The following is a 72,089-nucleotide window of genomic DNA, read 5'->3' on the forward strand; positions in this document are numbered from 1 at the left end:
GCATGTTCCTTGGATAACTTCATTGAGAAACCTATCTACTGTAATGTTATTTGAAATTTGGCAAGCACATTTTCCAGCAGTCAAATAGAAAGTCACTGGAACAAAATGTTGAGGCAACTGATTGCCCGATTACATTAATGATCTGGGCTGATGAAAGGTCATTGGCCTTAATATTAAATCTTCTTCTCCCTTCCTAGATACTTGCAGGCCTGCTGAGTGTTTCCAGCATTTTTACTACTTTTCAATTTTAGATTTCTCAACGAGATCAATGATTTTTTTGAAAAAACAATTTACATTATTTTTACCTCATCATTTCTCCATCGTTATAATGTCTTGGTAATTAGAGGCTAAGAATAGTGCAGTTTGTAAAGATTATTTACTGCAATCATTTTACTGCATTATTTACTACCCCATCATGAATGACAATGAGAAATATTATTCTTTGACATACATTTACATTTGGACAATACATTTACAATATAAAGTGTAAGAGATTAGAGTGTTATCCATTGGATGTATTGTGCTGTGGTGAATGTCATAATATATAGATATCCTACTTTTTACCGATAGTCATATAATCTAAGTTTGTATAGGTTCTGGACAAGACTAAGTTCCATGAAAGCATAAAGCATGTCAATGCAACTTTCATTAAAATAAACCACTGAAAAAACTAAGATTTTATAGTCAAGAAAAGAGCTGCAGTGTACATCTTGGTTCTGTCATTATAAACTTGTAAGACAACATCCACAAACATGTCAATGTGTACTTCCAAAAGTTACAATCACTCTACATATATAAATCTACCTCATCGCCTCTTGCATCTTGAGGTGAGCGCCATCATTTTAATCAGAATTTAATATTTTGAAATTTTACCATTGGTCATTCTTTGTGATCCTTGATTTGTCTCACTTTTCGTGTCTCTATTTTCAATGTGGACAAACTTCTTCCCTCGCGCTGGTGAAACTTGCAAGGCTTTTGTCCACTTGCTCAGTTTGTTTAATGTTCACCTTATTCTTTTTTGTTGTAACTTGTATATCAGTTCAAATCACCAACATGATCTCATGATCCAGCTTCAAGCCATAAAACCATGTACAATGCACTACATTTGTTTTCAGGATGTAATGACAAGGAACTGCAAATGCTGGTTTACTAAAGAAAGACAAAAAATGCTGGAGTCACTCAGTGGGTCAGGCAGCATCTCTGGAGAGTGGATAAGTGACGTTGCAGGTCAGGACCCTTCTTCAGAGTTCAGCTCTACTGAATACCCCAACATCCTAGGCTCTGCATCCCATATTCCACACATGTTTCAAGGATCAACAATCTCAGATCCTATATTATCTCCCAGACACCTTTACAGATCGCAATCTACCCTTTATATACTCTGCATCACATTGTTTATGGGTTTCGCACCAAAGATGTTACGATTCAAAATATGTACATCTCTCAACGTGGGCAAGTGTGAGAGTCACATTCAGATGAGGAAAGAGAATACAAAGTAAAACAAACTAAAAATATAGTGGAAAAGAAACAGGAAGCGGCGTATAATACAGAGAAAGGGACAGAGTCAGTAAAATGAAATATAACAATGGAAAGGAAAGAAAGTTCTGCTGTTACATCTCTGTGACAGAACATCAGCAGAAGGTCAACTATCTACTTTAAGATATTTCTAATGCATTTGCAAAGGCAATGTTCATGTAAGTAGAATTAGAATGATATAGAGGCTTTTGCTATAACTTGTCCTGGTGACAGCTGCCAATTTTAACTATGCCTTTGTGAAAGGAGGCTGATTTTTTTTCTTCAACACCCATTCATCTTAATGTTATTGAGTGAAGGGAGATGAACCACACAATGCAAGTAATAATTAGTTTGTAGCATTTAAATTTCTCATCCCTGCCAGTTGTCTTGAACAAAGGCTTCAATAATTGTGTCAATTTGTCCTGATATGAGTATTAATTTAAATGTGTTTTCTTCAAAAGTCTGTGATGTTTATTAAAAGTTGAAGACTTCTTTTATTGTGCTCATGGGATTAGCAAATTATGGGGGTTTCAATTTCATTTTTTATGATACTATTAACTTTAATATTCCTGCTCATGTTATCAGAGTGTTTTTAAACTCAAATTATTAATCATAATTTATTTGCCCATTCTTTTGTTCTAGAATAATTAATTTGTTTGCATTGTTAGGCAAATGCATGTTTATCAGACTTAAGTGTTGAAGGGAAGTTCCATAATACTATAATGGGAAATAATTAATAGAAGGGAAATTAATTTTAATAATTTTTGTGATTTCTATTACTGTCAATATTTTGAACAATGAGTTCTGGTGTTAATAGTGAAATCTGTTTGGAGAACTCAATGCGTTAATAAGTGAAAATCAAACAAGATCAACATGTACCAAAGCATTCAATACCTTGGCTATTTCAGGAATAGTCTTGTTTCAGTTGAATATCTTTTCTTATGTCAAGGACCTTTGTGTTCAATTATTTGGCACAATCTCACCAAGGTCGTAAGGAAGGCTGATGTGGGGAATGACAATGTTTACATTGATGCTGCACAAGAGTTTGCGGCTGCTTTCAATTTGACATGAAATTACAACCATTTGGACGAGGTAAATCTAACGTTCAGCTAAAGTGCTTCGCTTGGGTTTTTTTATAAGCACAAGTGAGCTTTTTAATCCGCTGCGACTAAATTCACAGTCTCGGTATTCTTAACTACTCCTTATCCAGCTCATTAAGATATATTATTGAAATATTAACAGGGACTGAGCGACCACATTGTAAACAGGGTAAGAAAGCAGGAAGTAATTTGGAAGACTTCTGAGGTAATTCCAGAATTGCATAATTAAAAATAAATTATGGAAACAGCTCTAATGAGTAAAAACAACCTGGGAATACACCTTCACCTGAAGGGCTGTTCATTTCATGGGAATTGCTGAAGAGGATTTAAAATAATGTTGTAAAGTGATAATAATAGCTGTTATTGATTTAAATATCTTCATAAAAAAAAGTTACCAGCTTTCGAAGGAGATTGCAATTGTCAAAGGAACATTCTAAATTTCTTGTGTAGGAAAGAATTGCAGATGCTGGTTTAAATCGAAGATAGACACAAAATGCTGGAGTACTCAGGAGTACAAAATGCTCAGCGGGACAGGCAGCATTTCTGGAGAGAAGGAATGGGTAGCGTTTCGGGTCGAGATGTCATTCTAATTGAGTTTTGGAAATGTCTTATTTGACTACAAAACAGGCTATTGCATCTAGAATGTTTACATTCAATTTTAAGGATATTCTACATTAAATAACATAATATAAATATCATTAATATTAATATTAAACAGCTAAAGTAACAGCAAAAATGTAATATTTATGTGGTGATTTGAATATGTTGAATGAAATTATAGTTTTGGGACATCTAACCAGACAATATATTCTTTACAAATTGCTCTCGTGGTTGGCTCTTTCTGCATATACCAGGTCAGTCTTCAAATAAAGATATACAGTATTAAAAATTTTATACCTTATAATGTCATAAGCATTTGATATGAGCTCACATATCTGGTGCCTATGCCAATAGAATTGCAATGTAGATTGCAGTGATCTTTGCAAATTTCAGACTCTGCTAACCATGACATGCTAAAAAAATGTGTATCCGAATTGTGTCTTATCTTTCGGAATGAATGATAAAGAGATGAATGAGTGACAAAGAAGAGATTAGGAAATGCAAATTTTCTTGGGTATTTTATTACGGAAGACGCAATGTAATAATTTCTGAAGAAGGGTCTCGACATGAAACGTCACATATTCCTTTTCTCCAGAGATGCTGTCTGAGATGCTCCAGCTTTTTGTGTCTATTTTCGGTTTAAACCAGCATCTGCAGTTCCTTCCAACATAATTTATAACACATTGTCAATTGAATTTCCTGATCACCCACCTACCCTTGCTGCTCCTCTTCCTGTTAAATCTGCAGCATATCTCCTTGCATCAATAACCCAAACAAAATTGGCCTCAATGTGGTCAGCAAAGGCCCTCTGACCATTAAAGGTAGACCCCGGCTACAAAATTAGTCTGACAGCTAAGTCAAGCCCCAAGTGTGATGACTGCCAAAAACACCAACAGTAAATAGTTGGAATGTTGTCAATGCATCTGACATGCAGAAACATTAATAACACTATTACAAATGTAAAATCAATGAAAATACTTAAACCTAAGCAAATGTTTAAATTTGAGTTTGAGTTTAGTTTATTGTCATGTATACGAGGTTCAGTGAAAAGCTTTTGTTGCACGCTATCCAGTCAACTGGAAGGCAATACCTTATTACAATTTTGCCATCCACAGTGAACAGATACATGATCAATGTTAAACTGGTTTACGTCAATCTTATACAGTCAACAGGGTTTAAGCAACCTGAAGGCAAACCTGGTGTAGTTTTCTACGTAACTATAAGGGAAATTACAGGAATTTGGTTGCTTAGTTCCATGAGGCAACCATAACTGGAAAGAAGATGAGACATTGCCAGCAAAAGTCAGTCAGGATCCTTGATTGCACACTGTTGATATTCCTCCAGAAATTCCGGGCCAATAATGAATGGTAATATTGTTTTGTGTTCAAAAAAAGGCTTTAGATGTAATGTGTTGGATCCCATTGGCCAGAGTCGGGGTTCTGAATGGAATAGCTTTAAGTTGCTTAAATCATTACACGCTGACCCACTTTTAAGTTCCAGAATGCTATGGGTTTCCAGAGTCATTTTCCATAGAATTCAGAAAACCGAGTCATCTCATTGAAGCAATAATTGGGAGTGGCCTTGACATGATAAATACTGAGGGGATATTTCTCCTTATGGAGGAATCTGAAACAAGGTTTACAACTTTAAGTTAACAGATCAGGCAGCCACGCAGGCTTGAGGCCTACAGTGAGATCAGTCATGCTTTGATGACATTATTGCACAGCCTGAGGAGATGTGTTCTTATGACCTGCTTAGTATCCAGCTCCACTCTCCTGCTTATAGTCATAGAGTGATACAGTGTGGAAACAGGCCCTTCGGCCTAACTTCCCCACACCAGCCAACAATGTCCCAGCTACACTAATCCTACTTGCCTGAGCTTGGTCCATATCCCTCCAAACCCGTCCTATCCATGTACCTATCTAACAGTTTCTTAAACAATGGGAGAGTGCCAGCCGCAACTACCTCCTCTGGCAGCTTGTTCCATACACCCACCACCCTTTGTGTGAAAAAGTCACCCCTCAGATTTCTATTAAATCTTTTCCCCTTCACCTTAATATCCTTAATATCCATAAAGTCCAACTTCCACAACTCTCTGCCGTGGAAGATCCCAATGACACAAAACTTTGTTTTCAAAGAACCTTGTTTTATTAGAAGAATATGTTCTTCTCGTCTCAGTTTTAAGTTACCAACCCATTATACTGAGACTCTGACTTTGGCTCTATATTTCCCCATTCAACCAATGTAGTTTAGATCTGATGCAGGATCAATGATACCATTGGTATAGACTAAGAGGGAGAGAGAGAGAGGATTCACAGAATTGCCAAATGATTACAGCACTGTCAGCTCATCCAGTTTCTAACCATTCTAAGCGCAGTGCAATTAAACACACCTCCTAGCTCCAGATACAAACCAAGTGTAGATATATATTCATCATGTAATCTTCAGTTCCTTTGGCACTCACCTTTATTCTATGTTCATTAATTCTTGACTCCCCACCAATGGAACAGTTGCTCGCTATCCACTTTGTTTGTACCCTTCATGATTTTGTAAACGTCTAACTGAAAGGTAAGTTACCTTTCTTTACATTCTTTTCATATAGTTTGTTTTTTTAGTAATTTAGTTCTTTTTCGGGGTGTTTTTTTTAAACTTTTGAACAGCTTTAATTTTTGTAATGTTTGACACCAATTTTAAAAAATGTTACAGTCTCAAATACCACACATTAAAAAATTCTAACAACCATTGACAGCTTTAACAGCCAGTGCAGTTGAGCTCCGCGCTTTGCCAGCTGTCAAAGCTTTCAGGGAAAATTCTGGTGTGAGGCTTTCAGGGTGTTTTGCCAGAGTCACTCTTGCTTTTGAAGCCACGCAATGTTCCAGGCCAAGAAGGTTGGCGCTACACGTCTGAACTAAATATGATCCCAGGCGATGAATTCCACACTGAGTCGGCATATTCTGCTTCAAAATAAATTTACACTTAGTCATCATCTTAAATTGAATTTGTAGAGAGTGGTGAACAAAACACAGTCCTTTATGGTTCATCATTTCCGTCCATCCAGATTCCTTCCGGGTGCATTCCATTAGAAAGGCTGGAAGTATCGTCCAGCATGCCTGCCATCTTGGCCATTCCTTGTTCTCTCTTCTGGAATACGAAATACAGAAACTTAAACGCTTGGATGATCAGATTTAAAATCTTATTACACCCACCAGACTACTGAATGAAACACCTCTTTCTCACCCTTTTCCCAGAGTTGCTGCCACATACTCGTAACTCTCTCACATATGGTTACTCTGTTATTGTACTTAAGTATATTTGCACTATTTCAGATTTATTGATCGTTAATTATATCATCAATTGATTTTCTCATTACCATGTATACTGTCCACTCTATGAACTTCACGTGAACAAGGAATCTCATTGCATCCTTGTATATAGGATAATAAACTAATCCAATCCAACCCAGCCCAACCAACCCAATCTAATCTAACCCAATCCAGTCCAGTCTAATGTAATCTAATATAATGTAATGTAATGTAATCTAATCTAGTCTAATCGAAATTGTACATACAATTTTCATAAGTATCCCACCAATTAATTATTGTTTAAAGTTGGGGAAGGCTATTGTGTAGGAAAGTGAAGATTCCAATTGCAACATGTACTACATGAGACCATGGGGAGGAATTGATATTGAGCCTAACATTGAAATTTAGGATGATCCATCCTATGATATTACTTTAATGTTGTAAAACATTGCATGGATATTTATATAAAACCGTAAAGCAGCAGAGGAAATGGCAAGAATTAAACAGCAGAAGTGAATGTTAGCGGGAAAACAAATTACAGCAGTTGGGGTTTCTGAAATAAAATTGGAAGTATTAGAATTATTTAAGAAACCAGGCAGCATCTGCGAAAAGGAAAAGAGAGTTAACGTTTCACGTTAATGAGTCAAGGGATTGTTTATGTCACCAGTGCCTGTAGATGGCACAATGGTGCAGCTCATAGAGTTACATCATCACAGCTCCAGCAACCTGGGTTCAATCCAAACCTTGGATGCTGTCTGGGTGAACTTTGTACATTCCTCCTGTGACCACATTGGTTTTTTCCTGGGTGTTTCCTTTCACAATCCAAAAATGTGCAGCTTGATTGCTTAACTGTCCACTTTAAATTGTCTGATTCTATTGTTTATAGCTAAGTGATAGAATCTGGGAGGAGCTAGTTTGTTAATAGATTTGAAGGTGGGGCCTCTGCCCACCCTCCCCCCTGCTCCCCGACAGACTCTGCCCCCTCAATCCTCCTGGTCCACTTCCTCTGCCCTTTCTTTGCCGTGCCTGACCAACAAGGTTGAGCGGGTGAGGAAGGAGCTGAGCAGACATCGGCAAAGCCATGGGTCCCAATGGTGTTAGCCCTAGGCTACTCAAGGCAACCTGAACCTGAGCCTGGATAGGGCTCCTGTCACGTGGAAGAGGTACTGCTTGGTTCCTGTACCAAAGAGGACGCGCTCCAGCTCCTCCAATGACTACGGACCGATGTGCTGACTTCCCACATCATGAAGTCCCTGGAGAGGCTGGTGCTCATTCACCTGCAACCCCTGGTTAAACCTTACCTGGACCCCCTGCAGTTCACTTACCAAACAAAGATGGGGGTTGAGGACGCCATCACCCACCTGCTCCATCGTTCCTATGCTCACCTGGATAAGCCGGGAAGCATTGTGAGAGTCATGTTTTTTGACTTCTCCAGTGCTTTTGACATGATCCGGCCTGCACTGCTAGGGAGCAAACTGACAAAGATGCGGGTGGATGCTCCATTAGTGTCCTGGATCACCAACTACCTGACTGGATGACCACAATATGTCAGGCTACAGAACTATGTCTCGGACATGGTGGTGAGCAACACAGGGGCGCCACAGGGGACGGTCCTCCCTTCCTTCCTGTTCACCATCTACACCTTGGATTTCAGTTATAACTCCACATCCTGCCACCTACAGAAGTTTACAGATGACTCTGCAATTGTGGGCTGCATCAGTGTGGGGGGGGGGAACTAAATACAGAGGTATTTGTCAACAACTTTGTTGAGTGGTGTGGGCTGAATCGCCTGCAGCTCAACACCGACAAGACTACGGAGTTAATGGTGGACTTTAGGAGGAGAGGAACACTCCTGTCCTCTGTCTCCATCAATGGTGTGGATGTGCAGTCTACCGGGGAGTACAAATACCTGGGAGTGTACCTGGACAGTAAACTGGACTGGTCCAGGAACGCTGAGGCCCCTGTACAAGAAGGGACAGAGCTGCCTGTACTTTTTGAGAAAGCTCCGCTCCTTCAACACCTGCAGTAGCCAGCGCCATCTTCTTTGCTGCCGTGTGCTGGGGCAGCAGGCGAAGGCTGCGGACGCCAATTAGGATCAACAAACTCATTAGGAAGGCTGGCTCCGTCCTGGGGGCGGAGTTGGATTCATGGGAGGAGGTCTTGGAGGGGAGGATGCTCCTCAAACTGCAGTGCATCCTGGACAATACAGCTCACCCCCTCCATGACACTCTGGTCAACCTGAGGAGCACCTTCAGCAACAGACTGGATCCACTAAGATGCAGCACAGAACACCACAGGAGATCCTTCTTCCCTGTGGCTATCAAACTGTACAACTCCGCCCCCTTCTGTCGTGAGGTAGACTGAGACTGACTCCCCCTCCCCTCGCCCGCCTCCTTAATCTTTGCACATCTCCCAACCCTTCCACTCGTCACTTTAATCTCATGTTTCATGTATTTTGTTTGTGTATTTTGTATTTTTATGACTGTTGGCAGATCAATATCCCTCCTGGGATAAATAAAGTTCTATCATATCGTATCGTATTGTATCGTATGTGGACTAAAGGATTAGCATCAGTATTGGTATTGGATTATTAATGGTATTGATTTGTTATTGCCAACTGTACCAAGATGTAATGAAAACCTTTTTTTTTGCATACAAAATCACATGATACATGAGTTCCATAGTGCATGAGAGAAAATAAACAGTGCAGAGTATTGTGTTGCAGTTTTAGAGAATGTGCAGATTAAAAAAGTACAATGGCTGCATCTTGGTAGATTGGAGGATTGGGAATCGATCCATTGTATATGAGAGGTCCGTTCAAGAATCTGATAGCAGCGGGTAAGAAGCTGTTCTGGAGTCTGAAGTAAAAAATCTTTCAAACTTTTCTATCTGCTGCTGGATGGGAGGAGGGAGAAGAGGGAATGACCAAGGTGTCATTATGATTATGTTGGGAGCTTTCTCGAGGCAGTGTGTCCAGAACCAGGGGCCATAGTCTTACAATAAATGGGAGGCCATTTAGGACTGAGGTGAGAAAAAACATTTTCACCCAGAAAGTTGTGAAATTGTGGAATTCCCTGCCACAGAGGCCAAATCACTGGATGGATTTAAGAGAGAGTTAGATAGAGCTCTAGGGGCTGGTGGAATCAAGGGATATGGGGAGAAGGCAGGCACAGGTTATTGATTGGAGACGATCAGCCATGATCACAATGAATGGCGGTGCGGGCTCAAAGGGCTGAATGGCCTCCTCCTGCACCTATTTTCTATGTTTCTAATATGAGTCGATGGGGGAGAAGCTGGTTCGTGGGATAGATTGGATTGCATTCACAATTCTCTGCAATTTCTTCTGGTCTTTGGCAAAGCAGTTGGTGTACCAAGCTGTGATGCATCAGATAGGAAAGCTTTCTATGATGCATCTGGGAAAGATGTAGAAGAGAAATGGTGGACATTTAAAGAGGAAATTTTAAGAGTACAGAATCTTTATGTTCCTGTTCGGTTGAAAGGAAACAGTAAAAATTGGAAAGAGCCCTGGTTTTCAAGGGAAATTGGACATCTTGTTCGGAAAAAGAGGGAGATCTACAATAATTATAGGCAGCATGAAGTAAATGAGGTGCTTGAGGAGTATAAGGAATGTAAAAAGAATCTTAAGAAAGAAATTAGAAAAGCTAAAAGAAGATATGAGGTTGCTTTGGCAAGTAAGGTGAAAGTAAATCCAAAGGGTTTCTACAGCTATATTAATAGCAAAAGGATAACGAGGGATAAAATTGGTCCATTGGAGAAACAGAGTGGGCAGCTATCTGCAGAGCCAAAAGAGATGGGGGAGATATTGAACAATTTCTTTTCTTCGGTATTCACCAAGGAGAAGGATATTGAATTATGTGAGGTAAGGGAAACTAGTAGAGTAGTTATGGATACTATGAGTTTCAAAGTAAAAGAAGTACTGACACTTTTGAAAAATATAAAAGTGGATAAGTCTCCAGGTCCTGACAGGATATTCCCTAGGACATTGAGGGAAGTTAGTGTAGAAATAGCCGGGGCTATGACAGAAATATTTCAAATGTCATTAGAAACGGGAATAGTCCCCGAGGATTGGCGTACTGCGCATGTTGTTCCATTGTTTAAAAAGGGTTCTAAGAGTAAACCTAGCAATTATAGACCTGTTAGTTTGACTTCAGTGGTGGGCAAATTAATGGAAAAGATACTTAAAGATAATATATATAAGCATCTGGATAATCAGGGTCTGATTAGGAACAGTCAACATGGATTTGTGCCTGGAAGGTCATGTTTGACTAATCTTCTTGAATTTTTTGAAGAGGTTACTAGGGAAATTGACGAGGGTAAAGCAGTGGATGTTGTCTATATGGACTTTAGTAAGGCCTTTGACAAGGTTCCTCATGGAAGGTTGGTTAAGAAGGTTAAACTGTTGGGTATAAATGCAGGAATAGCAAGATGGATTCAGATATGGCTGAATGGGAGAAGCCAGAGGGTAATGGTGTATGGCTGTTTGTCGGGTTGGAGGCAGGTGACTAGTGGGGTGCCTCAGGGATCTGTGTTGGGTCCTTTGTTGTTTGTCATGTACATCAATGATCTGGATGAAGGGGTGGTAAATTGGATTAGTAAGTATGCAGATGATACCAAGTTGTGGATAATGAAGAGGATTTCCAAAGTCTACAGAGTGATTTAGGCCATTTGGAAAAATGGGCTGAAAGATGGCAGATGGAGTTTAATGCTGATAAATGTGAGGTGTTACACCTTGGCAGGACAAATCAAAATAGGACGTACATGATAAATGGTAGGGAATTGAAGAATACAGTTGAACAGAGGGATCTGGGAATAACTGTGCATAGTTCCTTGAAGGTGGAATCTCATATAGATAGGGTGGTAAAGAAAGCTTTTGGTATGCTAGCCTTTATAAATCAGAGCATTGAGTATAGAAGCTGGGATGTAATGTTAAAATTGTACAAGGCATTGGTGAGACCAAATCTGGAGTATGGTGTACAATTTTGGTCGCCCAATTATAGGAAGGATGTCAACAAAATAGAGAGAGTACAGAGGAGATTTACTAGAATGTTGCCTGGGTTTTAACAACTAAGTTACAGAGATAGGTTGAATAAGTTAGGTCTTTATTCTCTGGAGCGCAGAAGGTTAAGGGGGGACTTGATAGAGGTCTTTAAAATGATGAGAGGGATAGACAGAGTTGATGTGATCAAGCTTTTCCCTTTGAGAATAGGGAAGATTCAAACCAGAGGACATGACTTCAGAATTAAGGGACAGAAGTTTAGGGGTAACATGAGGGGGAACTTCTTTACTCAGAGAGTGGTAGCGGTGTGGAATGAGCTTCCAGTGGAAGTGGTGGCGGCAGGTTCGTTGGTATCATTTAAGAATAACTTGGATAGGCATATGGATGAGAAGGGAATGGAGGGTTATGGTATGAGTGCAGGCAGGTGGGACTAAGGGAAAAAAAAAATTGTTCGGCGCGGACTTGTAGGGCCGAGATGGCCTGTTTCCGTGCTGTAATTGTTATATGGTTATATGGTTATATCTGCAGAGATGGGTAAGAGTCATTTGAGACCGATTGAATTTAATTAGCATTCTGAGGAAGTCAAGTCATGGGTGTGTTAACCTTGGTTGTTGTGTCAACATGGTTGGACCAGGACAAATTGTTGGTGATAATTACACCGAGGAACCTGAAACTCTCGACCATTTCCACTTCAGCACCATTGATACTCCACTCCACTCCACTTGCTGAGCTTGATACCCAGCTCCTTCACCTTGTTGACATTGTCGTGAAGGTTGCCGTCCTGACACCATGCTACTAAAACCCCTATCCCTTTCCTGTACTCTAACTTGTCAACGTTTGAGATCATGCTCACTACAGTGGTGGCATCTGCATACCTGTAAATTAACTTAGAGCAGAATTTGCCTGCACAGTCATGAGTGTACAGGGAGTAAAGTGAAATGCTGAGAACCCAGTCTTGCGTGTCACTGGTGTTGAGAATTATCGTGGAGGATGTTTTCTCACCCATTCCTCAGTGATCGTGGTCAAAAGGTCAGGACATCAAGGTTACAGTTGCAGAAGGTCCAGGAGTTTGAGTTGGCACAAACATGGTGGACTGAAGACCTATTTTTGAAGCTGTATAACTATCAAAATTAATAATGTCCCATGCAAATGATGCTGTGTTTGGAGCCTGGATTTTGTGGAGAATGATGGGCTGATAATGCTCATTACTGACCTCAATTAAAGATATTTGCATATCTTGGGCAATCCTACATTTCCTGGTTTAGAAAGGATCACAAAATCACACAGGATATAGAATCAAAGGAGGCCATTCAGCCCATCGTGTCCGAACCATCTATATGTGAGAGCCATCAAGGTAATCCTACCACCCCTATTTTCTCCCATAGCCCTAAAATTTGACCAGTCATTTTTTTGTACTTACGTATTTGGATTTTAAATGTCCCAATTGATTCTACCTTCATCAGTACCCCACCCCTGAATTTCAGCGTCTAATCTCACACTCCCTTGAAACATGCTTTTATTAATGACATTTTTGGTTTGTTTGCCCATCGCCTACATTCTATATCTGGTCTTGACCTTTCTCCTAATGCGCATAGCTTTTCCACATTCTCTGTCCAATATGTTCCATGCTGCTAAGTACTTCTGAAGATAATTTCTCAACTTTTTCAGGCCCAAGGAAAGCAACCAAACCTTTTCCAGTCCATCCACATAATTAACATCCCACGTCTGAGATCACTCTAGTTAATCTCTTCTAGATCCTTGCAAAAGCCCTCATACCTCTTCAAGCACTGTATCCAGAACTTGAGACCATACTTCATGAGGACCTGGGTCCGGCACATGGATATAATCATGAAGAAGGCACAATAGCACCCCTACTCTATAACAGGAGTGTTTATCAGCACTGGGCCTGTACTCCCTGGAGTTTAGAAGAATGAGGGGGGAACCACATTGAAACATACAGAATAGTGAAAGGCTTGGATACAGTGGATGTGGAGAGGATGTTTCCACTAGTGGGAAAGTCTAGAACTAGAGGTCATAGCCTCAGAATTAATGGACTTTTTTAGGAAAGAGTTGAGGAGATTTTTTTTTAGTTAGAGGGTGGTGAATCTGTTGAATTCTTTGCCACACAATGCTGTAGAGGCCAAGTCAGTAGATATTTTTAAGGCAGAGATAGATAGATTCCTGATTAGTGCAGGTGTCGGAGGTTATGGGGAGAAGGCAGGAGAATGGGTTTGGGATGGGGAGATAGATCAGCTATGATTAAATGACTGATGGGCCTAATGGCCTAATTCTATTCCTATCCCTATGACCGTATTATTTTATAAAGAAACATCACAAGTTCCTTACTCTTGTTCCCAATATTTTTCTCATGTTCTTGAATCACTGATAGGTTTTTCCCTGGAAAACTTTGCAAGTATTTCTTCTGCAAATATAAAAGGGATATCATGCAGACCCGGCAAAACTAATCCTGCCTCCTAAAGAAAACCAATGGCATCAGACAGCAGGCTCAATCATAGCCACTCTCCGTTTCACACTGAAATCTTTTCAAAACATGAATAGTTTTAATTACTTGTGATACATCTAAAATCATTGATAACTGTTCAGATAAACACTGGGTAATGTTTTTAAATTTTTTTTAAAAGAACAGTAAGAAAAAATACTTAACAAACTTAAAAAATACCCCTAAGACATTTTATCAAAATATTATTTAACTAACAATTGAAGAAACTATTTCTTTACAAGAAAATCTCTTGTAAAGATTTTATAAAGGTCTTTCAAAGTTTATTTAACGTATTAATAATACTAATTCAGTTAATGCTGAATAACTGAATAATTAAAATTTAGTTAATGCTGAATAACTGAATAATTAAAAATCTTTTCAAGATTAACTATTTCCAGAATCATATGCAATGTCCCTTCCACTAAAACCATTGAGGAAACACTTGTTATAAGGTCATAAGGAATAGGTGTAGAATTAGACCATTTGGCCCATCAAGTCTACTCCCCCATACAATCATGGCTGATCTATCTCTTCCTTCCTACCCCATCTCCTGCCTTCTCCCCATAACCTCTGACACCTGTACTAAACAAGAATCTATCTATCTCTGCCTTAAAAATAGCCACTGACTTGGCCTCCACAGCCTTCTGTGGCAAATAATGCCATAGATTCACAACCCTCTGACTAAATGCATTTCTCCTCATCTCTTTCCTAAAAGAACATCCTTTAGTTCTGAGGCTATGACACTTACAATACAATTCAATTTATTGTCATTTGGAACCCTTGAGGTCCAAACAAAATGCCGTTTCTGCAGCCATACATTACAAACAAATAGACCCAAGACACAACATATTTTACATAAACATCCCCCCCCCCCCCCCCCCCCGATGTCAGAGTCAAAGTCAAAGCCCCCGGCGGGCGATGGCGAATTGTCCCGTGGCCATTTAAGCCACGCCGGGTGATGCAAGGTCGCACACCGGGTCTTGGTGTTAGAGCCCCCGGCGTGCGCTCGCAAACTCCCGCGGCCATTCCAAGCCGCGCGGGGCGATGATGTAAGGCCCCGCTCCAGGAGCTCCTCAACCCCGCAACTCGGGCGGGAGAAGTCGCCGTTGCGGGAGCCCTGAAAAGCGGTCTCCCTCCAGGTACCCGCGGGCTCCCGGTGCCGTCCGCCAAACCCGCAGTTGCAGCCACCGAATCTCCGGGGGTCGGGCCGCAGCAGCGTCCACCACCGCTCCACCCGCTCTGGACTCGGCCAGCTCCGCGACGGTGAGGTGAGTAGTTGGCACCAGAGTCCCCGGTCTTCCTGTTGGAGGCCGCTCCTCGTTGCAGCCCCAACGACAACGGAGACCCGACAAAGAAAAGGTCGGGTCTCCCGTGCAGGGAGAGATTTAAAAGTTACCCCCAACCCCCCCCACACCACCCCCACCCCCCCCCCCACACACATACCCCAACAAAAATAACAAAAACGACATTAAAACATAGACATAAAATAATAAAAACGCAGACGGACTGCAGAGGCCGCTGCAGACGGGCTGCAGACGGACTGCAGAGGTCGCTGCAGACGAGAGTCGCGCCGCCTACCGGATAGGCACCCTTGGATATAGCATCTTCAAACAAGCCCTTTCTATAAATAGTGGACAATCAGCCTAAATTCTTGCATCTGGGCAGAACTCTGCAAGGAATTAACTGTTTAGATCATAATCTGCAGGCTTGCAGTGAACATCTGGACTTTCCTAATCAATAGCACAAGTGCAAAAAATCTAGATTACCATGATTTTCAGGTGTCATGATTACATCGTCAATCCTTCCACAAAATCTGGATTCATTTGTGAAAAGCCAGCAGTAATTTTATATCCGACCACAAAGATGTGTAAAATGAGAACAATGTAATGTTAGAAAGTGCATGATTGAAAGTTGATGAAGATTAAGTCCTAGACATGATTAATTTCTAACAAAGGAGCAATGTCTAAACTGGTTTGGTTTGGAGAGGTTTCCTGTCATGTGCCATTTGAACTGAGCCACCATAATGTAATTCATCAGCTAATTGTATTTGACTCCTTGGATTTCTTCAGAATTTAGTGTGATATTGTGTAAATGGCGATATAAGCCATTGCTAAAAAATGCACCACATATTCTACAATAGCTAACCATATTTCATAACCAACTACAATAGCTAACCATATTTATTTGCCTCACTCTTATGATCAGCCAATGTTAATTATTGTAAATAACTGCAAAAATCGATTATTAATATTTCCTTAACTTTTCAAATACAGTAGAAATATCAAAACAATTCAATCCATGGTACCTTTGTATCAGTCAATTGCAATAGTTTCTCTTTAAGTTTGAATATAAATAGTTTCCATTCCAATTAGTTTGAAGTAGTTAAACTCTGCAAATATGGGTCACAACAACTTTATTAAACTATGGTAACTTAACATAAAATGTACATACAACGAATCGCTATTTCTCTCCGCAGATGATGTACTTCTATAGGTAAACGTCAAAAAGCTTGTTTCTATTAACAGAAATTTCAGCCGATGTTTTATTCCTTCAAGCAACGGCAGAGGGAAATTTACTTCATGGCTAAGAAGAGAAGTTGAAATAAAGGATACAATTAACCTCATAGGTGAAAGTTGTGAATGCTACCAGTGTGGAAAGTTGTGTAGATGTCTCAATGCCATCTTACTGATGCTATCATTACAGAGAAGTGATGTAACCTATTTAGAATGTATTTCTCACAGTGACAACATTATAGTTATGGTAACTGGGTAATTCCTCTGTTATTCAACCTCTCAAATGGGCTCAAATTTATTTCATGTTCATAATTCTGTGACTGTCCACTACATGCTGTACCTTTTGGATGAATTCATTGAGAAAGATCTCCGTTTTGACATTTCGGACAACTCTCAACAATTCCAATGTCCACATTGACATTCAAAACTTGATTGAGTACATTAATAACTTTAAATCCAGCCAAGTCGAAGCTTAATTATCACAATTTTGTGAGCAAAGCAATATTTCTTAACCACCTCACAAAAGCAAGTCCAGTGTCTCATCATTCAATTTAAGAAATTGGTGAAACTGGATTTGCTTCACAGAAAATCTTGAATTCACAATCAACCTTACACAGGTCAAATTCAAACCTCCAACAACTAAAATAGCAATGTAAAACACATTGTTCATAAAGTTCATGTCATAGGAGCAGAATTAGGCCATTCAGCCCATCGAGTCTACTCCGCTATTCAATCATAATAATAATAATAATAAATTTTATTTTTGGGCACCTTTCAGACATCTCAAGGACACCTTACAGAGATTAACAGGAATAAAACACATATAATTAGAATAAAATAAATAATAAAGACATCACAGAAACACAAATTAAAAACAGAATTCAGTCCAAAAACAAAAGATCAAAAACACAATGTGAAGAGAGAGCAGCGGCAGCTAAAGCGCGCCAGCGTCCACTCTCTCTTCACGGCAGCCATCTTGGACAAAGACTAACAGGATTACGTACAGACAAAAAATCATCCCCCCACAATGGTTACCACTGTGGGGGAAGGCACAATGTCCAGTCCCCAACCCCAAGTTCACCCAAAGTCAGGCCTATTGAGGCCACCGCAGTTGCCTCTACGGAGGCCCGATGTTCCTGGCCGTTCTCACCGGGTGGTCTTGCCCCGGCGTCGGGAGAGTCCTCTCAGCGGCTGGGCCACCTGGAACGACCGCTTCCTAGCTGGGGACCGCGGCTTCCGAAGCCGACAAGGCCGCGCTGGTTTGGAGCTTCCAGGCTCCCGATGTTGAAATCGGCGCCGCCCGCACCGCTCCGCAGACCCGCAGCCCGGAGGTGTTGAACTCGGCGGTCTCAGCTCACCGGAGCTCCAGCGCGTCGATCCAGCGTGGCGACCCAGGCAAGGCATCGCCCGCTCCGCTCCACGATAGCGCTCCAGCGCTGTGCCGCCACCGAGGCCGAGGTGCTGGGCGGTCCCCGCCAGGAAACGGCGCTCCAGGCCCGCTGGTAGGCCGCGAGGACGGGTCGACGGGCAGCCCGGAGAAAAAGCTGCCTCACCGACCAGGTAGGGACCTAGAAATAAAATTGCCACCTGCCCCCCACATTAAAAAGTCCATTTCTCCAAACGGACGAGACACAGGACTAACTAAAAACTATTAAAAAAAAGCGAATTAAACGGACGGCTGCTGGTTAGCAGCCGTTCCCCAAGATGGTTAGCAGCCGTTAATCATGGCATAAATAATACAGATGAGTGATCCATTATAAAAGGTAATCACATTTGGCAAACAACAATTTCCTCTCCTATACGTTTCTATTAAATAAATAAACGTCAGCATCACATTTGATTAATTCTCTCTTATTTCCTGTTCTGCAAGCTTTGATGTATTGTAGGAGTACCATTGCCACTGTTAACAATCAAGCTCCAGAACTTTCTTGAATTTGTTATAGTCATAAAATATACAGCGTAGATATTTGTATATGATTTCCTTCAGCCCAACTTGTCCAGGCCAACTAAGTTGCCGACCTGAGTAGTCCCATTTGCCTGTATTTGGCCTATGTCCCTCTCAAACTTTTCTATTCATGCACCTGTTCAAATATCATTTAAATGTTGTATTGCACCAGCCTGTTCCACTTTCATTGGAAGCTTATTCTACATATATACCACCCTCTGTAAAAAAAGTAGCCTTGAGGTACACTTAAACCTTTCCTCTTTCACCTTAAAACTATGCCCTCTAGTCATATACTGCACCATGATGAGAAAGAAAAACAGTGACCATTCACCTTACCTATGCCCCCCATGAATTTATATATCTCTACAAGGTCACTCCTCAGTCTCCAACACTTGATGAAAAAATGTTCCAGTCTATCCAGTCTCTTATAGCTCAAGCTGTCCAGTCCCAGAACCAAAGATAGACACAAAAAGCTGGAGTAACTCAGCAGGACAGGCAGCATCTCTGGAGGGAAGGAATGGGTGATGTTTCGGATCGAGACCCTTCTTCAGGCCCGATACGTCGCCCATTCCTTCTCTCCAGAGATGCTGCCTGAGTTAATCCAGATTTTTGTGTCCATCTTCGGTATAAACCAGCATCTGCAGTTCCTTCCGACACAGTCCCAGTACTATCCTTGTTAATCTTTCCTGCAACATTGCCACCTTAAACACGTCCCTACAGCCAGGCGACCAGAACTGCACACCAGAAAACTATACTGACTATTCCTAATGTTTCCTCGTCTTTTCAACTGCAGGTAGATCCTACAACTCGTATTCACTTCTGGTACCTTTCCAACAACTGATGCTAGGCACACTGGCCATTAGTTCCTAGGCTCGTACTTGCAAATAAAGACACACGTCCTTTGTAAATAAAGACACAACATTAGCCACCCTCCAGTCTTCAGTCACCTCACCCTTGGTACCATTATCTCCGGCCAAGCCCCAACAATTTTCAACCTGAAACATCACCTATCCATGTTTTCCAGGGATGTTCCTGGCCCATGAGTTATTCCAGCACTTTGTGTCTTTTTCTGTAAACCGACATCGGCATTTCCTTGTTTCTACCCAGCAATTCCCTCTCTGGTTTCCTACAATAACTTTGAATACACTTGTCTTGATGGTTACAAATAGCTGGCTTTAATTCAGTGGGTCATCACAGTCACATCTACCTTTTTTCAGGACATACATTAAAATGGTTTTAGGTCCAATATTGATTATTATTTTTTAGTCAGGAGAAGAAATGCTGGCTAAACTTTTTCTCACTTGGTCAAAGGCACAGGTCCAATTGTAATAATGGTCATACAACCCCTGTACACACTAGGGATTAAACTAGTTTCCACAACTTAATTATTCATTGAATCCATCCATTAAGCTATAGCGGAAGCCATAAAGATATATTCAAAATAAGTTCCCATCTGAATGCTTTCACTTATGGTAAATTGTGAACCAAATTATAATTCTGATATTTAATTAAAATGAGCAAACGTTTCTGTTCTCCTCCAAATAAATGCTTTATGGCTTTAAAATATATTGATTGAAGACCATTAAGATGGTGGGTCAAAATTGTATCCTATTCAAATGTAGCTGAGTGAATATATCGATCAATGGAAAGTATTTTTAAAAAGCATCAAAAAATTATTACAACTTTGAATGCTAAAACGGAGTATTAATGAGCACATTAAGCAGCAAATGCAGCATGCTATAATTGAAGTTAAGAAACCACACTGCCAACTAGCAAAGCTTGCCCCCTCTGAATGCAGTGTATAATGGTAGGTAAACAGATGAGGTTTGTGCATTCAGAGTAATGACAAAACCCAGCCTATGACCATGAACAGAAATGCATTCATGGCCATTTACAGCTGCCTGGGCAGTTGTGCACAATACGCATACCTTCAATTATTTCACATAATGTCAAGATGTGGATGAATTCATTGGACAAAGTGAGCTACCCATGTTTAGTTTAGTTTGGTTTATAGATACAGCACAGAAACAGGCCCTTAAGCCCACCGAGTCCACGCCGACCAGTGATCCCCGCACGCTAACACTATCCTACACACTAGGGACAATTTACAATTTTTACCAAGCCAATTAGCCTACAAACCTGTACATCTTTGGAGTGTGAGAGGAAACCGGAGATCCCGGAGAAAACCCACGCAGGCCATGGGGAGAAAGAACAAACTCCATACAGCCAGCACCTTTAGTCAGGATCGAACTGGGGACTGGTGCTGTAAGGCAACAACTCTACTGCTGTGCCACCGTGTTGCCTGCCCTGTGACTGAACAAAATTCCAGATGTGGAAGTAAAGGCTTGTACTCAAGAACTAGCTCCACACTTACTCCAGCTGTCTGTATTAAACCACAATACTTGTATCCAACCAACAAAGTGAAAAAAAAAATTCTAGTGGTGTCCATAGAAGGCACAACAATGGCAATCTGCCTTGTCAACCGCCCAACATTCTTTAATCAGAAGAGTGATTTAAATTATCTTCAAACAAAACTATCAAACAGCACATTCATTATACTGTACATTGTAAATCCATGAGCCGATTCTCCAAGGCTTTCTAAGTTGCAGAGTTACTCTAAACACGGACAAAGCGGATGGATTTCTGATCTGAAGTGAGAGTGCTTTCCCCGTGACATCAAGGCACCATTTGACCAAATACAACACTGCAAATCTTTGGTAAGGCTGAAGTCAGTGGAGGTTAGAGGGAAAATTCTCCAGTGGTTGGAGTCATAACTAACAAGGTGGAAGATAATTGTAATTTGGATATCTATCATCTCACCTCCAGGACATCTCTGCAAGGGTTCCATAATTGGCCAAACATCCTTTAACTGCTTCATCAAATCCATAAATTCTGCTGTACAGTTATAAGTGAAGCTTTTGACATATCAGTATTATGGGAACACTATAAAATGGCAACGGTGGTTCAGAAAATATAGCCTTCACCATCTCAATATAGTCGTGATTGGGAATTATATACCAATTTTCCTATTTACACCCTACACTGGTAATGGAAAAAAAATCATGTTCATAAGTGATAGGAGCAGAATTAGGCCATTTGGCTCATCAAGTCCACTCTGCGATTTCATTATAGCTGATTTATCTTTCCCACTCAACCCCATTCTCCAGCCTTCTCCCCATAACCCTTGACACCCGTACTAATCAAGAATTTATCAATCTCTGCCATAAAAATACCAATTGACTTGGCCTCCAAAGCCTTCTGCAACAATTAATTCCAAAGATTCAACACCTTCCGTGCCTAAAGAAATTCCTTCATATCTCCTTCCGAAAGGTACGTCCTTTTCATTCTGAGGCTATGGACTCTGGTGCTAGACTCTCCCAGTAGTGGAAACATCCTCTCCACATCCACTCTATCCAGGCCTTTCACTCTTTGGTAAGTTTCAATGAGGTCCTCCCCTCACCCATCTAAACTCTACTTTTTCCAAACTCTACAAAATCTCCTTTTATTTCTTCTTTATGTCATGTTCATAGTCATGTTCTTAGTTCTTGGAAGTGAGAAATGTAATGCCTTTGATGCCTTTCTCATCCACTTTAGCATCATAAATTACACTGACTAGAAACTAACACGTCAATGAATGAATTTCATTCCCAGCATCCACTCTCTGTATGTGATTCAACTTTGCTAATTTATGGTTGAACGTGAACCTTCTACAATGAGTTCACCTTATGTGAGAAACTGGAAACACACTTTCATTTTATTGCTTAATGTAAAGTATAAACTATATTAGAAAGATAATGTCCCATCTTAGTTTGCCACAGTTCAATATCCTAAGCTTGAACCTTCTCGTGAAACTTCTTCATTGACTTCATCCCATTGTCACCTCAGAAGTCTGGTTGTTGCTCTTAATTGATCAATATTCAGCTCCATTTGCACTTTACAGATAAAATTGTACTCTGTGTATTCAACATTTAGGCATTTGCTAATAAGTGGTATGTAACATTAGTTAGGCAAAGTCTATCTCCAAGATGAAAAGTAGTCTAACTGTTTTCTTTGGGTATTCAGTATCCCTTATCTTCCTCAAATCCCTCAGTATCAATATATTCAGGGAGCCAATGGCCAGAAATGCCAATATAATAGTGATATAAATGCCAGGGCTGTGAGAGCAGTAATTTAGCAGTGAATAGTTCACCTCCTGAATGAAAGCCACTCCACTACCAATGAAGTATAAGACCAACAAGGTTCATATTGGAGAACACTTCACTTCCTGGGATGGGTAGAGCTGTAACAAATCGTGGGTGGCCCAAAGCATTTATGATAAAGAAATGCACTTGGCTGGTAATCCTATCCACCACTCCATCCAGCAGAGGGATACTGTGGCAGAAACATGCTCTGTACAAAAGAAGCAAGAGGAAAACCCCTTGATTAGTAGCGCCTCTCAAACTCAATCACTTGCGAAGAAAGGTGTAAGCGGACATCATCTCCAAATTCTTATCAAAGTCACACATTGCTCCAAGGTCATGCATGAGGTATCTTGATTTGAACAATAAATTCTAGTCTTGGCAACAAGACCCATATTCGATAATATAAAACAACTCACTGTACCACAAAATGTTTTTGCACTGTGTAACAGTTACAGGAGGAGCCTGAACAAATACGAAGTGTGTGAAAGAAATTAGAACAAAGTACCAAAACGAATAAAGGTGAAGAGAAATGTTATTCTATTACTGGTGTGCCATAATACTTATTTGTGGCGAAAATAATAACTGTAAACAAATAACATTTAATGTGTAGATATAATGGAAGAGGGGAATGGATGGCTATCAACACAGTTTCTCAAAATTAATAAACGTAATTACCTACTACAAAACTAAATGGTGGACAGAAGTCCCAAGTTGTCTTGATGTGTGTGTGATACTGTGTTTCCTAAAGAAGGAAATAGGATTTGCTCAGGAGCATTTACACCCTCTCTTTAACAATAGATAAAGTATTCCATTCCATTCCATTCAACAGAGTCATAGAGTGTGGAAACACACCCTTCGGACCAACTTGTCCACACCGACCAACATGTCCCATCCACACTAGCGGGAAGAGCTGTTGTGGCGCGCGGCTGCGACCCGACTTTTGGAGTTCGGAGGCACCGGCCGCAGACCCGGTGGACGGGAACATCGGGAGCTCGCAGGTCCCTGGTGGGAGACCGCTTTTCCGAGCTCCGCAACGGTGACTTCTCCCGCTGGAATCGTGGGTTTAAGGACATGGAGCCGGGGCCTAACATCGCCCGGCGTGGCTTAAACGGCCTCAGGACTTATCATCGCCCGCCGGGGGCTTTAACATCGGAGCCCCAGTTCGCCTCGACACTGCAGTTGGACTGCTGGACCACGGGGGAAGGAACAAAGGGAAGAGATAAAGACTTTGCCTTCCATCACAGTGAGGAGATGTTGGAGACTCACTGTGATGGATGTTTATGTAAACTGTGTTAAGTGTGGGTCTTGGATTGTTTTGTAATGTAAAAAAACTGTAGAAATTATATTTCATTCAAACCTAGGTTTGAATGACAATAAATTGCATTCTATTCTATAGCCCCACCTGCCTGTGTTTGGCCCATACCCCTCTAAACCTGTCCAATGCATGTAATATCCATATCCAGTCTCCAGGTTAAACAATACAAATTTTTTGTAGCTATCCTCATTTCTTCCACCTTCAACCAAAGCTTTGCCTTCATATTCAGAGTGGAATGAGAGCCGTTTCTTCATGCTCACTGTACCTGGTGACCTACATTGCTTCCCAGTCCTTCAGTGCTGTGGTTTTCAAACTCGTGTCCTTTTTTTCCAATCGCTTGATCTGCCTATGCTTTTATTACCTCCTTTAACATTCCCCCAGTTCTGAGCACATGTGCATCGTCAAGTCTCTTCCCTCTCCTGAGGATCATCAATTGTATGTGATTGTAGTTCTGCTTTTTCCTTTCTTAGTTTCACACATTTTCTTCTTTACTTAAATCCCTTGTTAATGTCATCGTCTCCAACTAATCTTTCATCAGACACCTTTGTTTCAATTTTTCTTTGATTGCTAAGGTCTTATGATGTGCCACGGTATGACTTCCTAAATTAAATTCAATGCATAACCAAAGATTACTGGTATTGATATTTGGTTTATACCCAATGGAAACAAATTTATACTAGTCTAAAACCAACTATGTGCTTCAAAATAGTTCTCATGAGTTAAGTTTATTACATGACAAGTTTCATTCCGTCATGTATTTCAGTTCGGTTTGAATTTTAGCACTGTCTATTGATAGTAAGCCATTCACAGTGCCCAGACACCTAGACCAACAGCTTGGAATTTGCTATGCAATGATATTCACTGAGATCCCAGGTGGTATAGGCATTTATCTTACATTAATTTCTACAACATACAGACAGCAAACAGTTTCTTCAGCTGTTGTCCTAGGAACATTTCCATATTTATATGTTTAAATGACAAAATGCATAAGCACTGTGATACAATTAATGTTAGTTCATTGAATTATAATTTGTGGCAGACTGCCAGAAAATTATGTAATCATACATTAATTCAAATTAACATGCAATTAGCTGCATTATATTATGTTAAAAAATCAATATCTGTCTAATGATTGCATGTAACAAGTGTTAAAATCTTGCAGTGTAGTTAGCGCACAAGACACTGATTATCAGTTGACTTTGATCCCATTTACAGTAGGTATTGCTTCCTGTTCCAGTTCTTTTTCTGCTTCTTCATTGATTTCCAATCCCTCAAGTGGACTCTGAAATGGTTAAAACAACCCAGCAACTCTTGGACTCTGCAATTGGACAGAATATTACACTCACCCTACTTCGCTCAGCCTCATGTTCAAATCAAGAGAATATGTGCAATTTGCAAATTCATGTAAACTTATGCTATCTCCATTAAACACTGCCTGCCTTGCAGGCAACACCTCCGCTTTGGAGTAGGATTGATTTCTGCAGAGTTTAGTTGAATTCAGTTCAGAGATACAGCGCGGAAACAGGCCTTTCGGCCAACTGAATCCACACCAACCAGTGATCCCTGTACATGAACACTAGGGACAATTTACAATTTTACCAAGCCACTTAGCCTGCTAAACTTGTACGTCTTTGGAATGTGGGAGGAAACCAGAGCACCTGGAGGAAACCCCTGCGGTCGCGGGGAGACCGTACAGACCACCCGTAGTCAGGATCGAACTCGGGTGTCTGACGCTGAAAGGGAGCAACTCTACTGCTGTGCTACCTTGCCACCCAGTTGATTTTGTCCTATTTGCTTAAGGTTTTGAGGGGGATTTTACAGGAACAAATCTCAGTGACATGAAATGCAACTTCAATTCTCTTCCTTTTGTCACAAAATTAATCTGATGATCTGCCAGCTCGAGTAAAGCATCTGCTGCCTAACTCATACAATTTGATATGGTAGATCAGCCAAGACTGTTAAAGACATAGACCAGGACAATAGAAGGTGCAGGCAGCTGTCACCTTTTCTGCTGCTGGGAAAACTATGCTCTCCACAGAGTTTGTTTGCAAATCATTTCTGTATACCAAAGATAGGTCAAAGAGATGTGCGCTGACAGAGGAGGTGGTGGAGGCAGGAACAGTAACAGCATTAAAGAGGCATTTGGACCAGTACTTAAATGAGTGAGGCTTGAAGAGATATGGAACTATTGCAGGCAAGTGGGATTAGTACAGATGAGCACAACTACCAGTATAGATACGGTTGACTGAAGAGCCTGTTTCTATGCTGTATCAGTTTATTTATCTCTATTTTGTAGGTTAATTGAAAATTCTGAATTTCTAGATCATAACGTTTAATCGCAATAGATCTGTCCAAGTATGAATATATCACCACTCCTGATTTCCTTCTTTATCCCAACTCTTCACAGAAATAATGTCTTTCAATGTTATTTAATCTTTGCGGTAGTTAATGGCAAGAGCCTTAACAGCATCGAAGTGCAGAGGGATTTTGGAGTCCAGGTCCACAGCTGCCTGACAGTGGCAACACAAGTAAATATAGTGGGAAAGAAGGTGCATGGATTGCTTGTATTCAATGGTCAGGGCCTTGAGTATACGAGTCAGGAAGTCATATTGCAGCTCTAGGCCGCTTTTGGTTTGGTCGCATTTGGTGTATTTCGTGCAGTTCTGGTTGCCCCATTACAGGAAGGATGTGGAGGCTTTGGAGAGGGTGCAGAAGAGCTTACCAGAATGATGGCTGCTCTCGAGAGTATTAGCTATTAGGAGAGCTTGGACAAACTTGGATTGTTTTCTCTGGAGCTTCGGTGGCTGAGGGGAGACCTGATAGAAATATATAAAATTATGCGGGGCATGGATAGGGGTTGACAGACAGAATATATTTCCTCGGGTGGACATGTCAAAATTAGGAGGCATAGCTTTAAGGTGAGAGGAGCAAAGATTAAAGATGTGTGAAGCTAACTTTTTATACAGAGTGATTGGTGTGTGGAAAGCACTGCCAGGGATGTTGGTGGTGGCAAGAGTCAAGAGAGTGTGTAATTGTCATATGTTCTGGCAACCGAACAATGTTATTTTTACTTGCAGAAGCATTGCAGACCAACAACACATAATATATAATACAAAGGTTCAATAGATTAATAACAACAATGTGTGCAAACAAAATCTCTAAAATCTTTAAATTGAAACATATAAGATAAGATTGTTAAGGGCTTGGACACGCTAGAGGCAGGAAACATGTTCCCGATGTTGGGGGAGTCCAGAACCAGGGGCCACAGTTTAAGAATAAGGAGTAAGCCATTTAGAACGGAGACGAGGAAACACTTATTCTCACAGAGAGTGGTGAGTCTGTGGAATTCTCTGCCTCAGAGGGCGGTGGAGGCAGGTTCTCTGGATACTTTCAAGAGAGAGCTAGATAAGGCTCTTAAAAATAGCGGAGTCAGGGGATATGGGGAGAAGGCAGGAATGGGGTACTGATTGGGGCTGATCAGCCATGATCACATTGAATGGCGGTACTGGCTCGAAGGGCCAAATGGCCTACTCCTGCACCTATTGTCTATTTAGGGTAGCCTAAGACAGTCCATGTTTCACAGTTGAGATTAATGTTGTGCAGTGTTCAAGAACCTAACGGTTGTTGAGAAGAAGCTATTCTTGAACCTGGCGGTCACAGTTTTCAGACTCCTCTGTCCTGAAGTGAGAACATGGCCAAGATGGTGTGGGTCTTCGATGATGACTGGCTTCCTTTTTAAGGCCTCACCTCCTATAAGTCGCATCAATGGTGGAGAAAGTCAGTACCCGCGATGGACCTGGCAGTGTCTACCTCTCCCAGTGATCTCCTTCAATCTAGGATGTTTGAGTTGCTGAACCAAGCCGTGATGCAACCAGCAAATGTGCTCTCGGCTGTACATCTGTAGGAGTTCAAGAGACTAGTAGTCGAGAGTAGTGTCTGATACAGAATCGGATAACATAGTGGAATTTAAGAGGCTCTTAGATAGGCACATGAATATGCAGGAGATGGAGGTATATGGATCACGTGAGGCAGATGAGATTAGTTTAACTTGGTCTCATGCTCGGTATCGACATTGGGGGCCAAAGGACCTGTTTCAAAACACCGTTGTATGTTCTACATTCTATCCCATCTCTTTACAAGAAATAAAGACATTTTCTGTACTTAACTCATGCATAATTATTTAGGCTTTGCAGTAGTTCAAAAAAAAAATACCAGGCCAACAGTTGCCATCAGAAATACTGTCTTTCTGGATATTGTGAAGAACAATACCAAAAATAGCACTAATTGGAGTGTTTTTGCCACATTGTAGAGATTTTCCTTGACAGATCATTCCTCTCTGCAGGGAGCCACTCAGATGATGCATGGTATGAATCTAAATGGAAGAAACACTGTTGGAACCACACAGGCCAACATCCTTTCACTTCGCTGATATCAATCAGGAGGGAAGAAAATGAGTTCATTTTAGCCAAGTACACAGTCAGAGAAGCATAGAGTAAATTGCACACTGAATAATAAAGGTTTCCTATTCAGCTACTCACTCATCATGTTTTCCTTGCAAAATATTGTTGCATAATATTGAGGAGGGAGACTAATAGCAGAAATAATAATGGTTTCCATGTTAACTTTTCACCTCAGTGGGTAGAAGGGTATCAGTCGGGAGGCAGGGAATGCATTCCTACATGCACTCAACATGAACTCCATCATAGCCAGCATTGAGTCACAGATTCTTTGAGTCATAGAATGATACAGCATGCAGCCCACCATCTGTGTCAACTAGCAAATATTCATCTTTTATGCTAATACTATCTGAACCCAAATTATTATCTCTGTTTTGCCATAAACTCTTCCCAAGACCGAGATTTTACTACTCGTCTGAACACAACAGGGGCAATTTAATGAAGCCAATTAACCTTCAATTCTTTGGGAGGTGGGAGTACTCATGCGTTTATGGGGAGATTGTGAAAACTCCACAGGGACAGCACTTGAGATCAGGATCGTACCCGTAACGCTGGAGCTGTGACGCAGCAACTCTACGAGCTGCAACATTGTGCCGTGGTATCGCCGTGAAACAGATTGCTGCCAAAATACGCTCTGATGTTGGGTCTGAGATTCTTACCTGAAAATCCATTGTTTACAAAGACCCAGTAAGAGATATCTCCAAAATCCAATGCTATAAAATCAGAAATGAAACACTTTATCTTTTCTGCTCAAGGGAGTAGTTGAATCAGTGTTGTGTGCTTTCCTTCACTCCATCATACTCTGCAATATTTATCCACATGCATCCCACCATGAACCTTAATATTCAATAGACAATAGACAATAGGTGCAGGAGTAGGCCATTCGCCCTTTGAGCCAGCACTGCCATTCAATGTGATAATGGCTGATCATCCACAATCAGTACCCCGTTCCTGCCTTCTCCCCATATGCCCTGACTCTGCTATTTTTAAGAGCCCTATCAAACTCTCTCTTGAAAGTATCCAGAGAACCGGCTTCCACCACCCTCTGAGGTAGAGAATTCCACAGACTCACAACTCTCTGTGAAAAAGTGTTTCCTCATCTCCGTTCTAAATGCCTTACCCCTTATTCTTAAACTGTGGCCCCTGGTTCTGGACTCCCCCAACATCGGGAACATGTTTCCTGCCTCGAGTGTGTCCAAACCCTTAATAATCTTATATGTTTCAATAAGATCCCCTCTCATCCTTCTAAATTCCAGAGTACACAAGCCCAGCCGCTCCATTCTTTCAGCATATGACAGTCCCGCCATCCCGGGAATTAACCTTGTGAACCTACTCTGCACTCCCTCAATAGCAAGAATGTCCTTCCTCAAATTAGGAGACCCAAACTGCACACAATACTCCAGTTTGTCACCTCAATATTCACTCTATTATGCCCTCCGTTAGACACTGCTTCATAGCCTCCAGTGTGTACTTCCCATGGATCCAACATACACTCCAACATGGCCTCCAATATAGCCTCCAACATGCACCCAGCATGTAACGAACATTCACTCCATCATGACTTCCAATATGCACCCAATATTCACCTCTATATATGTCTCAATGTTCACCTCAAAGTGCAACTCAACATGCATCCAAATTGGTCTTCAACATGACCAATGTGTCTTTTTGATAGATTTATTGAGCAGTGGTGGCAATCTCTATCAACATAAATCAGGCTCCTGTTGTGAACCTGGGATCCTGATTAAAGATTCATTGTTGTTGTGTGGATTTTGTTAGGGCCAGTCAGAACAATCAGATTGTAGCCTCTACTCTCCATTTGAATCTCGGTTTCTTGCCTCATATCCAATCATGGATTTTCTCCCCTTTCACAAATTCAGGATCAACTTCCCTTTCCAATCAAAGCTCCAATTTTCCTGACTAACGACACTCCTTTCTCTTGCCAGATGGGGCTTCTCCTTAATGTTAACCAAACACTCTCTCCTGACTTGACCTCTAGTTCTGCAGTCAATCACCACAAATGTCCTCTTTAAATTGCAAATCTCAATTTTTGTAACTATTTCTCATAATATTCCTTGAAATATAGACGGATACCATTTGACCCATTGAATCCACGGGATCTCTCAATGCAGTCTCACTCTCTGCCTGTAATTTATTCTCTTTCTATTAATTACCCAAATTCTACCACCGTCTATCTACACTATGAGTGGTAGCCAATTAACCGAGCAACAATGTGTCTTTGGAATTCGTGAACAAAACAGAGCAGTTGGAGAATTCAGAGCGAATGTGCAAACTCTGCATGGACAGCATGCAGATGATACTGTGAAATAGCCACATTGCCTGCAGCTTCATTTAAGGACCTGTTCCTCATAGAGTGATAGTCATAGAGTCATACAACAAGGAAACAGGCCGATCAGCACAACTAGCCCATGCCAGCCAAGATGCTCCATCTAAGCGAGTCCCATTTGCCCGCATTTGGTCCATATCACTCCAAACTTTTCCTATCCATGTAGCTATCCAAGTGCCTTTTAAATGTTGTTGTGCTATATTACTCCATGTTCTATGATTCTCAAGTGACCCAGTTATTGCCAACATTATCTGTTTTATCTGCACCACACCCCTCCTCCTCTCATTCTCATCACCAGGCCACCAGCTAGATTAAACATTCAACCAGCTGCCAGGTAGGAAATAGATCAAAAATATATTAATGAGCTCCTGATTTTACATTAAGCAGGACCTAACCTTGGCTTGCTGGATTTGTTTGGCATTTTTGGTGCATACCTACACGTGGTTATATCAGACAACTTAAATTGGTGATAATCTGAAACTTTCATCTTCAAGTTCAAGTTCAAGTGAGTTTATTGTCATGTGTCCCTGATTGGTATAGAGTGAGAACTGCAGGGGGCTGAGCACTCATTAGTATAGAGTGAGTACAGCAGGGGGCTGAGCACTCATTAGTATAGAGTGAGTACAGCAGGGGGCTGAGCACTCATTAGTATAGAGTGAGTACAGCAGGGGGCTGAGTGCCGACACCCGCCCTTGAAAAAGATGGCGGAGGAGCGCCGCCGCGGGGCTCCCGTGTGGAAGGGAGAGAGGGACTAGGAGTTGGCGGTTGGCATAAACTGGTTTGTGACTGGATCAAATGGCAACTCAAGTAGGATTAGAGGATGACGAAGGTCAAGATGATAGGGTTTATGGTGACTGGACGTCAGTGTCTAGTCGGAGATTAGGGAGGAATCAAGGAGAAGGAGGAATCAGGCAAAACGAGCTCAGCCAAAACAGCAAAAGGAGTTTTGAAGGGAACAGTTCAGAAGAGGATAGGAGAACGGTTCGGAAAAAGGTTGAAAGGAAGGAGGTTAAAATAATACTGAAATTTAGAAAGGAAGATGAGCATGTCAATTTAAGTCCGATAGCTTTATCCAGGGAGCTAAAGAAGAAGGTAGGAGAGGTGGAAACAGCTAAGATTTTGAGAGACGGGAACTTGTTAATAATATGTAAAACGGAAGAGCAGAAAAATAAGGCTCTGAAGATTGAAAGTGTTTGCAAGAAGATGGTTAGTGAAAGAAAGACTCTGGGTGAGAGTAGAAGGGGAGTAATAACAGGTATTCTGGTAGATGAAGACCTGGAGAAACTCAAACGGAGTATTTTTGGTGGCCAGGTGAGTGTAGCTAAGAGATTGTTAAGGACAGTGGAGGGTAAGAGGGTAGAGAGCTTGTCTGTGCTTCTGGAGTTTCAGCAGACTGAACTACCAGAAAAAGTGAGAATCGGATGCATGATCTTTCCCGTGAGGCCTTATATCCCTCCACCGCTCCGATGTTATAAATGCCAGAGGTATGGACATATAGCAGCGGTGTGTAAGGGGAATCAGAGGTGTCCCAAGTGTGGAGGAGAGCATAGATTTGAAGAGTGCAGAGAAAATATGCAGGATAAATGCTGCAATTGCGGAGGACCGCATAGGGTAACGTATGGGGGATGTGAAGTCAGGAAGAGGGCTGTGGAGATTCAGCAAGTGAAAACAGTAAGTAACATAAGCTACTCAGAGGCAGTGAAGAAGGTGAAAGGACAAAGGGGAAGAGTGGATATTAATGGGAGAGAGAATCATCCGTTTTTGAGATCAGAGGAAAGTCAAGCAGTCAAAACTCACCCAGAACTGACAGCTGATAAGCTAATTGTTTTCATTGCATATGTAATCAACTGTACTGATCAGGTTAAACACAAAACAGAAAAAATAAAAATAATTGTTAAAGGAGCAGAGAAGTTTTTGGGTTTAAAAGAAGTATCATGGGAGAGTATCAATAAAAAGCTTGAAGGAGATGGAAGGGAGGAAGGTTCTGGTGATAGGTCAAATTGATTATATTACAATGGAACGCAAGGAGCATAATAGCAAATGGACAAGAGTTTAAAGGATTCATTAAAGAGTTAAAGAAGAAACCAGACGTCATATGTATTCAAGAGAGCTGGCTTAAGCCTTCATTAGACTTTGTCATCAAAGGTTATGATAGTATCCGTAGAGATAGGGGGGAGGGAAGTGGAGGGGGGTGTGTAATATTTATAAAGCAAGGAATACAGAATAGATTGTTGGTGAAAGGAACAGAATTAGAATATTTAGTGGTGGAAATTTGGATAAGAGAAGGTAAGGTTAAAATTGTTAATTTTTATAATCCGTGTAAAAGGCTTTCATTGGAGTTGATGGATGAACTTGCTGGGTATTTAGGGGGGAAAGTTATATGTTGTGGTGATTTTAACGCTCATAGCACGTTGTGGGATGATTCTAATGATGAAAATGGGATGGTGATTGAGGATTTAATGGAGAAGAATAACCTGGTGTGTCTTAATGATGGAAGTGGGACACGAATCAACATCAGAACAGGGTCAGAATCAGCCATAGACCTCACACTAGTGTCAGACTCATTGGCGGGTGTTTGTTCATGGGAAGTAATTCGAAGAACAACGGTAGGAAGTGACCACTACCCGATAGAAATAGTAGTAGGAGTGAGTTTAGAGGAGTATAATACAGAGAGAATACAAAAGTGGTCTTTTAGTGGTGCGGATTGGGAGAAGTTTAAGACTATTAGTGATCAAGAAATGGAAAAAATTGATATTTATGAAGATGTGGATAATTTAAATATTTCTGTTTGCAAAGCCATTTTAGAGGCAGCAACAAAGTCCATTAAGAGGAAAGGAGGTAAGCACACAAAAAGAGCGTACCATGGTGGACTAAGGAATGTGACAAAGCAATTAAGTGTCGAAATAAAGCTTTTAAAATTTTGAAAAGAAATCATAATTTTCAGAATCTTATTGAATACAAAAGGTTGCAAGCAAGTGTAAGAAGAGTAATAAAAAATGCAAAGAGGGAATTTTGGAGGACATTTTGTAACTCAGTGGGAAGGGAGACAAAAGTAGGTCAAGTTTGGGGAATGATAAGGAGAATGAAAGGAATTAAAAGAGAATACAAATATCCAATCCTAACTGACGGTGAAATTACAGCAGTGAAAGACGAAGAGAAAGCAGAGATGTTGGCAAAATCCTTTGCTAAAATTCACAGTTCAGACACTGTTAGTGAAGAAGGAAGAAAAGGAAAAGAAAATACCATAGTAGAGAATAGACAGGTAATACGACATGAGGAAGACACTAACGATGTTCTAAACAAACCATTCACAAAGACAGAATTCAACCGAGCTCTTAGAAAAACCAAGATGTCAGCACCAGGTAAAGATCAGATTTGTTACACCATGTTAAACCATCTCAGTGAAACATCCAAGGATTTTTTGTTAGAATTTTATAATAAAGTGTGGGAGGGTGGGAAATTACCGCAAAGGTGGAAGGAGGCAGTAGTAATCCCAATAGGAAAGCCAGGTAAAGATCTGACAAACCCAGGGAATTATAGGCCTATTGCATTAACATCCAACATATGTAAAGTAATGGAAAAAATGGTAAATGAAAGGTTAACATATTATGTAGAAAATAAAGGATATTTATCCAATTACCAGAGTGGTTTTAGGAAGGGGAGAAACACCATGGATCCAGCTATATGTTTAGAACATGAAATTAGGAGAGCACAAATTAATAGAGAAAGTGTAGTAGCTGTATTTTTTGATATTGAGAAAGCATATGATATGATGTGGGGAGAAGGGTTATTAGTGAAACTAGGTAAATTGGGGATTAAAGGTCGTATATTTAAATGGATTAAGGATTTTTTATTTGGGAGGTCAATACAAGTACGAGTTGGAAATCAATACTCAGGAACATTAGATATTGTAAATGGAACACCTCAAGGGAGCATAATAAGTCCTTTACTATTTTTAGTAATGATAAATGATGTGTATGATGAAATTGTAAATGAAATGGGAGTTTCACTGTTTGCGGATGATGGGGCAATCTGGAAAAGGGGGAGAAATGTGAAGTTTATTGTGCAGAAACTACAGAGGGCTATAATAAAGGTACAAGAGTGGTCTTATAAATGGGGATTCAAATTTTCTGTGGAAAAGACAAAGATAATGTTTTTTACTAGGAAGGAAATTGGTAGTGAGGTTAAACTAAAATTATATAACCAGGAATTGGAGAGAGTAAAATACTATAAATTTTTAGGTTTATGGTTTGATGAGAGGATTACGTGGATAGTTCATATTCAGAAAGTAGTGGACAAATGTAAGAAGATACTTAATGTAATGAGATGTTTAGTTGGATGTGATTGGGGGGCAGGTAGGAAAGCTTTGAAGGCTATATACAATGGGTTAATTAGATCTGTGTTAGATTATGGTTGTGTGGTGTATGGGTCCGCATCAAGTACTTCTCTTAAGAAAATAGACAACATTCAATATCAGGCATTGAGAATATGTACAGGTGCAATAAAAACAACTCCAACAGCAGCATTACAGGTTGAAATGGGGGAGATGCCTCTAGAGATGAGAAGGATACAGCTTTCATTAAATTACTGGATTAACCTACAGGGCCAGAGTCAAGAACACCCAGCACAAGTTACTATCAAACCATGCTGGGAAAAGGAGAGAAGGGAAACAAAAAGTTTTGGATGGACAGTGACCCAGAGAGCAGTACAAATCGGCATAGCACAATTAAATGTGGTTCCAACAGTTCCATTACCTTCAATTCCACCTTGGATACTTCCAGATGCAACAGTAGACTTTACAACATTAGAACAGGAAAACAAGGAAAAACAACATAGGTATAATTCAGTCATCATACAGGAATACATTGACAGATACTACAGTTTTGTCCAAATTTATACAGATGCATCAAAAGATTCAGTAGATAAAGTAGGAGTAGCATTTATTGTACCAGAATTTCACATCAAAGTAGGGAAGAGGATCAATAATGAGGTATCAGTATACACAGGTGAAATGATTGCAATATTGTTAGCGGTACAGTGGGTCGAGGATACTAGGCCTTTAAGGACAGTTATTTGCTCAGATTCAGGTTTAGCAATAAAGAGTTTACAGCACAGCCATTCAGACAGTAGACCAGACATTTTGATTGAAATACAACAAACACTATTCAGAATTCAAATGATGGGGCTTACAGTCATATTTTTATGGGTACCAGCACACATTGGCATTAGAGGAAACGAAATGGCAGATAAGGTAGCAAAAGAGGTAGCAAAAAGAAGTAAAATTGATTTAAGTATTAACATAGGTAAAACTGAAATCAAAGACATTATTAAGCAAAGACTGAAGGAAAGATGGCAAAAGCAATGGGATGAAGAGCGGAAAGGACGGTGGTTCTACAAAGTCCAGAGGAAAGTGGGAGAAATGAGATGTGCAGGAAAAAACAGAAAAGAGGAGACAGTAATCTCAAGAATTAGATTTGGACACACTGGTCTGAACAGTACACTTTTTATAATAGGCAAGCATAATACAGGTAGATGTGAATACTGTGGGCAAGAAGAGACAATAGAGCATGTCATTGTACATTGTGAGAGGTATGAGGAGGAGAGAGAACGGATGAGTGAGCAGTTCAGAAAAGAAAGAATACAATTTGATTTGGTAGATATTTTGCAAGGAAGTTCATATAAGTGCTATCAAATCCTGTTGCATTTTCTTAGGGTAACCAATTTGTTCGGAAGGATATAGGTTATTAGTATATGTAATGGTGTTGTTTGATCCACACTCCATGCCAGTTGGTGGCGGTAATGCACCAAAAAAGTTGTTTGCCAACCGCCAAAAAACACCACATAGAAGAAGAAGAAGAAGTCATGTGTCCCTGTATAGGACAATGAAATTCTTGCTTTGCTTCAGCACACAGAACATAGTAGGCATTGACTACAAAACAGATCAGTGTGTCCATATACCATGATATAAATATATACACACATGAATAATAAACTGATAAAGTGCAAATAACAGAAAGTGGTTATTAATTAATAATCAGAGTTTTGTCCGAGCCAGGTTTAATAGCCTGATGGCTGTGGGGAAGTAGCTTTTCCTGAACCTGGTTGTTGCAGTCTTCAGGCTCCTGTACCTTCTACATGAAGGTAGCAGGGAGATGAGTGTGTGGCCAGGATGGTGTGGGTCTTTGATGATACTGCCAGCCTTTTTGAGGCAGCGACTGCGATAAATTCCATCGATGGAAGGAAGGTAAGAGCCGATGATGGACAGGGCAGTGTTTACTACTTTTTGTAGTCTTTTCCTCTCCAGGGCGCTCAAATTGCCGAACCGAGCCACGATGCAACCGGTCAGCATGCTCTCGACTGTGCACCTGTAGAAGTTAGAGAGAGTCTTCCTTGACAAACCAACTAGGTTCATCAGCTGGATGTGGGAAATTATTTATATTGAAAGTGCGATGGCACAATGGCACAGCAGTAGAATTCCTGCTATCCAGCGCCAGAGACCCGGGTTCGATCCTGATTATGGGTGTGTCTGTAGAGAGTTTGTACGTTCTCCCGATGATAGCATGGATTTTCCCCGGGTGCTCCGGTTTCCTCCCACACTCGAAAAAAGTATAGATTTGCAGGTTAATTGGCTTCGGTAAAATTGTCCGTAGTGTGGAGGATATTGCTGGTAGGCACAGACTAGGTGGGCTGAAGGACCAGTTTCCACACTGTATCTCTAAAGTCTAAAGTCCATCATGTTTTTTTTTTCATTTTAGATCCGCTCATTTTTCTTTCTCTTATAAGGCACCACGTATATAACAGCGCTATCCTCCACACTAGGAACAATTTTACCAAAGCCAATTAACCTGCAAACCTGTATGTCTATGGTTCAGTTTTTGATCACAATATCAATATTGCCAGTTGCTGGTGGCCTATCAACCAATGCTTCCATGAAGAACGGAACCAGGCAACAGTACTAACTTTACACAAACGTGGGACTATAACAACATTTAAAAAACATCTGGACAGGTACATGGATAGAAAAGGTTTAGAGGGATGTGGGCCAAACGCGAGCAAGTGGGACTAGTGTAGATGGGGCATCTTGGTTGGCATGGGCAGGTTGGGCAGAAGTGCTGTTTGACTCTATGACTATGATTCTATGACTTATATGACACCTCTCATGACATGTTAGTGTAGACAAATATTATAACTTAGCTGAAATATTGATGCACATGCATGTATCAATCACACAACAGCCAGAAGGAAACTAAACCTAAAGCATTTGTCCAATTTATTTGCCTTTTAGAGCTGAACTTGTTGTATTTATCTGCATGATAAATATTGTTCTATCCCTCGCCCTCACTTTGGTAAATCCGACCATACTGTGATGCTGCTTCTTCCTGCCTACAGGCAGCAATTGAAGAGCGCACCCCCTGAGGTGAGTACTGTACAGAGCTGGTCGGGGAGGGGGAGAGGAACAACTCCAGGACTGTTTGGAGTCTGTATACTGGGCAATGTTCAGGGACTCGGCAACTGACCTGGATGAATACGCCACAGCCGTTACAGACTTCATAAAGAAATGTGTGGAGGACTGCATCCCAACAAAAACCTTCCGAGTGTTTCTTAACCAGAAGCCTTGGATGAACCATAAGATTCGCACTCTTCTGAAGTCCAGATCCCAGGCATTCAGGTCTGATGATACAGTGGTCGACATGAAGTCCAGATACGACCTTGATAAGGCCATCAAAAAGGCCAAAAGGGACTTCTGCTCCAAGCTGGAGGATGAGACGGATGTACGGCAACTGTGGCAGAGACTGAATGCAATCACCTCCTACAAGGCGAAATCAAGAGGCAGCTCAATTGTCAGCGAAACATCACTCCCTGACAAGCGCAATCCTTTTTACGCACGCTTTGACAGGGAGAACACTGATGTGCCTTCCAAAGCCCCCATTCGCCATGATGGTATTTCAGTCACAGTCACAGAGGCCGACGTCAGAAGATCCTTCAGGGGGGTGAACCCTCGGAAAGCGCCTGGACCTGATGGTATAACCGGGCATGTTTTAAAAACCTGTGCGGACCAACTGGCTGGAGATTTTACGGACATTTTCAAACTCTCACTTCTGAGGTCTGAGGTTCCACTTGCTTTAAAAGGGCATCAATAATACCGGTGCCCAAGAAGAGCAAGGTGACGTGCCTCAATGACTATCGACCAGTGGCACTAACGTCTGTGGTGATGAAGTGCTTTGAGAGGCTGATTATGGCGCATATCAACTCCTACCTCGACAAGAACCTCAACCCACTGCATTTCACTTACCGCCACAACAGATCTGTGAACCAAACTGTGAACTATAACAGCCTTTTGCATTTTATCTGTTTATTTATGTGTATATATATGGTCTTTGCTATATAGACACACGGAACTGTTCTGTATTTATGCTTTCTATATTCTGTTGTGCTGCAGCAAACAAGAATTTTATTGTCCTATCTGGGACACATGACAATAAACTCTCTTGACTTGAACTCTCCTGACTTGACATGATTGTCGACCACAGAAATATACATCAGGGAACAAGAAAAACTAATCAGGACCTATACATTCTCCACCATATAGATTTGCCTCTCATTTCAATTAAATTAAGGACTAATTTGTTATTCAATGCTGAATGTTATACCTAATCTCTTGCCCATCCTAAATAAATTTGGTTGCAAAACTAGGTGTATTTTTTTCAAAATGTAGTGTTTATACTATTCAGTTGGTGCAACGATAGTTAGAATGTCAGTGATGGGAGGCCATCTTATGTGCATAATCTACCACATAAGAGTAAAAACATCATGCTAACTAATGCCCTTTATTTAAATGAGGTATTGCTTTCTCTTTAATTTACATAACAAACAACTTTTGCACATAAAAATTGATATTTCCAAATATTAATTTGGTTGAAGTGTTGCATACTGTTCTGGTCGCTCCATTATAGGTAGGATGTGGAGGCTTTGGAATGGGTGCTGAAGAGCCTCAACAATATGAGGCCTGGATTGGGTGGCATTAGCTACAAGGAGACGTTGGTTAGACTTGGACTGTTTTCTCTGGAACGCTGGAGGCTAAGAGGAGACCCAACAGAGTAGAATTCTGAGAGGTAGAAATAGGGTAGGCAGTCAGAATATTTTGCAATGGTACTATTGTGTAGTGGGCATAGCTTTGAGGTAGAGCAGTGAAGTCTAAAGGAGAAGTGCAGGGCAAATTGTTTACACTGACCTAGTGGGTGCCTGGAACGCCTTGCCAGGGGTGATGGTGATGGCAGATATGACAGTGGTGTTTAAGAGGCTTTGAGTAGCGCCCCTGTCCCACTTAGGGAACCTGAACAGAAACCTCTGGAGACTTTGCGCCCCACCCAAGGTTTCCGTGCAGTTCCCGGAGGTTGCAGGTGGTTGCAGGTAGTGGAAGCAGGTAGGGAGACTGACAAAAACCCCGGGAACCTCCGGGAACCTTGGGTGGGGCGCAAAGACTCCAGAGGTTTCCATTCAGGTTTCCTAAGTGGGACAGGGGCATAAGGCACATGGATATGCATGGATTTGAGGGATGTGGATCATGTTCAAGTAGAGGAGATTAGTATTACTTGGCATAAAGTTCGGTATCAATAGTGCGGGCCGAAGGGCCCGTTCCTGTGCTACACTTTCCTATGTTCTATTATTTTGAATGAAGGAAAAATAAGAACAAAAATGAAATCCTCAATACATAGTTCAGTTTGTATTAAAAATCATTGCATTTTTGGATTTGCAAGAGAGAAAAAATTGCAATCGCGATAATAAATAGAAACAAAGATTCCACAGACGTTTCATACTCTCTTATGATTTATTTCTGCTCCCTTATGCTATTATTTATTAGATTGTAATTAAAAACTGAGAAAGCCTCATTGAAAACACAAATAATACTCCATGACTGATAAATATTTGTAGCATACAAATCAGGAGGTAAATGAAGCAGATTATAATCATCTTGAAATATAATGTAATTTTGAATTGATATTTATACCGTGTCCAGCCTTTGTTCAGTCTATTAGTTTAGACACCAGTTAGTTTAAATAATTGCAGGAAAATTGTGTGTTAAAAAAAATGACAATAAGAAGAATGAAAAGGATTTTTAAAAGTTACTCTGTTGAAGCTGACACAAAGAATCTCCTCATAGTGAAAACCTAACACTGTATATAATATTAGAAAAATGTAGATCCAGAATAACATGTATCAATTTACACAACTGTGACTATGGTATCACATGCTTTATAGAAGCTTTGTGACAAATGTAAACTCCAATGACTGCACACAGAGCCTACTCTGGCACCCAGAGTAGGCAAATCAAGGACCAGAGGACATAGGTTTAAGGTGAAGGGAAAAAGATTTCATAGGAATCTGAGGGGTAACTTGTTCACACAAAGGGTGGTGAGTGTTTGGACAGGCTGCCAGAGGACGTAGTTGAGGCTGGTACTATCCCTGTTTAAGAAACAATTAGACAAGTACATGGATAGAAGTTAAACACAAAAAGCTGTAGTAACTCAGCGGGACAGGCAGCATCTCTGGAGAGAAGGAATGGGTGCGTTTCGGGTCGGGTTGAGAAGAAGGATCTCGACCCGAAACGTCACCCATTCCTTCTCTCCAGAGATGCTGCCTGTCCCGCTGAGTTACTTTAGCTTTTTGTGTCTATCTCCGGTTTAAACCAGCATCTGCAGTTCCATCTTATACAAGTGCATGGATAGGACAGGTTTGGAGGGATATGGACCAATCGCGAGCAGGTGGGACTAGTGTAGCTGGCACATGTTGGCCGGTGTTGGCAAGTTGGGCCGGAGGGCCTGTTTCCACGCTGTATCACTCTATGACTGTTCAATTATAATAATCACACAACTTTTTTCCATCTCCAACCTATGATCCCAAAAGCTTGAAGTAACATGGAGGTTTACAATATTGTTGCCATCACTGAGACATGGTTGAAGGATGTGCAGGACAAGCAACTCAATACCTCAAGGTATAGAATTTTCAGGCAAGACAGAGAGGCAGTAAAAGGGGAGGAAGTATGGCACTGTTAACCAAAGATACTATTTCTTCAGTATTGAAGAAGGAGGTCCTATAAAGCTCCTGAAACAAGGGCTGGGCATGGAGATTAGAAACAAAAAGAGTGCTATTTGGTTGGGGTGTATTGCAGACATCCCAATAGTCAACAGGAGATAGAGGAATAGATATTTAGTTTTAGTTTCGAGAGATAGTGTAGAAACATGTCCTTTGTCCACCGATTCTACACCCATACATTACTTACTACATTAGTAATGTTAAGGAATCCCAGCAAGTCCAGGCTTTGCCTTGGTTCTGAAGCTATCAAGATTCAATATGATGGCCATAAGGGAGGTATCGATTTCCATCACCAAATTATGTACTCAGAAATTACCTCCACCTCTTTAGCATGGACACCATGCTCTGTAATTGAATATAGGCACAAAATGCTGGAGTAACTCAGGCAGCATATCTGCAGAGATGGAATGGGTGACGTTTCAGGTTGAGACTCTTCCTCAGACCGATATCAGGGGAGTGGGTGGTGCATAGATAAGTAAGTGTACAGATAAGGAAGTGTAAGGTGTGAAAACAGGACAAGGGGAATGGAGATCAAGTAAAATGTCGAATAGATCATTGTTAGTTGGGAAACACAGGGCCTCTGAATCTTGAGATGCCGACCTCCTTTGAAAAGGGCAGTTGCTTCTCAGGTCAAGAGTCAAGGTTCAAAAGTGTTTATTTGTCATATGCGTCACAACAATTGCATTCTTACTGTTTTACAGGCACACTAAACACAATAACAACAACAACCGAATAGTGAAAGGCCAGGAGAGATTCCCGAATAATGAAAGGCCTGGATAGAGTGGATGTGGAGAGGATGTTTCCACTAATAGGAGAGTCTAGGACCAGAGGTGATAGCCTCTGAATAAAAGGATGTACCTTTAGAAAGGAGACGAGAACTAATTTATTTAGAGGGTGGTGAATCTGTGGAATTCATTGCAGTATATGGCTGTGGAGGCCATCAATAGATATTTTTAAGGTGGAGATTGACGGATTCTTGATTAGTAAGAATGTCAGGGATTATGGGGAGAAGATAGGAGAATGTGATTGAGAGGAAAGATAGATCTGCCATAATTGAATGGCAGAGTAGACTTGATGGGCCAAATGGCCTAATTTCTGCTCCTAGAACGTGTGGACATAAGTAACAACAACAAACTACAATAACTGATCGATTATACTGGGTAACCTAGACCACGATAGTGCAAAAAACAAAGTATGTAGAGCAATCATTGTGGTGCAAAGTCTGTAATAATTTGGTGTTGAGCTAAGATTGTAGTTAGAGTTGTGGAAAGTGGTGGGCAAGGACATTCAGCTCAGCCGGGTGTGATGTGTTGCTGCCACATGTTCTACATAGTTTCATCTTGCACGTAGACCCTGCCACAGTTTCTTATCGTCCATCTGAGTCTGCAGTTTTGTCTGAAAGTGTCTCATTGCAATTCTCAATGGACTTCTGGAGGTCATTCCTGGACTTCTTAAATAACTCTGGATCACCTGATTTGAACGCTGCAGAACTTATCCTCAATAGATTGCAGATCTCTTGGTTTTTCAAAGGCTTCTGGTTAGGGAACACCTGGATGGTCCCGTATGCCTCCATGTCACCTTCCCATCAACTAATAATGACCATTTACTTATCAGCTTCTGCTTCGATCTGTTGTTTTCACACCCTACCTTTCCATATCTCGAGACTCCTTTTCTCCTGACTCTCAGGCTGAGGAAGGGTCACGATCCGAAACATCACCCATTCCTTCTTTCCAGATATGTTGTCTGTCCCGCTGAGTTACTTCTGCATTTTGTGTCTAACCTGGAAGGTCTTGGCAGGAGCACATTTCTCCACACATTTCTTCATTAAGTCAGTAAATCAAGTGGAATACTTGTTCAGGTCCATTGGCGACCTTGAACATCGCCCAGTTTACATAGTCCAACCAGTTGTGAAGTCACTCCTTTACCTTGCCCCATCAGCGTTATTCAATCCTCACCACTGGTTCTGCTCTCTTTAGTTGCTGCCAGATGTGCAGAAAGAAGGATTTTTCAAAACGTGGGTAAGGGATGGAGTGAGAAGTATCTCTGATGGTTGAGTAACAGTGGTCAAGAGTATTTAATCCTCTGGTGCTGCAGGAGATGTCCTGATGGTAGTTTAGAAATGTCTTCTTCAAATTGGCTCTGTTGAAATCCCTGATGGAGAAGATCGTGGGGTGTGGAACTCATTGCCACTGAAACCCGTGGAGGCTATTGATGGATATTTTTAAGGCAGCGATAGATAGATCCTTGATTAGTACGGGTATCAGGAGTTATGGGGAGAAGGCAAGGATTGCGGTAAAGAGGGAAAGATTAAATGGCAGAGTGGACTTGATGGGCCAAATGGCCTAATTCTACTCCGATCACATAAACTTATGTATGCTGTGTGGTGTTTGTTGACCACAGTAAAATGCTCCTCAAATGCATACCAATCATCTCCCTAGAGTTGTATATAGACAGCAGTCTTGACGCTGGATGTAGAAGGGACGACACTTCACTGTTAGATTTTACATGTGGCGAGATCCATCCTCAATCCCCTACTTATTGTTAGTGCTTCAGCTAACAATAACTCTCTGGAGCTGCTTACTCCTACTTGTGTGTTTCTATCTGATGCCCATGCAGGAAGCTGACAAGAAATAATGTGATAAAGTGGCGGCAGCTGGAGATAGTGGCTGTGCAGCCAATTCCTCCACAAGAGTGCTTGGATCACAACAATGATGAGAAGCGCAGGGGAGCGTGTTTAGCTGCACATACAGTGGCGTTCCCACTTGCAGAAATAGCTGCTGAGTGCGAGGATATTGTAACACTTTGAGTAAGGACATAAAGTCAACACTATTTATGATAGCATTCCGCAGCTTCGGTAATTTGTCTGTTACAACTTCAAGTCGACTTACATTCCCTCCTGCCCTTAACTTCTGAAGAAAGCCTTCCATTTACTCACTTGTGTTCACCTATGTCCTGCCCCTTCACTCTTCCACTGACCTGCCATGCTATGTTCTCCCCTCTCCTCCACCCTTGTAATCAGTCTGAATAAGGATCCTGACCCGAATCATTACCTATCCAATCCATGTTCTCCAGGGATAGACACAAAAAGCTGGAGTAACTCAGCGGGACAGGCAGCATCTCTGGAGAGAAGGAATGGGTGATGTTTCGGGTTGAGACCCTTCTTCAGACTAGTTAGAAAAAAGGAAAATTAGAGATATAGACAATGATGTAGAGAGATAAAGAACAATGAATGAAAGATTTGCAAAAAACATAACGATGATAAAGGAAACAGGCCATTGTTAGCTGTTTGTTCAAGAAGCAACTTCAGATGCTGGAACATCGAAGCTAGAACAGTCTGAAGAAGGGTTTCGGCCCGAAACGTTACATCAGTCTGAAGAAGGGTCTCGGCCCGAAACGTTGCCTATTTCGTTTGCTCCATAGATGCTGCTGCACCCGCTGAGTTTCTCCAGCACTTTTGTCTACCATTGTTAGCTGTTTGTTGGGTGAAAACAAGAAGCTGGTGCGACTTGGGTAGGGTAGAGATAGAGAGAGAGGGAACGTCGGGGTTACTTGAAGTTAGAGGAATACATTTACATATCACTGGGCTATAAGCTGCCCAAGTGGGATGTAGCAGGGAGTTAGTCCAGCATTTTGTGTCTCTCCTTCCTTTTACGATTACGTCTTGTATGATTTCTTAACAAACAAACAGCTTCACAGTCAATGAGGTATTTGAAGTTTAGATATTGTTGTAATATGGAAAATTCCAGTGGCAAAGTCTGAAGAAGGGTCTCGACCCAAAACGTCGCCCATTCCTTCTCTCCAGAGATGCTGCCTGAACCGCTGAGTTACTCCAGTATTTTGTGTCTGCCCCCAAAAATAATAGTTTGCTAATCTACCATCTCCTGCTTGGAGTGTGTACTGTCGTTGTGTCCTTGGGCAAGACACTTCACCTACCTTTGCCTGGGACTAGAGACGGAAATTAGCTACTGATTGGCTACAATCTCGCATATTTACATGCAAATGTTCATTAATATGCACTGTCCCTATAAACAAAACATTATTATTATTATTATTATTATTATTATTATTATTATTACTTTAAAATATATATATATATATATATTGGGCAGGACAAGGAGTAAGTCCCCTATTCTTAGCTTGGTTTAGTTTAGAGTTCAGAGATACAGAGCGGAAACCAGGTCCGCGCTGACCAACGAATCCCAGCACTATCCTACACATACTAATGACAATTTACAATTTTTACCGAAGCCAATTAACCTTCAAACTTGTATGGTTTTTGGAGTGTGGGAGGAAACAGGAGCAGCCAGAAAAAAACTCACTCTGTCATGGGGAGAACATGCAAACACCGTACAGACAGCACCCGTGGTCAGGATCAAACCTGGTTCTCTGGCACTGTTTGCTTTCTTGTTCTCTTTTAACATATGTTCTCTTTTAACATATTGCCCTGGGATACTTAATATCCAACCGACTGCATAAGCAGAGCATTAATTTAAAATTTCACCTGTCAAATGACACTAATAGACTGTTCTCTCAACACCTGGAGCATTGGTCTAGTGTGCACGTCTCAGAGTCTTTGGATTGGACTTGAACCTTCCAAACCCAGCTCAGAAACAACAGTGCTTATAGTCAATTCATGATTCTTCAATCTTCAGCACAGTTAGACCTTCACGACCCGAAACGTTGCCTATTTCCTTCGCTCCACAGATGCTGCCGCACCCGCTGAGTTTCTCCAGCACGTTTGTCTACCTTCACTGGCTTTATTTGGCACTCACTCCTGGCTGTCTTTTATTTGGATGGAGTAAAGATAGCAATAAGACCATGTGTTTCTCATGGCCGTTTGTTCCCTCAATAATCTAGTTCAGAGAATACAGCATGGAACATGCCCTTCGGACACCGAGTCCGCGCCAACCAGTGATGCCCGCACGTTAACAGTATTCCACACACACTGGGGACAATTTACAATTATGCCAAGCCAGTTAACCTACGAATGAGCGTGGGAGGAAACCGGAGATCCCTAAGAAAACCCACGCAGGTCACGGGAAGAATGGTACAAACTCTGTAGCCGGGATCGAACCTGGGTCTCTGGCGCTGTAAGGCAGCAACTCTACCACTACGGCACCTTGTCGCCCGAGGTATGTTTAATAATGGATCCACCTGTACTGATGGTTAGCGAGCAATTCTATACAGATGCACTAGTTAGAGTCAGCGCTTTCATCAGTGTGTGGTAGTTTTCTGCATCTGTATAATGTAGGTGGAAGTACAGATCATGCTGGATGTCAGTTATGTCAGCTTATGATCTCTTACTACATTCTGTATCAGGGGCAATTGCAAAATGAAGCTGAGCTGGGAAACCAAATAGACTTTATACCTGGCTCCTCAGTCACACCTGCTGCTTTTAGTGTGACACTATTTTGTTTGCATGGGGAGGAGGGGAGGAGGGGAGGGGGGGATCATAAATCTGTGTTGTTTAAGATGAATTCAAATTAAATGAAGTAACTAAAATTGTAAAAAGTACAACAAATAATACGTCTCAAAATTATTGTGACAATTAATAAGCTAAGTAATTAATTTATGTATTTATTCGAACAGAAATATACAATGAAAAACAGTCAAATAAACAAAAAAACAATTTGGTCAAGTTTTTTTTTGTTTATTTTACTTTATATCATTACATATTTTTGTTTTAATCAATTAAAATGTTGGTTAATGATTTTGAAATGCATTATTTATTGTATTATTTTTATAATTGTAATTACTTTAGAGCTGCGCAGGTTTGCAAGCTAAATGGCTTGGTACAGATGTAAATTGTCCCTAGTGTGTGTCGGGCAGTGTTAATGTGCGGGGATCGCTAGTCGGCACGGACGCGGTGGGCCGAAGGGCCTGTTTCTGCTCTGTATGTCTAAACTAAACTAAACTAAACTTAATTCAGTTTTAACTCTTTTTAAACTGCTCTGATTATCAGAAACATTTAAACTCAGTGAAACAAATATTTGTCCTGGCCGATGGCACTTGTGGGCACTTGCCATTCACTTTATGTCACTGCAGGGATCTGCTGGGATCTGCAGCAGTTAAGTGCAACTGTAGGGTTAACATGCGACAGGAAGGAGAGGTGATCAGGGCGGGTGAGATCAAACATGACTTGACCAATGTGGAGATGATTTTTAGAGTTTAAAGTGCCTCTGAAGGCAAGCTGTAGATGACACTTCAAAGAGAATGCAATGCAGTTTGGAGTTCAAGACGTCCTTCAGTCTTTGAAAAGTCCAAGTTAACTAGAGATCTTTGGATAGGTACATAGGCATGTAAGAATGGAGGGTTTTGGGTCATATGCAGGCAGATGAGATTAATTTATTTTAGCATAGTCTATGTTCAGCACAAACACTGTGGGCCGAAGGGCCTGTTCTTCCGCTACTTTTTTTCTGAAGATAGACACAAAATGCCAGAGTAACTCAGCAGAACAGGCAGCATATCTGCTTAGCACGAATGGATGACGTTTCGGCTCGAGACCCTTCTTCAGACCCGAAACGTCACCCATTCCTTCTATCCAAAGATGCTGCCTGTCCCGCTGAGTTCCTCCAACACTTTATGCCTATCTTCAATGTAAACCAGCATCTGCAGTTCCTTCCTACACCTGATATGTGACTACAGGTTTGGCAAACTAAGCAACCAACTTCAATACAGTGAGGGATGGGCAATAAATGCTGACCCATTAGTGACACTCACTTACCATGATCAAATATGAAAACAATATCCTATTAAAGCTTTGCTGTTTGATCAGGAAATCATTTCAAAGAAGAGAGGAAATTAAGTCTTTAAAACCATTGTTTATTTAAGAACATTCATCCCCCAAGGTTTGTTTTGTGTTCAATTAATTGAAGGCTGACCTGTGCCACAAGTGCATTAAGCTGCACTGCTTCTATTACCCTTACAAGTCTAGTTAAACAAAATCTATCCATCTCACATCTGAAACATTTGACTGAGCCAAGCTCAACAGCTTTTAGAAGAAAAACATAGAAGCAAATGAACTGCAGATGCAGGTTTACAAAAAAAGACACAACATTCTGGAGGAACTCAGAGGGTCAGGCAGCGCCTCTGGAGAACATCGATAGGTGATGTTCCGGGTCAGGACCCTTCTTCAGACTTTTAGCAAGAGATGTCTATGTCTCCAATATCACTTGTATGAAGATATGCTTTGACATATCACCCTGAAAGACAGAGATCTAATATTAAAAAATCATAATTCTGTGCTCTTACTCCCAGGGAAATTGTTTCCAATTACCTACTCATAAATGCTTAGAATGATTGACGGCACAATGGCATAGCGGTAGAGCTACTGCCTTATAGCGCCAGAGATTTGGGTTCGATACTACAAGTACGGAGTTTGTACGTTCTCCCCGTGACTTGCATGGGTTTTCTCCGAGATCTTCGGTTTCCTCCCACACTCCAAAGACGTACAGGTTTGTCGGTTAATTGGCCTGTTAAGAAAAATGTCCCTCGTATGTGTAGGGTATTGTTAATGCGCAGGTCGGTGCGGACTCAGTGAACCGAAGAGTCTGTTTCCATGCTATACCTCTAAAAGCTTCAATTCTATTCCAACCCGGTGTTCTTGTTAAAGTGCATGTTGTATTTGAACTAAATCTTTCCACAAATTCATCTCAATGCTTTCATGCTTTCCACAAACCTGGAGGGGCCAAGCACTGTTGACAGCTCTACCTGCTCATTTTAGGCCTGCAGTGTTGGAGGTCACATGCCATTTCACTTCCTTCAATGACATTCATATCCATTTTCCAAGAGAAATGGAGTTACTGTATGTTCAAGTTCAAGTTCAAGTGAGTTTATTGTCATGATTGAAATAGCGTGGCACAATGGCGTAGAGCTGTGGCATAAAGAGGCACAAGAGCTACTGCCGTACAGCGCCAGAAACCCGGGTTCCTGGCGGAGAAATGGAGTTACTGTACGTTGCACACATACTGAAGTTCAAGGTGAGCAGACAACTGAAGATGTGACACAAAGTGCTGGAGTAACTCAATGGGTCAGGCATCATCTCTGGAGAACATGTATAGGCGACGTTTCAGGTTGAAGAGTCCAGACCTGAAATGTTATCTAGTACAGTTCAGTTCAGTTCAGTTCCGATTAATTTATTGCCACAGGTAAAGTGAAAAGCTTTTGTTACCCGTGTTCTCTATCCATGTTCGTCCATATCCATAATCCGTCATCTATCCATGTTCTCCGGAGATGCGGTCTGATCCGATGAGTTATTCTAGCACTTTGTGTCTTTTTTTGGTAATCCAGCATCTGCATTTCATTGTGTTATGTGAGTGCAAATCTTGACCATAATACCCATACTCTACTGAATGATAGATATTAAAACCATGTGCAGCGAGTTGAATTCTCTGCTGTATTGATCAAACCACTTATGCATATGGCCAATCGCTCCAACAATTAATCAAGCTCACAAACATCTCTCACTTTGAAAGAGGGTCTTAGAGATCAAGGTCTTTCGGCTCATCATCTGTAGATAGGTGACATTTTAATTGACCGCCGAGAGAGAGGGGGGTGCGAACAATGGACAATCCAATCCAATCCAACTTTATTTGTTAAGCACTTTAAAACAACCAATGTTGACCAAAGTGCTGTACAGAAGAATAAACAAGACATCATAAACAGACAACATAACAGAACATAACATAACAGCTCACATAAGGCGCAAAAATTACATATGAAATACAACAATAAATTAAAAGACATAAAACATGAGTAAAAATAATAACCACGTAATAAAAGCAATCAAAATAAGAAATTAAATCAAGTAAATAAAAAAAGTCGACATCTTACTGGGTATCAAAGGCCACGGAGAAGAGATGGGTTTTAAGAAGTGATTTAAAAACAGACAGAGAAGAGGCCAGTTTAATGTGGAGAGGCAGATCGTTCCATAATTTGGGTGCCGACACACCAAAGGCATGGTCCCCTCTGAGCTTCCGCTTAGTTTTAGGCCCACTCAGGAGCAGCTGATTATCTGACCTGAGAGAGCGGGCGGGTGTATACGGGTGTAGAAGCTCAGATAGGTAGGGCGGGGCAAGACCATTCAGGGATTTAAAAGCAAATAAAAGAATTTTAAAATGGATCCTAAACTGAATAGGCAACCAGTGGAGTGAGGCTAAAATGTGCGAAATGTGCTCATGTTTACGTGTGCCAGTTAAAAGACGTACAGCTGCATTCTGTACCATCTGGAGACGGGCGATGGAGGACCCACTAACGGGACAATGGGGACCCTACGTTGGGGGACCACTGTGTGGGAGTGGGGGAGAACAAAGGAGGAGCCAGCGTACCTTGTAACTTTGTCAGCACCGTAGGTGGCCGCTAGTTGTATACCTTGGCAATCCGCATTTCACTACACCAATTGGTGTATGTGACAAATAAAGAACCTTTGAACCTTTGAACCTTGGGTGTGCAAGCAAAGAATTTCACTGTGCCTTGTCACATGTGACAATAAAGTATTCCATTCCATTCCAACATTCCTCCCTTAAAAAGAGGGTCTTAGACATCAAGCTCTTTATGCTCATTATCTGTAGATAAGTGACATTTTAATTGACTCGTCTTATATTGGAGAAATTATGATGAATAAGAATACATTTAGGGAAGGCTGGTTTGTGGAGAGGGGATGGATGTGATGATGAGGGGGTGGGTGTATGGAACAAGCTGCCAGGGGAGGTAGTTGAGGCTGGGACAAACCCATTGTTTAAGAAACAGTTAGACAGGTACATGGATAGGATAAGTTTGGAGGGATATGGACAAGCAAAAGGGCTGTGTGACCAAAAAGGGCGATGAGGGCAGAGATGTAGATGATGTGTACATGAATTTCACTAAGGTATTTGACAAGGTTCCGCATGGTAAGCTGCTCTGGATGGTTGAATCACATGGGATCCAAGTAGAGATAGCTGAATGGATAGCAAATTGGCTCCATGGAAGGAAGCAGAGGGTGATGGTGGAAGGTTGCTTCTCGGACTGGAGGCTTGTAACTAGTGGTGTGCCTCAGGGTTCGGTGCTGGGCCCGTTTTGCTGATGATACAAAAGTGAGTGGTTTTGCAGATAGTGAAAATGGTTGTGAAAGATTGCAGCAGGATCTGGATCGATTGGCCATGTGGGCGGATGAATAGTTGATGGAATTTAATACAGAGAAGTGTGAGGTGTTGCATTTTGAGATGTCGAACAAGGGCAGGACCGACACAGTAAATGGTAGGCTACTGGGTAGTGTTGTAGAGCAGAGGGATCTAGGAGTACAGGTGCATGGTTCCTTGAAGGTTGAGTCGCAGGTAGATCAGGTGGTCAAAAGGGTTTTGGCACTTTGGCCTTCAACAGTCAGAGTATTGAGTATAGATGTTGGGAAGCCATGTTGCAGTTGTATAAGACGTTGGTGAGACCACATTTAAAATATTGTGTTCAGTTCTGGGCACCATGTTATAGGAAAGATATTGTCAAGCTTGAAAGGGTTCAGAAAAGATTTATGAGGATGTTGCCAGGACTAGAGGGTGTGAGCTATAGGGAGAGATTGAGTAGGCTGGGTCTCTATTCCATGGAGTGCAGGAGGATGAGGGGGGGGGGTCTTATAGGGGTGTATAAAATCATGAGAGGAATAGATCGAGTAGATGTACAATCTCTTGCCCAGAGTAGGGGAATCGAGGACCAGAAGACATAGGTTCAAGGTGAAGGGGAAAAGATTTAATAGGAATCTAAGGGGTAACTTTTTCACACAAAGGGTGGTGGGTGTATGGAACAAGCTGCCAGAGGAGGTAGTTGAGTCTGGGACTATCCCATCGTTTAAGAAACAGTTAGACAGGTACATGGATAGGACAGGTGTGAAGGGATATTGACCAAGCGGAGGCAAGTGGAACTAGTGTAGCTGGGACATTGTTGGCCGGTGTGGGCGAGTTGGGCCAAAGGCCCTGTTTCCACACTGTATCACTCCATGACTCTATGACGATGTGGATATTGATACTGACAAGTTGAAATACAACGATGATCCAAAGGCTTACTTTGTTCTTAGTCCAGAAAATGTCACAAGCGACCAGTTGAAAAATCTATACTCAAAATATAGATCCTTCAACACATTCACATTTGTAACACCTTCTCCCAATGTTGCAAACCTCAATAACTCACCAAACAGCATAACCCCTCATATCCACAACACGCAACACTGAAGATTGAACATCAGCTGAGAGGATGTTGCCACTCAGTTATTAAATTCCTTGTCAAATCATAAGTCACAGTTGCTCCTCAGTCTTCACCTTTTCTACCCCTAAACTTTATTTACTTTGAGCTAACCACAATTCTCAAGATTCAACCGAGAGGATAATAATAGAAAAGATACAGTCCCCTTACAGTATGACCTCAATGAGAATGATAGAGAACAAGCATTTGGGCTCCAGAATAAAGTATTCCAGAGGTATTAGTTTAGTTTAGTTTAGTTTAGTTAAATTTAGTTTAGTGATACCTCACAGAAACAGCCCCTTCAGTCTATCGTGTCTGCTCTGACCAGCAATCACCCCAAACACTAGCACTATCCTACACACTTGGGGCAATTTATAATTTGTACCAACCAATTAACCTACAAACTTGTATGTCTTTGAGGTGTAGGAGGAAACGGGAGCAGCCGGAGAAACCCCTCGCAGTCACGGGGAGAACGTACAAACTCTGTACAGACAGCACCTGTAGTCAGGCTAGAACCCGGGTCCCTGGCACTGTAAGGCAGCAACTCTACCAGCTGTGCCACTGTGCTGCCCTTAGAAGCAGGGAAATTAAGTAGAGAAAAGCAGAATTTATTGTAGGGATCAAAAGAGAGCAAGACAATTGCCTGAAATAATTCTCTAGGCCTGACGAAAGGGAAGAGGAGTAAGAATAGTTGACTTTGTTCCTTCTAAGGGCTGGCACAGACCAGATGGGATGAATGGCCTCCCTCCTTTCTGTACCCATTCTGTGACTCTCTAATGAAGCCGCTATCCACAACAGCCACTATTTTCAGAAAGATCACTGTGGGCTTTTTTCCTCCAAATGTTTGATCTATGCACCAATCTGTTTGTACCACCTGTCCACCAAACATTCCAAATCCAATGCCTTCTGCCAAGGGAGCTCTTAAGCTTTCTCCCTGTGCAAGAACAGCAGGTTCAGTTTGAAAGCAATTAATTGTGTAAAAGATACACAGGGACACTTAGAGATGCATGTTCAAGTGCTAGAAAATTATAATAATGTAACAAAAATCCTTACTTAAGATATTAAACCTGTGCAAGAAATTGTCTCACATGGCTTTTGTGTGCTACCTAAACCATAATCTCAAGATGTCATTCGGTTCTTTGAGTGCATCTGGTGCATTTCCACTAATTGGACCAGGGTCATGTCCACCAAGACCACACGCAATGCAAACTTTGATCTCATTTACAAATGAGGTCCGGAAATGCATGGATTGCTGTATCCAGGCCTGTTTAGCTAAAATGGATCTCCTGTGGTTTAAGAAGGAACTGCAGATGCTGGAAAATCGAAGGTAGACAAAAATGCTGGAGAAACTCAGCGGGTGAGGCAGCATCTATGGAGCGAAGGAAATAGGCAACGTTTCGGGCCGTTTCACAGATCAGCATATAGCATACTTGAGTAAAATAAGTAGCTTTGGCACAGCCAGTAATTTCCTTGTTTTAACACTAAAGCGAGAACAGAAGAATCCGATACAAATTGTGTTATGCGCACCCATAAATATTAGCATTAATAATTATTACATCACAAAGCGCAACTCACCCATCACGCTCAGATCGAAAAGCTGCAAAGGTAAACAGTAAAATTTGATCACAGATTTCAGAAAAACAATATTAATTTGCTAGTTATTAATTTTCTTTTGAAGAAAAACAGTACAGGTTTATATGTTGCAAATGTGGCCGTTTAGCTACGTCAGTTTGTTAGTATCTATTGTTACATTAGCTCAGAATTATATCATGCATATTGCAGGTAATCACTTTAGAACGAAACGTGAATTATGGTTTACTGCATTAACAAAAATGATTTTCACTTTTTAGATAGATGCAATGATTGGCAAATTATACAAAAGAAATTAACATATATGTGGTGAAATATTTCAAGACAAAAATAAAATAATTATGCTGTTTCATAATGTGCCATCTCAAGATTAAGTGCTACCTTACAACAAGAAAAAAAATAATTGTCATGTACAGTTTAGTAGTTGATTGATGGGTATAGTTAAGTTATTGAATTAAGTGGACATTATTATAAGCTACAATTATACTTGAGCTATTTCCACCTCATCATATTACGGGAAGATAAATTAATGCCAGACATACATATTTGCAATTCTGAGTAGCTCAGTCATTAAAGCTTTGAAGGTCAAAATTGTATAACAAGAAGAGGAACTATAATGTCAAAAAATGTTAAACATTAAACAAATAAAAATAAGTCTAAATGTTAAATATCTGAACTCTTGCCAAAATTATCTACAGTCCATAGAGAATCTCACGTAGCAATGCTCATGCAATTAATATAAATTGCAGCCGACAGTTTGATATCAACAATCCTGATCTTGTTTCCCGAAACAGAACAAAGTTCCTTAACAATATGTGGTGCCATTAAGTACGCTCATGAAAACATGTAATGTTCCAATGTTTGAAATATATTGAATACACATAATATAGAAGTGGGATAATGGCTACAGAAATGACTGAATCTTAAGATAGACACAAAATGCTGGAGTAACTGAGCGGAGCAGGCAGCATCTCTGGAGAAAAGGAATAGGTGACATTTCGGGTCGAGACCCTTCTTCAGATTGAGAATCATGGGAGAGGGAAACTAGAGGTATGAAATGGATAACTTTAACACAGTTGTTATCTATTTTGTAAACACCCCCCTTCATTGTCATGTTTTAGTTAATATACAGTAACTTGATAGATATTGTTATAAAATATATATTTGTTACACATACTGGTTGACTTAAGAGATCTATTAATTTGATTTTTTTTTTGGTTAGATAACATGCAAATACAAATCTGAAGATTACAATATAATCCTGGGGACAATGGCCTTGATATTAAAATGCACATAATCATTGCATCAAAATAAATAATATATGGTGCCATTCGATTTTTTTGAATAAAAGACAGTAAAATTGATGATCAAGCATTTTGATATTATTGAATAAAGATGCCGATTAATCCAGAATTTTTTTTTTTTATTTGTATCACTACAAAGTATTTTGAAGCATTTACTACAAACATGCAGACCACTCAGCTTATCAAGTCTATCCTAGAATTGATGCTTTATGTGAGTCTCCTGCTGATCTTCTCCTTCTTAGGCCCCCTTCAGTCATGGCTGACCATGGGTGTCCAGGGTTCTATTCCCTATACGGAAGATGCCTGTGCGTGACTTTGTTTAACGTGTGGAGACTGGTGCAGATCCTTGACAGATCTGGGTCAGGATCCAGTGGCATGGAGTCCAAGATGACAGGAGACCCTATTCTGCTGCAACCTTCATCCGCCTTCCCAGCCGTTGTGACGCTCCATTAAGTTCAGCCATCGTCCTCCGCCTGTTCCACCGTTGAGGTCTTGGTTGGATTGCTCTTTGTCAGAGACCTCCCCCTCACCGCCATGGGTGGCCCTACCAGGAGCATAGCTCCAGACGGCATCGCTCTCAGGATCTCAGAACCACACAAGCTTCTCCACCACGACAAGGTGACAATCCACGGTGACAATCTTCCCCTATCAATCTGTTTATTATTAGCGAATATCAAATCTCCATGGTACAAGTTACATAGCAGAATATGTGTCTAAACTAATTGCCAACAAGTCATTAACAATATACAGTAATGCTACAAAGAAGCTGAAGCAGTGATCAGCTGCCCCATTCCATGGAGCTCACAGTCTCAATGGCTCCGTTTTTGAGTTACAACGAGCAAGACGTTTTCTTCATGCCAAAGCATGTGCTGGCATTGGAGAGGGTCCAGAGGAGGTTGAAGTGAATGATCCCAGAAATGTTTGGGTTAACATATGATAAGCATTTGATGACACCGGGCCTATATTGGCTGAGTTTAGAAAGGTGAGGGGGGACCTCATTGAAACTTACCAAATAGTGAAAGGGCTGGATAGAGTGGAGGTTGAGAGGATGTTTCCACTGGTGGGAGCGTCTAGGGCCAGAGCGTAAAGGATGCACCTTTAGAAAGGAGATGAAGAGGAATTATTATTATTATTATTATATTATTATTAATTCAATAACTTCAACAATGACTGGTGCACCAACCACACTGCAATAGAGAGCTACTGTTCCCCAGACCTGGAATACCTACTGCTTAAATGTAGACCGTTTTACCTGCCTCGGGAGTTTACTGTGGTTATCATCATGGCCATATACATCCCACCACAGGCTAATGTTAACCTAGCGCTAGCACAGCTGCACTCGGCCATCAGTAAGCAGCAGGATGCTCACCCCGACGGTGCCTTCATTGTTGCAGGGGACTTTAACCAGATCGACCTACGTGCCACACTCCGCAAATTCCACCAGCATGTGCAGTGCCCTACCAGGGGCTCAAACACGTTGGATAAAGTGTACACCAACATCAAGGACGCATACAGAGCTCTCCCCCGCCCATCCCTGGGACAATCCGATCACTTCTCACTGTTTCTACTGCCTGCATACAGACCCCTCATCCGCAAGACCAAACCTGCAATAAGGACGGTCAAAATATGGCCCGAGGACGCCACCCTACAACTCCAGGACTGCTTTGATCGCACCGACTGGGACCTGTTTGCACAACAGGCTACCAGTGGTACAGAGATAGACTTGGAGGAGTACACATCCACTGTGCTCTCCTACATCAACTGCTGTGTGGAGACTGTCACAGTGGACAAGCAAATAAAGATGTTCCCAAACCGGAAACCCTGGATGAACAAGGAGGTTCAGGATCTGCTAAGGGCACGCAACAACGCCTTTAAATCCAGGGACACTTCTGCTTACAGTGCGGCCAGGTCGAACCTGAACAGAGGCATAAGAAAGGCCAAAGTCATCCACAGGCAAAGGGTAGAAGACCACTTCAATACCGCGGACACCAGAAGCATGTGGCAGGGTGTCAGGGACATCACTGACTACAAGAGCAGCCCCGCCTGCCCCCACGGTGATATCACACTGGCCAACGAACTAAACACCTTCTTTGCCCGGTTCGATACTGGCAACACCACCAGGTGTGGAATAACCCCGGCCATAGCGGAGGGACAGGCCTTAACACTGAGCACTCAGGAGGTACAGTGCGCTCTGCGTAGGATCAATCCACGCAAGGCTGCAGGCCCGGATGGAGTACAGGGAAGAGTATTAAAGGACTGTGCTGGACAGCTGGCGGAGGTATTCACGAGAATCTTCAATCTATCTCTATCTCTGGCAACGGTCCCCAAGTGCCTGAAAACAGCCACCATAGTGCCGGTGCCGAAAAAGTCCAAAATCACCAACCTCAACGACTACCGGCCGGTTGCCCTGACTCCAATCCCTATGAAGTGCTTCGAAAGGCTGGTCCTCTCCCATATTAAATCCAGCATTCCTGCCTCACTGGACCCATCAATTTGCATACAGGGCAAATAGATCGACAGAGGATGCCATCTCTCTGGCCCTTCACACTGTCCTAACTCACCTGGACAGACAGGGCACGTATGTGAGGATGCTCTTCATTGACTATAGCTCTGCATTCAATACGGTCATCCCCACCAAGCTCACCACCAAACTCCACCAGCTAGGCTTCAGCTCACCGATATGCGCTTGGATCCTGAACTTTCTCACGGAACGACCGCAGGCAGTGAGACTGGGCCCGCACCTGTCCTCCACCATCACCCTGAGCACCGGCACACCACAGGGTTGTGTACTAAGCCCCATGCTCTACTCCCTCTTCACTCACGACTGTGTCCCTGCATTCGACACCAACACCATCGTGAAGTTTGCAGACGACACAACAGTGATTGGGCTGATCACCAACGGTGATGAAACAAACTACAGAGCGGAGGTGCAGAACCTGGCGGACTGGTGCGCCAATAACAACTTGGCACTAAACACCTCCAAGACCAAGGAGCTGATTATTGACTTCAGGAGGTCCCATTCTGGAGAATACGCCCCAATCTCCATTTACGGGGAAAGTGTGGACAGAGTGTCCAGCTTTAAGTTTCTGGGCACTCACATTTCAGAAGACCTCACATGGTCCACAAACACCGCCGCGCTGGTCAAGAAGGCACAGCAACAACTGTTCTTCCTAAGGACATTAAAAAAGACTGGTCTGCCCCAACAGCTGCTGACAACGTTCTACCGCTGCACCACAGAGAGCATACTAACGTATGGCATCTCTGTGTGGTATCTCAGCTGCACGGAGGTGGAGAGGAGAGCTCTTCAGCGCGTCGTCAACAGAGCGCAGAGGATCATCGGGACAGAGCTACCAGCCTTGGAGGGCATCTACCACACGCGGTGCCTCAGGAAGGCCCTCAGCATCCATAAGGACTCATCACACCCCTGCCACGGTCTGTTTCAACTACTTCCCTCCGGCAGACGTTACAAGGCCTTCTACGCCCAAACCTCCAGACTGAGGAACAGTTTTATCCCAAGAGCTATAGCGGCTCTGAACCGGCCCTAATGAGTGCCCCCCCCACCCACTCCCTTTGGACAGTCTCCCTCAGATGGTCACGTCAATCAATTCAGCTTGCTTATTTATGTATTGTATTTATTTACCTTTCTTGTACATCAGTGGAGCTGCACACTAAATCTCGTTGCACTGACGTGCAATGACAATAAAAGATATATTATTATATTATTATTATTAAGAGGAATTTCTTTAGTCAGAGGGTGGTGAATCTGTGGAATTCATTGCCACGGAAAGCTGTGGAGGCGGTCAATTGATATTTTTTAGGCGGTGATTGACTGATTCTTGATTAGTACGGGTGTCAGGATTTATGGGAAAGATAGATTAGCTATCAAGTCAAGTCAAGTCAAGTCACATTTATTTATATAGCACATTTAAAAAAAACAACTCTCGTTGGCCAAAGTGCTTTACATTTGTTATAAGAATAGTATAAACAAACAAACTACATACATATATACAAATAGCCCTCGCTCAGTGGACATCAGGAAAGGCTTGGGAGTATAGATAAGATTTTAGTCTTGACTTAAAGGAGTCGATGGAGGGGGCAGTTCTGATGGGAAGGGGGATGCTGTTCCACAGTCTGGGAGCTGCAACCGCAAAGGCGCGGTCGCCCCTAAGCTTATGCCTAGACCGCGGGATATTCAGCAGCCCCAAGTCGGCCGATCTGAGGGACCTGGAGGTGGAATGGTGGGTGAGAAGACTTTTAATGTAGGAGGGGGCAAGCCCATTGAGGGCTTTGTAGACATAGAGGAGGGACTTGAAATGTATACGGAACCGCACAGGGAGCCAGTGGAGAGAGGCCAGGATCGGGGTGATGTGGTCCCTTTTTCGGGTGCTCGTCAGGAGTCTCGCTGCGGCGTTTTGGACCAGTTGCAGGCGGGACAGGGAAGATTGGCTGATGCCAGTGTAAAGAGAGTTGCAGTAATCTAGGTGGGAGGAGATGAATGTGGATGATCTTTTCGAGGTCATCAAAGTGGAGGAATTGTTTTATTTTAGCTATCGTCCGAAGCTGAAAGAAGCTAGCTTTTACCACGGCATTGATTTGTTTGTCAAATTTCAGTGCTGAGTCAAATATCATGCTGAGGTTTTTGACGTGAGGTTTGAGTAGTGGGGTAAGGCTTCCAAGGCTGCCCTGCTATCATTTTGATTGAGTCCGAGGGTACGAGAAGGATGACCTCAGACTTACTCTCATTTAGTTGGAGGAAGTTCTGGGCCATCCAGCACTTTATATCCTCGAGGCAGTGGGTAAGGTTAAGCAGATTTGATTGTTTTTTGGACTTCAGGGGGAGATAGTTGGCCGCGGGCTCCAACCAAGAAGCGGCCGTTCCAAGTGGCCCAGCCGCCGAAAGGACTCTCCCGACGCCGGGGCAAGACCACCCGGTGAGAACGGCCAGGGACATCGGGCCTCCGTAGAGGCAATTGCGGTGGCCCCAATAGGCCTGACTTTGGGGTGAACATGGGGTGGGGACTGGACATTGTGCCTTCCTCCACAGTGCTATCCACTGTGGGGGGATGATTTTTTATTTTATTTTTTTGTCTAACTGTAGTCTTGTAGGTCTGTGTCCAAGATGGCTGCCGTGAAGGGAGAGTGGACGCTGGCACGAATTGGTTGCCGCTGCTCTCTCTTCACACTGTGTTTTTGATTTTCTGTTTTTGGATTGAATTCTGTTTTTAATTTGTGTCATTGTGATGTCTTTAATTACTTGTTTTACTCCGATTATATGTTTTTATTCTGATTACTATGTAAGGTGTCCTTGAGATTTTGTATGAAAGGCGCCCATTAAATATAAAATTTATTATTATTATTATTATAGTTGTGTATCGTCTGCGTAGCAATGGAAGGAAATGCTGTGCCTTTCAATGACTTGGCCTAAGGGGAGCATTTACAGGGAGAAGAGAATGGGACCAAGGATGGAACCTTGTGGAACCCCACAACAGAGATTAGCTGGGGAGGAGAAAGAGTTGCCTATGTTAGTCGAGAAACTCCTAGCTTTGAGGTAAGAGATGAACCAGCTCAGGGCAGTGCCATCAATACCAACCCCGTACCGGAGACTGTCAATTAGGATGGTGTGATTGAATGGCGGAGTAGAGCTGATAGGCCAAATTACCTATTTCTGCTCCTTTAACTTATGAACTTATGAAGCACCGACCTTCATTTTGATGCAACTGCCTCATTGCTTTAGGCATCATGATATTTCACTACAGCTTGCTGGATTGTTTCTAGAGCTGCTTCTGCCATGACGCTGCATGAATAGAGGAAGACGGCAGCTTCACAATGCCATTGTGAAGTCGATGAGCATATGGTAGAACCACTTATTCACCAGGTCCTCCAAACCTGCTACTAAACATAACTTAGTAGTAAGTAGCCTTCAATATTATATTTTCAGTGTTTTTTTTTAAATTAATATCATTGAATACATTTTGGTTCTTTTCATTACAGGTAATAATTTGTTGATTAGTTTACTTTAGAGATACAGCACGGAAACAGGCCCTTCGGCCCACCGAGTCCACGCCGACCTGCGATCCCCACACATTAACACTATCCTACACACTCAAGGGACAATCTTACATTTATACCAAGCAAATTTACCAACTGTACGTCTTTGGAGTGTGGGCAGAAACCAAATATTTTGGAGAAAACCCACGGGGTCACAGGGAGAACGTACAAACTCCGTACAGATAGCACCCGTGGTCGGGATCGAACTCGGTTCGCCGGTGCTGCAAGCACTCTAAGGTAGCAAATCTACCACTGTGCCACCGTGCCCCCCGTGAAAGCAAAAAAAATGAAGAAAAGTTAAAATGAAAGTGATAGTATCTTACGAGACAATATTAAAAATATAAAAAGCTGTTATTATGAAACATCTTTAAAGTTAAACAGGCCAGAATTGGAAGTTACAGATATCAGAGGATTAATGTGGTTTTGAACATAGAACAGTGCAGTGCATGTACAGGCCATTCGGCCCACATTGTTTGTGCCGAACATGATGCCAATATAAACAAATCTCATCCATCTTCATTTAATCCATATCCCTCCATTCCCAGCAGATACACGTGCCTATCTAATTGTCTCTTAAATGGTTCACAGTGAAAAGGAGGGATTATACCATGGAAAGGCTTGAAAACACAAATGATAATTTTAAAACCAAGGGCTTGCTTTATTGGGTACTTCTGTGGATCATCAGGCTTAGAGGATTAAAAAAAAGGGTTAAACATAGGCATCAGGGTTTGACGTTCACTGAGTTTCTGGACAATATTGTGTTGGAATTGGCATGACCAAAGGTAAGAAAGAGATGGATGAAATTTTCAGCAGGAAATACTACGGAAGTTTTGATTGAATTTAATTGAAAAATACACCATATAAACGGGCCCTTCAGCCCATCAGGTCCATGCTGACCATCAATTACGCTTTCACACCAATACATTGTTAAAGCATTTTTTGTCTTTGCTTGTTAAACCAGCATCTGCATTACATCATTTATTTACGAGAAATAGTCTTGTACGTTTTTCTATCAGAACGTTTTCAATTAACACTTTAAAGCTACTAAATTATAAAAAAATTAAAAAAGTTGCAATATATGGACTGGAGTGAAGACAATGGTCAAAAACTGGTATTTGAAAATGGCGCCAAAAACCTGGCGACTTGTATATTGTCTCAGTGTACTATTTCTCTAAACTTGTGTTGTGCTTATGTATAGTAATATTTGTACCGAACTGTATGTAACCATATAACCATATAACCATATAACCATATAACAATTACAGCACAGAAACAGGCCATCTCGGCCCTTCAAGTCCGTGCCAAACACTTATTCTCCCCTAGTCCCATCTACCTGCACTCAGACCATAACCCTCCATTCCTTTCCCATCCATATACCTATCCAATTTATTTTTAAATGATAAAATCGAACCTGCCTCCACCACATCCACTGGAAGCTCATTCCACACAGCTACCACTCTCTGAGTAAAGAAGTTCCCCCTCGTATTACCACTAAACTTCTGTCCCTCAATTCTCAAGTCATGTCCACTTGTTTGAATCTTCCATACTCTCAATGGGAAAAGCTTATCCACGTCAACTCTGTCTATCCCTCTCATCATTTTAAAGACCTCTATCGTCCCCCCTTAACCTTCTGCGCTCCAAAGAATAAAGAATTATGTAAAAAATAATCTAAAAAATAATTTCACTGTACCTCGGTACACGTGACAATAAAGCACCATTGAACCATTAAATCACTTTCACATCCACTCCCTACACACTGAGTGCAATTTACAGAGGCCAATGAATCTACAAACCCGCACGTCTTTGGGATGTGGGAGGAAACCGGGGCACCCAGTAGAAACCCACGCAGTCATAGGGAGAATATGCAAACTCCACACAGACAGCACTGGAGGTCAGGGTGGAACCTGGGTCTCTGGCGTTTAGAGGCAGCAGCTCTACCAGCTGCGCCTCTGTGCCATCACAAATTGATTGGGCAGTCTTAGTAATGGCATAGCCATCTTCTTAGATCATCTCAGGGTTAAATATGACATCAATTTGCAATCAGTCTTTTTTTTTTACCTCAGATGGTTGCTGAGCCAGGGTGAAGTCAGTTATTGGCAAATGGGTTTTGTGACATAGGCAAATAATTATGACATCTTCCTAATATTAATGTGGAATTTCTCAACCGAACCTGGATGTTGGCCAAGCAGAGATAAATTACAAAGGTCAATAGATACCAACACTATCAAAATGGCATCTCATTTTAATGCACTTTTTGTATTGATGTAGTATTTAGATTCATGGCCATAATGTTATCCATCTTCAGCTATTCAGGCAACTGTGTACTGTTGCATTATGCAGTTCCAGAAGCTGTGGAGAGTGGATCAAGCATTTCCAAGCTTTTTGTCTTTATGCATGACTTATGTGAAACTTAGAGGCAATGTACAAAGGTCGAGTCAATACTCCAATTAATTTACACATATTGTGAGATGTGGATGCTAATCAATCTCACCGTTCCTCTTTACAACTTGCTCATTGATGAATCCACAGCTCGAGAGCAGTGTCTTCCAGCGCTCCGGGTCAAGGAATCAAAAACAAATCTACAAGCAATTAAGAATTTTTTTTTTAAACATAGCCCAGGTTTGCATTTCTGGCAGAGAATTCTCGTCCAGCAGCACATCACAGAATTGCTGGTGCACTGAAGAAAGGCAACATGTTTGCGATTCCCAAATGAATGCAAGCAACAAAGTAGTATTAATTCAGAAAATTGGCCTTCACTGTATAAATAGAAATTCCGCTGCTTTGTCGTGTTTGAGTGGGTTACTGGGGCACAAAGACTGCATTGAGCACAGAAGCCATAATTTGAACTTTCTTTTAAGCAGGAACCAGAGAACGAGGAGCTGGCAGGCATGAAATTGTCGGGCAGAGAAGCAGAATGTCTTTATGTTATTACATGTGTCTCCATGTTCCACTCTGAATATAAGAATTCATGCTGCCACATGGTGGCAGCTGGTGTACTTTTACAGAGAACAAGCCAGCCTAGAGAGGAATGAATATTGTGAAGCCTCTGAAAAAAAGCTTTTGTCAGAGCACTATGAAGCTGTGTGGAGCAAGAAACTGGAACAGCAATGCTGAGAAAAGTAACATATCATTAAGTCAATTTGGTTTCAATTTTGTCCGTGAAGTGAATTCTAAAATGTGAGCTGCAGAGAAAAGTTTCTGGATCTTGTGACAAGATCATTTATTCTGTGTTGTGTCTTTCACAGCATCATAATTACAAAATCTAATCTATTCTGCCATAAAAATAATGAATATTCAATGATGCACAGAATGCCACAAGAAGCTCAACCTATCAACAGAACACATTTAAGCATGTTCTGTTAATAATTGACCTCTACATACACAATTACAACTAATCTATTCTGCCATTTCTCCAATTGTCTAATGATATCGGAAGTAAAGTGTAAGTGGGTACTGCACTTGAAAGGTGCAAGGATCAAAGAATCAGCCAATTTCCAACACTTTTTGAGCACATCATCCCGATGGAAGCTCGAGATTGATGAATTGACTTCTCATTCTTTGTACGGCTAACCTTGAAATGTCTTTTTTTGCAAATTGAATTTAACAATATCCACAGGGCTATCAACATGCACACTTGGCAGACTTCCTTAAAAATCGCAATTAAATTGCGACATGATGTCTGACTCGGAAAGACATATTAGGCATTTTAATTAATTGCAATATTAAGTGTTCCTTTTGTAATAACCTGCAAAATATTTTATGATATCTTTCCGATAGCAGAGGTTAATTCACTCATTGAGTAATCTCTAGGGCTAAATTGCTGGAAATACTCAGCTGGTTAGGCAACATTTGTGGAGAGAGTATGGTTCGTGTTTCTGGCTTCAGAACTTGAGGAAGCCTGAGCATGGGGAAGGTGGAAAAGTGGGGAAGGGAAGTGAGAACGAAAAGGGAAATCTGTCATAGAATCATGCATTAATGGAGTCAAACAGCAAGGAAACAGGTCATTTGGCCCAACTTGTCCATGCTGACCAAGGTGCCCCATCCCATCTCAGCTGGGCCAATGTACTCACATTTGACCAATATTCCTCTAAAATGTTCCCATTCGTGTGCCAGTCCAAGTGTCTTCTAAATACTGTTATAGTATCTGTCTCAACTACCTCCTCTAGCAGCTTGTCCATATATTCACCACCTTTTGAGTGAAAAAGTTGCCCCTCAGGTTCATGTTAATTCTTGCCCCTTAAACATATGTCCGCTTGTTTTTTGATTCCCCTAATGTGGGTAAAAGATTTCCCAACCCCACGTTCACCCTATCTATTACCCTCATGATTTTATGCAACTCTACAAGATCACTCCCTTTCCCCTGTCCCACTTAGGAAACCTGAACGGAAACCTCTGGAGACTTTGCGCCCCACCCAAGGTTTCCGTGCGGTTCCCGGAGGTTGCAGATGGTTGCCGGAGGTTGCAGGTAGTGGAAGCAGGTAGGGAGACTGACAAAACCTCCGGGAACCTCCGGGAGCCGCACGGAAACCTTGGGTGGGGCGCAAAGTCTCCAGAGGTTTCTGTTCAGGTTTCCTAAGTGGGACAGGCCTCCTGCACTCTCAGGAATAAAGTTCTAGCCTGCCCAATCTCTCCCTCTTCTCTGCACTCTTTCCAGCTTAGTTACATCCTCCCTATCGTAAGGTGACCAAAACTGAGCATAGTACTCCAAGTGTGACCTTACAATGGGGTGGAGGGATGGATTAAGTAATAAAAAAGATGATGGTGCAACATGAAGGTGGAGATACCCACGCAAGAAAATACATTAAAGATATAGAGGAGGTGTAATTCAGAAATACCAATGCTTGCTGTTTGTGGGAGAGTAATTATGATCCAAAGTTATTGAACTAATTGCAGAGTCTTACTTTAAAACTTGAAGGATAGAAGATGACACCTCTCGTGAACTGCCTCAATATAATCTATTATTCTTACACTCTTGTATTGACATTTTTGTGCTTGTGTATAATAAGATTGAATTATTAAGATTGAATCTGAAAAAAAGTCCACTGAACCTAGGTACATGTGACAACAAAGTACCATTGAACCATTGAATTAAAAGATCGTGTGTCTCAAGTTCCTCAAGAATTGCTTAAGAGGTTGTCTGGCCTACTGAGCATGTCCACCTTTGTCTGGTTTATTATTTCACGTGTCTGGGCTTTTTATTAATATCATCTGCCTTTTATTCTTTTTAAAAGAAAGAAAATTATGAACAATCCAGGTGTATTGCTTCTCATTTCCTTGAGTAATACAAGACCAACTGAATCGGACATTTAATATTGAAAGTTTTAATAATCGCTTTGCTAATTGTAATAATGATAGCTAATATTCGAAGAGTTCTTCTAATTGCATCCTGCAAAATTTTAGCAGTTTTGGAAAATAGAATATATATCAATATATCGACACTTCAATATATTATATATATTCTTTACTCTGTTATATAACTTCTTTACTCAGAGAGTGGTAGCTGTGTGGAATGAGCTTCCAGTGGAAGTGGTGGAGGCAGGTTCGATTTTATCATTTAAAAATAAATTGGATAGGTATATGGATGGGAAAGGAATGGAGGGTTATGGTCTGAGTGCAGATAGATGGGACTAGGGGAAAATAAGTGTTCAGCACGGACTTGAAGGGCCGAGATGGCCTGTTTTCCGTGCTGTAATTGTTATATGGTTATATGGTTATAATATATAAGCTATAGACACAAAAAGCTGGAGTAACTCAGCGGGACAGACAGCATCTCTGGAGAGAAGGAATGGTGACGTTTTGGGTCGAGACCCTTCTTCAGACTGGTTAGGAATATATATATATATATATACTAGACTAAGTGGGACCCATGTTCGCATGGGAGGACTGGTCCCCCAATGCAATATTCCACCTCTCCACCAATTCAAATATTGGTGGCCAGTGGAGGGGGGATGGGGGGGGGGGGGGCTTTCTGGAGTGCTAGTATGGGTGTTGTGGGCCAAAGGGACTGGTTTCCAGAGGGTTAGTATGGACATTGTGGACCGAATGGTTTCTAGGGCTGGCAGCTCAGTCACTCAGGCCTGGTGGACTTGCAACTCAGTCACTCAGGCCTGGTGAGCTGGCAGCTCAGTCACTCGGGGCTGGTGGGCTGGCAGCTCAGAAACTGCCAGAGATTCTGCGCAAAACAGGTTAGAGACTCTGTGAGAGAGATGGGGAGAGGTTGGAGAATCAATTTTAGATATTTCTCATCTTTTTCTGCAGATCACAACAGTGAAGGAGGAAAGTCTATCCTGGCCTGGATCTCACAGGGCGCAAATGAAGGGAGGGAGAAAAATACTGGGTTGAGGTTTAATACCTGCAGGGGGAATACTTACTGATGGGCCGAAGGGACTTCCTGGGATAGTACAGGCCTCATGGGCCGAAGGGGCTCTTTTAATAAAATCTCAGTGAAATCTCGGTGAAAGGCACTTTTTCTGGACTTTTCCTGGACTGGCACGGGCCTTTTGGGCCAAAATGCTCCTCCTGGGCTAATACGGGCATTTGGGCTAAAGGGACTGATTTCTCAGCTAATAGGGGCCTTGTGGGTCAAAAGTGGTTTCAGGCAGGTCAAACAACTCATTTCATTTCATTTCCATTTCAATTTCAAGCACAGGGCAGGCCAAACAACTCATTTCATTTCCATTTCAATTTCCATTTCCACTTCAATTTCAAACACAGGGCAGGCCAAACAACTAATTTCATTTTCATTTCATTCCCATTTCCATTGCAATTTCAAGCACAGGGCAGACCAAACAGCTCATTGCATTTTCATTTCATTTCCATTTCCATTGCAGTTTCAAGCACAGGGCCGGCCAAACAACTCATTGCATTTTCATTTCATTTCCATTTCCATTGCAGTTTTAAGCACAGGGCAGGCCAAACAGCTCAATGCATTTTCATTTCATTTCCATTTCCATTGCAGTTTCAAGCGTAGGGCAGGCTAAACAGATCATTGCATTTTCAATTAATTTCCATTTCCATTGCAGTTCCAGCACAGGGCAGGCCAAACAGCTCATTGCATTTTCATTTAATTTCCATTTCTATTGCAGTTTCAAGCACAGGGCAAACCAAACAGCTCATTGCATTTTCATTTCATTTCCATTTCCATTGCAGTTTCAAGCACAGGGCAGGCCAAACAGCTCATTGCATTTTCATTTCATTTCCATTTCCATTGCAGTTTCAAGCACAGGGCAGGCCAAACAGCTCATTGCATTTTCATTTCATTTCCATTGCAGTTTCAAGCACAGGGCAGGCCAAACAACTCATTGAATTTTCATTTCATTTCGATTGCAGTTTTGAGCACATGGCAATCCAAACAACTCATTTCATTTTCATTAAGGGCTAACAAATCATTTATTGCAAGTACATTGCAGACTCACAGTTTAGTTGATTCACAGCTTAGGATCACAGTCGTGGCCTCTCCCTCGCGATCTTCCAGAGTGAGTGACTCACGTCCAGGCATTCGGGGTTTTATAGTCCTGCCCCCCCCCAGAAGGGGCGTTACCTTCATCATGGTGATTGACAGGCGAGAGGACCAATCAGCTGATCTCAAGATTTTTTAAACAATCGTAACTTTTATATTTTTCATCAATCGGAAAAATCCTCGAGGCTGCCTCAGCGCAGGAGGACTTGTGAGTAAGATGGCCAAAAATCATAACGATATAGGGTAGCGTTTTTTCTAAAATCAATATACAGCGCAGACAGGAAGTGGTCAAGATGAGACATTTATTTATATAGGTATTCCTAACCAGTCTGAAGAAGGGTCTCGACTCAAAACGTCACCCATTCCTTCTCTCCAGAGATGTTGCCTGTCCCACTGAGTTACTATATATAATTGAATTCAAATATTCAAATCATAGCACACATTCTGGTATGTTTTCTTAATAAATGTAAGATTAAGTGAGAATACATGAAAAATAAAAGCTTTTTGGTTGGATATAAAAGGTATATTTTAATTTTTTTAACTGAGCCCAAAGGGGATCATCATTAAAGTTCTATGTAAAGCAAAAAACCATCACAATATTTAACATTTTGATGACTTTCCTTTGCAAATGATAGTGAGCGAGTTGAAAGGTCATTTGTCATTATAGGGAGATTTTCATTTTGCGCTGAATTGCAGTAAGTGACCTTTAAGCTTTTCTGCAATTATAATTATAGACGAGTTGTCCTTTTAAATCTGTTCTGACTTGGATCTTTTTCTCCTGCTTCTATCATGTTAAGTCAAAAATCGAACTGTGATAAATGAAGCCTTAATATCTATCACAGCCATTTTCATTGAGTTTTTTTTTTTTAAGCCTCAAAGCTTTTGTTGAAAAGTGCATAGGCATTGCTTTGCTTTTGGCCATAATCACATAATTGCACATGCATCACAATTGAGGTGATTATACTAAAAGGTGATATTTTAAATAAGATTGCAGCTGAATCAACCAAATAAATATATGCATTCTGCTCTCTGTCTGTGATTGATTATGAGCCACAATTATTTTGTTTATATTTTTACAGGATCAAGTTGAAAAGATATGAATGCACTTGTCCAAGATTAAGATACTGCTCCATAATAGCACAGATATCATAGGCATTTATATCTATTCATACTCTGAATCAATCTCACATTATTGTGAATCTTATGAATGTCTCTAATTGGCAGTTTTTACAGTAATTATTTCTGTGACCATTTTGATTTGCATTATCGTGGACATTTACACTTTTCTCTCTAACCTCCTCTTCCTTGTAACTTGAAATGCGTTTGTATTATGACTTATCCAGTAGTGAGGATGAATGAATGACCTTTAAATGTCTACTCTATTTATCTCCGTTGGTGATAGAGAGTGGTCCTGACCCACCATCTACCTCTTTGGAGACCCACGGACTATCTTATCAGACTTTACTGGACTTTATCTTGCACTAAACGTTATTCCCTTTACCCTATATCTGTACACAGTGGACGGCTTGATTGTAAGCATGTGTAGTCTTTTGCTGACTGGATAGCACGCAACATAAAAACCTTTTCACTGTACCTCAGTACATGTGACAATAAGCTAAACTAAACCTCACCCACCTGCCTGACTATCATCCTTGATAATAAACTAAATTAAACTAAACTAAACTAAACTAAACTAATAAAGGCTTCAGGCAATTTTCTAATGATGGATGTTAGGTTAACTGGCCTGAAATGCTCAGCTTTCTGTCAACTTCCTTATTGATTAATGGCGTTTATTGATTAGTGTTTTTCCATTTCCACTAATCAATAACCACTACTATTCAAAATCAAAGCTTTAAAGATCATATGATGATCAGGCAGAGTCAACATGGTTTTACAAAATCATTGAGGTTGCATCAAATAAAGTGGGGAGAAAGCAAGTTGAGTGGATTTCTCAACAGCGTTTGATAAAGTGTCACATCAAAGTTATGCACAAGATAAAGATTCACAGGAGTGGATGAATATATTGTCACAGATAATGGATTCATTAACAAACAGAAAACAGAGTTGGCGTAAATGGGTTATTTTTCAATTGCCAACCAGTGATAAACACAATCACAATCACAATCACAATAATACTTTATAAGCCAAGTATGTTTTGTAACATATGAGGAATTTCATTTGCCAAGTCAGTCATACAAATAAAAAGCAACGGAACACACAAAACACATTTTAACATAAACATCCATCACAGTGACTCCTCCACGTTCCTCACTGTGATGGAAGGCGAAAAAAAGTTCAATCTCTTCCCTTAGCTCTCCCGCGGTCGGGGGCCTCGAACCTTCCGTTGACGGGATGATCTTGACTCCCGTAGCCAGCGGCGGGCCCTCCGCGTCGAGGCAATCAGCTCCTGCATCGGGGGGATGTCAGCTCCCCCGTGCTGGATGATCGAACCCCGCGTCGGGGCTGGCCGAACCTTCTGCGACGTTGGAGCTCCTGACATCCATGGCGTCTCCTGAGACCTCGAGCTCCCGAGGCCGTTGTTGTTGGGAGCTCCAAAGTCCGCAGGCCGTGGTTGGAGTGATCTCAGGCAAGGGATC

At 41.6% G+C, this 72,089-nt stretch overlaps 1 long non-coding RNA gene across 1 annotated transcript; it reads left to right on the top strand.

Moving 5' to 3' along the window:
* The first annotated feature begins 22,470 nt into the window (after positions 1-22,470).
* Positions 22,471-41,305, top strand: LOC116977961. The gene is made up of 3 exons (XR_004413343.1): positions 22,471-23,121; positions 41,244-41,247; positions 41,295-41,305. It is a non-coding gene; the product is annotated as an uncharacterized LOC116977961 (long non-coding RNA).
* Positions 41,306-72,089: the final 30,784 nt, after the last annotated feature.

The sequence above is a fragment of the Amblyraja radiata genome, chromosome 10 (assembly GCF_010909765.2).
Source record: "Amblyraja radiata isolate CabotCenter1 chromosome 10, sAmbRad1.1.pri, whole genome shotgun sequence".
Taxonomy (NCBI): Eukaryota; Metazoa; Chordata; class Chondrichthyes; order Rajiformes; family Rajidae; genus Amblyraja; species Amblyraja radiata.